Consider the following 72,089-nt stretch of genomic DNA (forward strand, 5'->3'; position numbering starts at 1 on the left):
AACAAACCACAAACTCTGTTGGAGAGTAAGAAACAGGATTTACGACTACCCCCTACTAGGTAGAAAACCAACAATTCTTGCCGAGGAATAAAAAGTATATAACCACCAATTCCGCTGAAAGGGCAAAGAAAATAGGACTTACAACTACCGGTATAAGGGTAGAGGCCCGAAAAACTCCGCTGGGGAACAACCCACTGGGAAGTACAAGACAGTTGACAAATAGCCAATTCGGGAATAATCCGAAAAGACAGACTGAATCAAGACACGTCTAAATGAGGATGTAACTCAAATAGGAAAATCCATCCCAATATATATGTTGGGAGGAAACGGAAGAAACCGTCATCCACGAGGATATATCTCAGTGGGGAACTGCAGAAGGACATGACAACAGACACTTTCTGCTTATGGGGCTGACTCTATATGGAGAGATTTAACACCCGACATCTGCTAGGGAGATCTATAAAGCATATCTGTATCACCCAAAAGCAGGGAACAAACAAACAAAAGACATATGGCGAGAAATGCAACATGAATATCTGAATGTTTATGAGTATGCATGAATATGCGTGATTTATGTTTGATGAATGCTGACAAAACAGACATATCTAACACAACAGGTCCAGGAATCAAACGCCCGGTACTATACTTCCAGAGGAAAAACCAACTGGAAAGTCAATCTGCGGAGATCTACATGCTATAAAGCAGAGATCTGCGGGTACTGCCGGGGAAGCAAAGGATCAGAGATATCAGGGAACACCAAATCTCTGAATGCTGGATCAGCAAACAACCCAACCAGGGTACAGAAAGTCACAACGGGCAAAACAGCCACCTAGACGAATCTGTTGGGGAACAAGAGAAAATCTCAAAGATCCGCAGGGGATCTCAGCATCAACTGAGAAACAAAGAGCTCTGTAACTCCAAACAACTCCGGGGAACAACCCACTGGGGGAATAACATCCAAGTAGAATCTAACTGCATAAGCAACTCTACTGGGGAAAACTGCTGCTGGAGAAAACTGAGTCTTCAACAACACTCTGCTTGCAACTATGCTGGGGAACAACCCCATCACAAGATCTGGAGAAAGAAGATACTACCAAACCAGGAATATGAACCAAATGTCTTACCTGTTGGAGATCATGCCACCCTTGGGAGAGCACTGAGATATTCTTGAGTATCCTTTCAATCTTATGAATATTCACTTTGTTTAAAAACAGCCATTTTTTGAAAAAATTTGATTTGTTTAAAAACAATGATATTTTATCAATTAAAACATGCAAAATATTTGTTGAATTGAAACAAATAAGAGTGCAAATAATTGGATAAAAAGCTCAAATTGATTTGATGGAATGGTAGCCTGCAAATGGCAAGACTCCATAGATCTGTACAAATTTGAAATCAGTGATATATATTGGAAGAGGGCTACATTGAACATAATGATCCTTTCTCTACCAATTTGAATCTCAATGTATTCGAAGCTTCAGTTTGACGACGAATCGAGAATCTTCTGACGAAATGACAGCTGGTGAAACATAAAGTCTTGTCAGGATGCAGTTACTTGCCAAATCCCTAATTTTTGCCTAGATTGCCCCAGAGTGAGGTACTCAATCTAGCGGGATGCAAATATTCTCTTTTTTTCAAGTCTCTAATTTTTGCCTGGATTACCCTTGCGGATTCTCCACCGAGACGCTCATTTTTGCTTAAGCCGCCCTTTCGGGTTTTCAACTTAGCGAGCCATTCTGTTTTTCATTTGCATATACTTTTTATTTTTTAGGCAAAGTATCTCTTGACTGCATCTGAATTCACAGGACGAGTGAAATCCTCCCCATCCATTGTTGTAAGCATCAAAGCTCCGCCGGAAAAGGCTCTCTTAACAACATACGGACCTTCATAGTTTGGAGTCCACTTGCCCCTGGAATCGGGCGCGAAAGACAAGACTTTCTTGAGCACGAGGCCACCCTCTCGGAACACACGAGGCTTGACCTTCTTATCGAATGCTTTCTTCATTCTCTGCTGATATAACTGACCATGACACATGGCAGTTAACCGCTTCTCTTCAATCAAATTCAGCTGGTCGTAACGACTCTGCATCCATTCAGCATCAGTCAACTAGGGACTTGAGGGTATACTTTTTCTTTTTTTCTTTTGAAAAAATTTTGAAAATTTTTTCCTGATTTTTTGATTTTTCATCTTTTTCACCCTCTTTTTTTTTTGATTGCATTTGTAATGCCCCAGTTTGACTGCTTTGCTGATTCTCATGATACAGCTGAATGAGCTTCTTTCGTGCTCAAGAAGACGGGTAATCTCATCAGGAATCCCCTTCAACATCATCTTCCTCTGCCTCAAATACAAGGAATTCAAGATTGGGAGATGGCGTTGGATCATTATGTTCAATGGGTTTTAGGATCAACCTGCATAATGATTTTAGTTAATGAAAAACTTTAGAATTTAAACAAGCAAACCATTATGCAGATGAAAAAAGATTGCTTTTATTCTTGTTTTTATGGGTTTTTTTGTGATCACTGATTTCATGCAAAAGCAAAAAGTGAAAACAAAGGAAAAACAAATGTTTAACAATGCATTAATTGAATGAAAACATCATTGTATATATGCTTTGCCAACAATGTCATCACTTCTCCTTTTGGCATGGGAGAAGGGTTTCAAACAAAGTGAACAATTACTTTGATCTATGGATGACCGTAGGAACATCTACAGCGACCCAATTGTGGCAGACACCACCAGGAATAACGAAGTTGTTCACGTCCTCTGCATCCTCTTCCAAGATAGCAGCAACTTCCTCCTCAGGTTGATCGTCATGGATGAATCCTCCACTTGTGAACAAACCTTGCTCCTTACATGCCCCAGAACAGTAGCCAATGCCAGCCCGGGATCTATTGTCTTCAAGCTCAATCACCTTCCCTAATCCAGCAACTGCACCACATTCAATGGCCAGCTTCGCATCTTTGTAGGAAGTGAATGAAGGAGACTTCTTCTCGATTGGTTCATCAATAGATAAAGCTTGGAATGGCGTTCCAACTTCATCCTCAGCGTCAATGTACGAGAAAGAAGACAGATGGCTAACCAGGAGAGCCTTTTCTCCCCCTACTACAACCAGTTTCTTATTTTTCACAAATTTCAGCTTTTGGTGTAGGGTGGATGTCACGGCGCCAGCCTCGTGAATCCATGGTCTGCCTAAGAGACAGCTATAAGATGGGTGGATATCCATTACCTGGAAGGTAACCTGGAAATCACTTGGTCCAATTTTGATCGGGAGATCAGCTTCCCCAATCACTGTCTTACGCGACCCATCGAATGCTTTCACAACAACCCCACTCTGCCTCATAGGAGGACCTTGATATGACAATCTGGAGAGTGTGGTCTTTGGCAAGACATTTAAAGAAGATCCAGTGTCCACCAGCACATTGGACATTGCATCAGATTTGCAATTCATGGAGATATGTAAAGCCATGTTGTGGTCTCTTCCCTCCTCCGGGAGATCAGCGTCACAAAAGCTCAAAGTGTTGCAAGCGGTAATGTTTGCAACAATACTATCAAATTGCTCAATGGTGACGTCGTGATCAACATACGCCATATCCAGGACTTTCTGCAGAGCCTCCCTATGGGGTTCTGAATTCAGCAGCAGAGATAGAATGGAAATCTTGGATGGCGTTTGTAGAAGCTGGTCTACAATGTTGTACTCACTCTTTCTGATGAGCCTCAGCATCTCATCAGATTCTTCATCTACAATGCCACTCGGGCCAACTGAAGAAACGGGAGTTTGTTGTACAGAGGAGGATGGTTTGGCAACATCACGTGCCTGATTCTGAATATTCACAGCGGTCCCAACCGGACGCTCAACCGTATCAGAAGCAACAGCCTTAGGAGGCGCAGAAAACACACGACCACTTCGGGTCAAGCCACTTACATCAGCGACGTTGGTCACAAAAGTTGAAGGCAAAGGCACTTCTACCCCATCTTGCACAGCGACAGGATTGTATCTGAATGGTACAGCCTTATCAGATGAATAGGGCACAGGGCCTGCAGGTTTAATGACCAAGGAAGGGGAAGCCTTCGACTTGCTGCTATTGTAACGAATAACAATAGGCTCAGGCAACTTGAATACTGGAGATATAACATTAATCTCAGGCTCGTCTTCATCAACATTGCGATTCTGCAGAATCTCAATGGTACCCTCATTCAACAGCTCTTGGAGTTCTCTGCGTACCTGATCGCAACCCAAGCGGTTAACCGAGCAGACGCGGCACTTGTCGTGGTTATGCTCCAAGTAGCTGTACTGACACAGCAAACGATGTAATTCAACCAACGACTGCCTGATGTGGCTTACATATCTGACCTTGTAATTCCCAAGGCATTCCTGAACCATATTAACTGATTTCCCATGCGCAGGCAATGGGTTCTTGGTGACATTCGGGCCTGAATCTTCAAAACTCAAGATTCCACATCTCATAAGGTCTTGAACCTTAGTCTTGAGTGGGTAGCAATTCTCGATGTTATGGCCCGGAGTACCGGAATGGTAAACACAATGCTGATCTGGTTTATACCACCATTGTGGATTTGCAGGAATGGCAGGAGGATCCCTGGGAGAAACCAATTTCCTTTCCAATAAGGAAGGATAAAGCTCTGCATATGACATAGGAATTGGATCGAAGCTGATCTTCTTCCTATCATAACCCAAGTTAGCTTGATTGGTTGTACTGCCACGAGGCTGGTAAGCCTGTTGCTGTGGACGATGTTGCTGTTGGTACTGAGGCTGTTGGTATTGTTGCTGATGCTGATATTGCTGATGTTGCTGAGCATTGTCTTTGAAGACAGGTGCTATATGAGCCACCTGGTGCTGATAACCGGCACGACGTGCAGGCTTCCTCTGAACAGAGGGTCTTCTATGCTTGGGATGGGATTGCACAACATGTGCTTCCCCATCTTTCCTCTTAAACGCCCCATATCGTTTAGAGGAAGAGCTCTCATCCTTCGCCAATCGTCCTTCACGGACACCTTCCTCGAGACGCATCCCCATGTTCACCATCTCGGTGAAATCAGAGGGAGCGCTTGCTACCATCCGCTCATAATAGAATGAGCCAAGAGTCTTCAAAAAGATCTTGGTCATTTCTTTCTCCTCCAGCGGTGGAGTAATCTGAGCTGCCAGCTCTCGCCACCTCTGGGCGTACTCCTTGAAAGTTTCCTTGTCCTTCTGCGACATGGACCTGAGTTGATCTCGGTCAGGCGCCATATCGACGTTATACTTATATTGCTTGACGAAAGCTTCGCCAAGGTCGTTGAAGGATCTGATATTGGCACTGTCCAAGCTCATGTACCATCTGAGTGCGGCACCAGACAGACTGTCCTGAAAATAATGAATCAGAAGCTGATCATTATCAGTCTGGGTAGACATCTTCCTGGCGTACATGACCAGGTGAGCGAGTAGACAGGTGTTCCCTTTATACTATTCAAAGTCAGGTACTTTGAATTTAATCGGTATCTTCACACCGGGAACAAGGCACAACTCGGCAGCAGACTTGCCGAACAAATCTTTACCTCGAAGAGTCTTCAATTCCTTTCTCAGCTCAAGGAATTGGTCGTTCATGGCGTCCATCTTTTCATAAACGTCCGGGCCCTCAGACGGCTCGGAGTGATAGATGGTGTCGTCTACCCTTGGCATGGTATGCACGACAGGAGGAGCGGGAACAGGGACCGGGCTAGATGCCGGCATATGAGCAAAAGTGGGAGCGGGCCGATCAGGCATAAAACCTGGAGGCATTCGCCAAGGGAACCCGGCTGGCATAGCATTGGGCACATGAGCACTGACTGGCACAGTCGAAGTGGAGACCTCTGAAAGGACCGTTCTCTGGACAGGCGTTGCAGGCGGTTGAGCAGGTTGATTTTGAGCAGCGAGGAGTTGCTCCATCAAAGCGCCAAGTCTGGCGACCTCTTCCTTCAGTTCTCTGTTCTCTTGTTCTAGATGCTCCATGACTCTTGCAGAATTGACTCGAGTATAATACCGGTGAGTCAGCTTGTCTTCAAAATAAATGAAGAACACAGAGTTAGGACAAGAAGACCAGAAACAAAGGGTACCTGCTTATGCAAAAATGATGCATGAAATGCTTGTGCAGATGCTTTGTTTATTTTCAAGGAACCCTTAGGGTATTATTTGCAATATTTTGAATAGTTAAAGCATTTTAATTTCTCATGGAAAATATTTCATTCAATATATCAAGACAAAGGAGTACAACATTTTTAATCATTACAAAGAGAAAAGGGAAATAAACATCCTGTGGATCCCTAGAAGCTCGGGATGCTGGAAGACGAGAAGTATACAGCTTCTTGATCTCTCTCTCATAGGCCGCTTCCATGTCTGCTTTCTCCTTTGCAAGTCGATCATACTTCCTCTTCCAGAATTTGGAAGACTGAGGAAGCAGAGAGGTCCAAGTGTCGTTCGGATCGTCGATCACTCGATGCTCGAGGAACTCAATCATAACGTCCTTCTCCTTAAGCTGCTGAAGCAATTCTTCTCTTTCACGGATCCAAGCACGTGAAAGGTCTTCTTCTCTCAACTCCTCTACACGTTGGGTGGGGAGGGTTGAAGGCCCAGCCACATCCAACGGTGTAGGTCTCGGATGATCATATGGCATCAAGTATACGGCAGCTCTCTGTCTGACCCAAGAGGTGTATGGCTCCAAAGCAATGCAGTTCTTTGGACCCAACTCGTTCCTACTCTTCTTGTGAATACTGCGCCAAGCACGGACAAATCTGGCTTTCAGGCCTTGGGGATCTTTACCCTCCTGGAAGAACACACCTTCTAACAGAATGTTATGAGGTTTATCCTTCAGAGGGAACCCAAGCTGACGTCGTGCGAGAATAGGATTGTAGCTGATCCCACCACATGTGCCAAGAAGAGGCACATTAGGGAATTCACCACAATAGTCAATGATCTGGACGGTATCATACACGCGATCATACCAAGTGATATCATCATTGGTGAGAGACATAAGTCTCTGAGACCACCGTAGACATCCCTTGTTCTCCTTGAAAGCAACTGTCTGCGGCAAGTGCGAAATAAACCACTTGTATAGCAAAGGTAGACAGCAGACAATAACTCCTCCACCCTTTGCGTTCCTCAAATGCAAAGAGACATAGGCATCGCCCAACAAAGTCGGAACGAGATTAAGAACTGAGAAGATCCTAATGGCGTTCATGTCCACGAACTTGTCGAAGTTGGGAAACAACACCAATCCATAGATGAGCAACACAAACAAAGCTTCAAAGGCATCCTCACTCATGGCCTTCCCATAAAAGGTAGCTTGAGCAATGAGGAACTCGAAAGGAAAACCCTGAATTCCGCCTTTGGTAGTCAGATTAGCCCTAATCAGATCTTCATCTATGTGCAACAAGCTGGCAATCTCTCGAGCAGTCGGAATACTCTCTAGGCCACTGAACGGCACTTGATCCAGAATCGGGATCCCAATGAGATGAGAATACTCCTCCAAAGTTGGCAACAGCTGGAAGTCCGGGAATGAGAAGCAATGATACAGGGGGTCATAAAACTGAGCCAGAGTACTCATCAGCCCTTCGTCAACCTGAGTAGTCAGCAGAGGCAGAAGCTTCCCATAGCGAGCTTTGAAACCCAAGGGATCTAATACATAAGATGTCAGATTCCTTAACTCTTTTACATCGGGCTGTCTAAAGCTGTACTTCTTTGTATGCCTTTTTGGTCTTTCCATGTCTGAAAATTTTGCAAATAAACCCTTTCAAGTTCCTTGAAAATTTTCTTTTTCTTTTTCTGATGACATGAAGTGCAGATGAATGCATGAATGCATGAATGCAACAATCACACTCAAGGATCAAACAAGTCACACCAAACAAAGGTCATGGGAAAGCTCATTGTATCCCTAATATCAATCATCCATTCTGGTGGATTTAGGTTTTCACCTTATCGACACCCAAGTTCCATTGATACTAACGGTACATGAACCGGCTCGAACATCCTTAATATCAACCATCCGTTTTGGGGGATTTAGGTTTTATACCTGATCAACACCCAGGTTCCATTGATATTAAGGTTGTCTGAACGACTCAACCACGAATCACGGGTTTGCTGAGAGTCACGAGCATGGAGTCTTGGTTAAAAACCACCCAAAGGGAGTGTACTATGGTTTAAACCTGCCAGACATGTTCTACCAGAGGTTCCCATAATCATCGTTCCATCTTTCGAATATTATCGGAGGAACGAATACTCGTATTCCAAAAATATTCTCAAGAGAAACTCTTATGAGTGTAGTATCGCGTAACAATCGCATCAGAACTTACATCTGAATGACCTCCGCACTACGTTCCTAAAAAAAATAGGCCAAGATGGGTTTGGTAAACTACGGTCCTTGGCTTCTGCGGCACATGATTGAAAGAATAATGCCTAACCACAAATAACTTGTGTGACATTATTAATCCAACATGACCTCCACCAAGTGAATGGACTCGCAAGTCAACTGGCTAAGGAATACTCCACACCAGTCAACAAGACTATGCCATTCTCCTATCCTAGAGTGCACTCGAGTTCGGGTATAGAACTCATTTCACAGAGATCACCAAAGCAAACAGCAATTGTATATCAAGCAATTCAAACATTACAATCAATACAGTTATCCCAAATTGTACAAAAATATGTCATATAACAAATAACAATATATCACAACAAGGGTGAAAAGTAGGCAATACCACCAAGGATCGATTAGTCCCCAGCAAAGTCGCCACTTTTCTGTAGCGGTGTATTCGTCGCTATATGATTTATTGATTAAACCATAAGCAAAGCATACAATGAATTTGAGTCGCCACCGCACTTTTATTTATCCAAAGGACTGGCTAAAAAGCGAACAAAAGCCTAAGAAGTTTTACACATAGAAAACTAATGAAAAGATCAGAGAGTCTGGGTAAGGGGTAAATTACGCAATGGGAAGGTGTTAGGCACCCACTACGTCCTAGGTACTCCTAGGGAGCCCTTTTCACACTTGTTGTATAAAATTGTTATTTGTTATGAAATATTTATTGTGCAAACATGATTGGGATGATGAGAAAAGAATGTACAAGTTAATTATTTTTGTGTTCGAACGGATGAACCCGTTGCCTACGTACCTTCCATCAAAGGTAAGGATCAAAACGAGGTAGTTCGGCTAAAAGATTTCCAAAAAGTTAGTGGATTCAATTTTAAACACAAGCCCTAAGGTCTTACGTTATCCACGGGAGAAAACTCAACCTTATACAAACAACAAGTCCACCATGTGAGAAAAGCTTCAACTTGCTAGTGAGGGGTTAACCCTATAATAAGCAAGGAAGACTTACAATTCAATCAACTAAGGACAAATAGGTGAGATTGACATCAACCAACTAGGATAAATCAAACCTATGGCTAATGCATGAAAACTTAACAAGAATGGACAAAGCCACAAAACAATTGAACGGGTGAAGTTAATTGATTATGATTGTTCACAAAAGGAGGGTCAAAGTATGATTAAGATTGATTCAAAAGAAGTATTATGAAAATGGAGTTTGAAAAAGTCAAGGACTTAGGGTCCAGGTTTCTAATTTGAAAGCATGAAGATGTTTGCACAATATTTATCTCAAGTTTTGAAAGTAATGTGTGAAAAGGTTTAGGACAAAGAGGGATGAATGGATGAAGACGGAGTGTAAAACTTCCTAGAAGGTTCACCTCTTGAAATCATATAGAAGATGACTCAAGTGTGTCCTTTGGAATAGGCAATGAGTAATAACAAACAAGCAAACAAAAGAAGAAAGTCAACAAAAGCGGATACCGGATGCCAATTACTGGACTTATACCAATCTCCTAAAACAGAACTGGATATCAGAGGCCACTCTATGGACTTATACCAATCTCCTCAACAAAGAAATAAAAAGTGGATACCGGATGCCAATCTATCTGGACTTATACCAATCTCCAACAAAGCAAAGCAACATTTGGATGTCAGATGCCAATCTATCTGGGCTTACTCTAACCTCCAACATATGATCATAGGAAAACAAATGCCAAATTACACGGACTTACAATTGCATCCTCACATACAACAAACAAATGCATCAAGCAAAGAGAAGATGAGTGGCCAATGAAATGGTCTTATACTCACTTCCATATCATAGGAACAATGGCCAATGAATGGTCTTACAATCGTCCTCAATGGGCAAACAACAAAGATATGTCACAAAGACAAATGAAATGATCATGCACTAATGAGCAATTAATGATGATAAATGCGCAAAGCATGCAAGCAGACATGTACAAATGAACTAAGTAATCAATCAACCAAAGTCATTCAGCACACTCTATAACCAAACAATTAGGCTCATACAAAGGGTGGGCATTAAAGCCAACTGGAATAGGGTTAATGGTGCTCTTAACCTTGACATTGAGAGCCAAGGTGAAGCAGATGAAAGGATATGAGGGGTGTGCCTCATGCTCTTATCCCTGGTCAGGGAGAGCTATTGAATATCAGAAGGTGTGGGAGTTCAGAAAGTAGGAACTCTCTCCACAAGTTAGACTCTATAGATCTTGGGTTTTTACTCACTATGCATCAACACATGTAGTGTGAGCAAGGTGAGTGACACACAGAATAGTAGGAGATAGGTTACATATCTCTTGGATTCTACCAATTGCCTTATTTAAAGGACTTTTCCTGCTTGGGACAAAAGTAAACAAGCACAAACATCGCCTCTTAAGGAGGACTTCAGACAGTTGCCTGGCCAAGTAACAGGCCAGGTCTTCCAGACTACATGAAGAAAAAGGATTCTACCTCAATGCAAATTCTATCAAGCAAAGTGTAGCACCTCAAATTTGCACCTATCATTGTACATACATTCTCATATTAGGTCATAACATAATATGGTCCATTGGATAGCATTGCATTGTCCTTTTGCCCAAGTGCAAGATCATCAAGAGAATTAGGTCAAACTGGTCAGGAGATCAGTCAGTCAAGCAAGCAAGTGCAATTTTCATTGAAACAAGGCCCTAGGGTTGGTCCAACATGTTCACATGACCTAGGGGTCCTTTGGAAGTGTTTTGGTCAAGGATTGGATGTTCAGAAGTCATCAGTCAATGCACAGTCAGTCAGAAACCCTAAAAAGTCAAACTTGGTCAACTGTGACTGATTTTATGGTTTTGTTGGTTGGATTTGGTTTGAGAGAGCTTATTCATGTCCAAATAGGCCTCATATATCATGTCAAACACCATCATGGAAGAATTTGAAGCCAGATCAGAAATTTCCAAAAAAGGAAACTTGACCTGTAACTGAAATTTACCAAAAATGGAAAGTCTTGATCCTCAAACTTACATCATGATACAAGCTTCAAATGAATTTTTGCCCAACATGAAAGTTGAAGATCTTGTTCTCCCATTTCCAAAAAGTCCAAGAACACTCAATTCCCATGTATGGTTGGCAAGTTATGATCAAATCATTTTCAGAAATTCTTGAACTTCAAAAGGCCATATCTCTCAAACCATTTGGCCAAATTTGGTGAGGTTTTTTCCAACAAGTCACATTTGACCTCCTCTTTCCAAAAATGTAACCCTCATGCACCAAAACCTCATGGATCAAAATGGCATTTTTGAACCTACTTGAATTAATTTTAAGTGAGGTGAAAAAGTGAAGTTTTAAATTAACCATTTCTAACCAATTTTGCCATTCAAATATGTTCAGATACATTGTTTATGACTTGTTGCAAGCCCATTTTCGTGCAGTACATACACCCATGCCAACTTGCTTGAAAATTGGAAAAAAGTACACTTTTCACCAACTCTACTCCACATTTTCATGAACCATGATTAGCATTCCACTTAGCAACATCAGACAGCATATATATTCAACATATTCTCTCTGAAACCCTAGTAGCAGCCACACATTCAAGACAGAAAAATCTCATATTCTCTAAAATCCTCATTTTGCATTTTGGCATTTTTCTTGAGAAAACCTCAAAGGGCTCGAGCCACACTTGTTTGTGCCATCATTCACAATCATGTTGGAAGCCATTGCAAGCAAGGAAATGCAGCTGTAAAGTCATCTTCCACTGCTGTTTTAAAGAAGCATCAGCCATGGCAGATCTGAATGGAGGCTATTCCAAGCACTCTTGAGCCAAAGTTCTTCAACTATTCTTCATTTAGAAGCTTAAGGCGCACCTGTTTTGAGTCAAAGCCACCAAACAACATTTGTATCTCGACTGCTCTTCCATTTTGGTAAAATTTCGACCTCCTTGTTTCTTAAAATAGATACATGCTTTAGAAAGGTCTATCCATGCTGAGCTTCATGATGCTTTTGTTTTCGAAAATGGTTGGTTATTTCTGAAGTTATGTTGTTTTGAAGTTTGGTGATGAAACTTGTTTGTGTTCGATTCTTGAGCTTTGTGATGTTTTAGTGAAAACCAATGATGGATTCATGTTGCTTGTTGTTTGCTGATCATTTTTGTATATGCAATTGCATTTTCTGAAAAAAAATTGGTTGAGTCGAATTTGGAAGGGATGAAGATCATGTTACTGTGTAGAGACCCTAATTTTCAAATGCATTTCCCAGAATTTCTGGTTTTTCACGTGCATGGCATGGTCTGGTAGTCAACAACCAATAGGAACATTTCATTTCCGTGGCCAAAACGACCGCGTCTCATTAAGTGGCCATGTTAATTACAAAACTGCCATTCCCGTGCCCCCATGTCCCATTAAATTCATGTTGTTTTATTTATTTATTTCATTTGATTGCCCCATCTTACAAAAATCATAACATCTTCATTTCAAATCCAAATTTCATGGGAATTTTTGCATTGTGTTCATCTGAATCTCTACTTTTTTATCATGATTTTTATTGATTTTTTGGATGGTCGAATTTTAAATGGTGCTAGGGTTTGTGACATGTGTTCCTTTTTTGGACACTTTGCCAAAACATTTGTGAAATGGTGTTGCTTTATCCAATGGCTCCCAAATTTTTTGTGCTTACATTAGACACACTCATGTTGATTTTGGTGTAGAGTTTGTGAATTTATCATTGCTGGTTTGTGAGTTATGATTTTTTGAATTAGGGTGTGACAATTTGTGTCACACCATTGATGTCCAACTTCATGATTTTCATTACCATGCTTCTTGAACTCAAATTGGTTTGAATTTTTGCATGAATGTACTCTTGGATGTCTAGTTTACATGTGAATTTTCTTGGATTTATTTGTGGTATTTCCTAATTGTTTGGGATTTTCTCCCCTGTTTGGTCTTATGTTGACTTTTTGTGACACATGTTCCCATTTCATTTGTGAAATTCTCATACTTTATTAGATGGACATGAAATTTTACATGAGATAACTAGACATCCTAAGCTTTGCCATGGTTTTAGTCCCATTCATTTATCATATGCCATCTCTGATTTATGAATTTTTCAAGTTGATGCATGATTGGTTGACTTCTTTGAGCATGTTCAAAATTGCTTTGACTTTCTGATCGCTCGACTGTGTGAGTCGAGAATGGGATACAAACTGCAAGTGCACAGTTCTATCGCGTAGTCTTAAAAGATATCGATCCCACAGGGACTTATGAATCGATATACCGTTATCTAAGGTTACTACGTAAATCTAAGGTGAAAATGTTTGATTTTTTGGGGAAAAACTAAGAGCTAAACTAAGATCTAGATTAAATATTAATAAAACGGATATCGGTATGTAGTTCGTCAGAACTAGGGAATCAAGTCTTTGTCGGTTTCTTGGTTTTAAAATAAATCGTTTCGGTTAACTTTATTGGTTAAAGGTTTTATCTCAAACTCTCGCTCTGTTGAATAAACCATGATTTTATATTAATGTAGCTGTCACTTATAATTAAGTCAAAAATCATATTTTGAAAACAATAAAGTTGCAGAAACTCTTTTAAGAAAATACTGACCGTTTTAAACACCCTTATCTCAAACTCTCGCTCTGTTGACTTAGGTTATATAATCAAATCCAAATGCTTAACTCTCGTCCTCACATTCAATCTTTAAAAATACTTTTTGGAAAAGGTCAGAATTTAATTAACTCTAAAACTTGCTCTCGCCCTGATCTAGAATTAATGCCTAACTTACACTGTCCAGTTAAAACCTCAAACTCTCGCTCTATTGATTTTAACTTCTTTATGTCCTTTACTTTTGTAAAAAATCTTGTTATTAAACCTGTAAGTTGAGACCGTAAAAAGATTGATTTTAATTTTAAGTTTAGATAGACCGACTCAGTCTTGATCCCTTATTCTGCTTGCTTTACATACCGATACCTAGGCGAATTAGCCAGACATGCTAAATAAACAAGAATACATATCATGCATAAACAGACTCATTCCAGGCAGATAATATAGATAAATAATAAAACAAAATATTAAATAATGATTAAAGAACCTGAATGCGTAATACAATAGTCTTGAACACTCCACCACAAGCCGGTAGGATTTGTTCTTCGATTCTTCAATTAAACAATAAATTAAACCAAGGAAATAAAACTAGAATCTAACGTAAGGTTAGATCCGATAAAGAGTTGCACAATAGTTTCCGGTGTAGAAGCTATTATGCGAAAAATATCTAAATGCCAAAAAGGGAAAGGTAAATTGCAAGGGAAAAAGAATGTAGAACTTGCAGAAGAAATAAATAAAATAAACAATGTTAAGTGCTGGAAAAGAAAAATAAGCAAAAGCGTGAAAAGAAAAATGGGCAGAGCTTCGGCAATCTGAGCGTGAAAAAAACCGGAGCCCCCTGGAACTTCCCAATTAGCTGCTATTTATACAGCTGCTGGTGTAACTGCTTTCCAAGGGTTTCCGTATGCGCGGTCTTTTCGTTCCGAGGGTTAAGCGTGCGTGGAAATAGCTTTCAACGTGGTCAGTTGAGTTCCTAGTGCCAAAAATATAGGGGAATGGTGTGACGTCCGTCACACCATGTGTGACGCTCGTCACAAGAGTGTGCTTAGTGTGACGCTCGTCACAACCTTTGTGACGCCCGTCACAGGCATAACGTGCGCTTTCTTTGGGCTGGGCTTTGTCTTTGTTATTTGTTTCCTTTTTATTCCTTTTTACACCTCCTTTACTTCCCTTTTTCACTTTTGCTTCAAAATGGATGCCTGACATAAATAGAAAGGAAAATACCGCATAATATCTGATAAAATGAGATAAATTAAAGTAAATGATAATATAATCTAATTGAATTAAGTCCTAAAATGTGATATAATTTCAAGTTATCAAACTCCCCCATACTTAGATCTTTGCTTGTCCTCAAGCAAAATACAGTATAGAAATCGTTTAAAATTTTAGCCAGATGAAATTTCAAAACACACATCAATTCGTAATAGGTTGCAAGTGGATTTTGTTTAGAAGCAACTTGAGTTAAATCTTGATATCAACAACTACCGTCACAACCTGCCTTGTGCAAATCAGTTCAAGTACCCTATTATAGCTATCCTAGTTCCTTTACTCTTATTTCACCCGTTTTCATTCTAGCGAAATCACATTAAGCCCTTTATCTTTTCGCGCACATAGTGGAGTAACCGGTTAGTGATTATGATCCGCTTTTAGCTAGAAGTTCTGGTACATAAGTCGGATAACTTCGTTATTCAGTCCATTGCAAATTGTGGGGGATCGAACCGTAGTCCGCCCTACCGAGTTCAGTACCAGATACCTACTGAACCAACTCATAATGGATTTTTCATATTGTGTTTTTGCATGATCTGCAACCTTTAGATTAAATGATCTGGTAAGGATCACCTAATTTAATCAGTGCATTTCCTGATATATTCATATATTTTATGTTACTTTGGGGATCATTCACTTATATTCATCGGCTCTCCACGTAGTTTGCTATTAAGATGGTGCTGACTTCTCGTATAAACTACTCGGGGTTACTATAAAACTAAAAGTTCAAGGGATTGGTATAATAGGTACTTATCCCGATCTAACATGTTGAGGTTCTCAGAGCGTTGTTATGATAATGATTTTTTGTCTTGATTTCACTCAAGTTTTATGAGGTAAGCAACCTTTATACTTATTGGGTGTGTTAAAAAAAATTTTTTTTTTTTTTGTTATGGCTCAAGAAAATTGAGGGAATAGATAATAGAAATTTTCACACTCTTAACTTAAAATTATAATAATTTTTTTTTTTTTTTTTTTTTATAAATAATAATTAAAGGGAAATAACAATGAAAGGGAAAATAACATACTTGAAAAATGGAAATAGGAAGAACAAGTTTTCCCCCCATACTTAAATTAAACATTGTCCCCAATGTTTTAAGGACAATATGGAAAGGAAAAAGAAACTACAACTAAGGTTGTCTTCCGCCTCTGGTTCTTGGACCTGGTGATCTCTGACGTAAGTCTAAGTTGTCGAACCTGCTGAACAACTCAGTAAACCGCTGGTCGGTTATGGCATTCCTAGCATCCTGTTGCTGTTGCATTTGATGCATCATCTGCAGCATTTCGACATTCTGTGCCTGCATGCCATCGATAGCATCCATAATGTCGTCGTTGGTTGCAGGCCTTCTTCGTCGACGACGTTGGGAGGATGGGCCAGTTGTATTGCCGGAAGGGTTGAGCGAGACTGACTGTTGTGTAGGCGGATGATCACCTTGTTCCATTTCTTCAAACTCATCTGTTTGCGGGTTTGTTTGTGAAGGCTCGGTGGTTTCAGGAGCGTTTATAAAAGGTTGCCGAAAAAGTGGTTGGAAAGTTATTAAGTGTGGTTAAATGAAAAATGAATGGGGAAGGTAAAAAGTTAAAGGTGTAACGTTCGTCTCCAACGGCTCCTTAACGTTCACTAGTCTGAGGAGTGTTACGCTCGTCACAGGGGTGTGACGCTCGTAACAGGCACTAAGCGTGCCGTCCGTTATGGATAGTGTGACGCTCGTCACACATTCCTTTTTGGAAAGGCTTAGTGGCGCTTCACAGAATTACTTGTAGCCTATTTTAATGTTTTGTTTTGCTTATGATCAGTTTAGTATGCAGTTTAATTTATTGTGCACGCTTAATCTGCTTGTATAGTAATAATTCATAGGAAGCAACAGTAGAGCATAATAGCTTTTGCATAATAAAATTAAATAAACAACTTCAATAAAAATTGATCATAATGTAATACAGGAAAGGAAAACAATGAAATGAAATAGAAATAAACATGAATTCAAATAACATTAATGAAAAATCTAATTTAAAACTAAATAACTTAGGAAAGTAACTAAACTATATCCCTCTGTACGATCTCTGGCCGGTGGAGCAAAAGAGTTAACATGATGTAGCAACTCGTGAAACTGATTCGTCATACTGCTCATGTATCCTAGAACTTCGTCTCTCATGTTAGTAAATTCTCCTCTGAGGGCGTCTTGTTCTGACATCAAAGCTTCAATGGCGGTGTTATAATCAGTTCCGGGCATATGATGTCGGAGGTCAGGTATGGCTGATTCTTCGGTCGGAACAGGCTGAGGAGGAGGGTCAATATCATGATAGCCGGATGGTGTCTGAGGGTCAGATTCAGCATGAGAGATCTGGTCAACATAATTCTCATAGTCATCACAAATCTCATAATCCTGGATGGATTCAGTGGATCCAGCAGGAGTTGGGGTTTCATTCAGGTTATAGAGCCAGTTCCTTTGGTTATGAACACTAGTCCTAGGATCGGGCATGGTGAATAGGCAGAGAACCTGGTTATCAATAATAAGCTCAAACTCATCAGACCCTATGTTTGCTATAAACATAGTGTTGAAGAGGAAAGGTATACTCATAGTAGTAATGCCACAAAAAGGGCTAAGGTCAAGCATAGGCTGACGTAATCCAATAGCATTACCTATCATAGTTATCAAACCGCCTATTCTAATGGGTGCTCGCTCATCCTGGATAAGGTGGTCCAAATTAGCTAACATAAAAGTAGCACCGTTTACTGGACGGTTCTGGGAAGCACAGAATATGATGAAAAGTTCATCACGTGAAACTGAAGTACTATTTGGCTTCTTCCCAAATAAAGTGTGGGTTAGGATCTTATGGAAATAGCGAAAAGCCGGGTTATGTATGTTTCCAGAGAGAAACTCATGTTCTTCGGGCTCATCATTTCCAGTCAGCTTACCCCAAAAGTGTTCAAGCTCTCTATATTCAAAAAGTTCTTCCTGGCTTACAGTGAATGTATCAAAGGAGGTAGGAAAACCCAAAAGGTTGGTAAAGTCTCTAATATTAAATTGGTACTCCATATTGAACATTCTGAACTGGATAAAACCTCTGCTAATTCCTTTTCCATGGCTGGGTAGATAGATTAGTGAGCTAAGGAATTCTAGTGTGAGTCTCCGGTAGGTGGTGAAATGTCTCAGAATAGGGGATGTCTCCCATCCTATCTGATTCAGCAAATACAGGACACTCTGTCTCAGTCCAAGGGCAGTCATAGCCCAATCATCAGCATATAAACTAGGTAGCATCTCTCTAGCGGCTAGTTCTTCAAACTTTTGTTTCTGAGCCATTCCTCTGAACTTGATACCCATACGATCAAAATGTCCCATCTGGTTAGTGTTAGCTAGAGAAAAGAAAACATGAGTTTAAGTCAGGATTTGGCCAAATGCCGAAAGAAGAAAAGATTATTATTTATTATTATTTTTTTTATTTTTTTTTTGAATAAATCAAGAATGAATACTAAACAGAAATTAAAAGAATAATTAAGAAAGAAATAGGGGAATGATAATAATAGAATAATAAAATAACAAATTAGTTTGTGGGTTGTCTCCCACTAAGCGCTTTGTTTAAATGTCGCAAGCTCGACAAAGAAACTGTTAAATATAATCTATAGATCCTGGGGGCGTTTCGTCTAAGTGTAGGATTTGCGAATCCTCGTTGGTTTCCGCATAGTGATAGTGTTTCAGACGTTGCCCGTTTACGGTGAACGGTTCTGTAGATTGTCCTTTTATTTCCACCGCTCCACTGGGAAAGATTTTAGTGATATGAAAAGGCCCTGACCATCTGGATCGTAGTTTTCCGGAAATAACTTTAGTCTAGAGTTAAATAAAAGTACTGCGTCGCCTTGCTTGAAGATTTTCCTTGATATACGCTTGTCATGCCATTGTTTTGTTCTTTCTTTATAGATTCTGGCATTTTCATAGGCGTCTCTTCTGAGTTCCTCTAATTCGTTTATGTCAAGGATTCTCTTTTCACCGGCGGCTTTATAATTCAAATTTAGGTTTCTAATAGCCCAATAGGCTTTATGTTCTAATTCTACCGGGAGGTGACAGGATTTTCCATAAATGAGCTTAAATGGGGTCGTCCCAATGGGGTTTTATAAGCAGTTCGGTAAGCCCACAAAGCTTCTGGTAATTTCAATGACCAATCTTTCCTTGAAGTGGCTACCGTTTTTTCTAGTATTTGCTTGATTTCTCTGTTAGATACTTCCACTTGTCCACTGGTTTGAGGGTGGTAAGGTGTTGCTATCCTATGTCTCACTCCGTATTTAAATAGTAGTTTTTCGAGTACCTTGGATATAAAGTGTGATCCACCATCACTGACTACTATTCTTGGGATGCCAAATCTCGGAAATATTATATTTTTAAAGAGTCTAGTTACTACTCGGGTGTCATTTGTTGGAGAAGCTACAGCTTCGATCCATTTTGATACGTAGTCAACTGCCACGAGTATGTATTTGTTACCGAAAGAGGATGGGAAAGGTCCCATGAAGTCTATCCCCCACACGTCAAAAATCTCTACTTCCAAAATACCTTTTTGTGGCATCTCGTCACGTCTAGATATGTTTCCCGTGCGTTGACATCTGTCACACTCCTTAATAGCCGCATGTACGTCCTTCCATATAGTTGGCCAATAAAAGCCAGCTTGTAGGATTTTAGAGCAGGTCTTGGATGTACTTGTGTGTCCACCATAAGGAGCGGAGTGACAGTGTTGGATTATATTTTCTACCTCTTCTTCGGGTATACATCGACGGAAAATACCATCGGGGCCTCTTTTGAAAAGTAAGGGATCATCCCAGTAATAGTGTTTTATGTCGTGGAAGAATCGTTTCTTCTGCTGGTAAGATAAAGTAGGTGGAACTATTCCGGCAGCTAAATAATTGACTAGATCAGCGTACCATGGTGTGACAGATATAGCTAAGGTGGTTTCTACTTGCATGTCGGAGTTGTTCTCTTCCAAAGTAGCTATAAGTTTATCATACGAGAAATCATCATTAATTGATGTTCTTTCCGGTTCAAGGTTCTCAAGTCTAGAGAGGTGGTCTGCTACTACGTTTTCAGTTCCTTTCTTGTCCTTGATTTCTAAGTCGAATTCTTGTAGTAACAAGATCCATCTTAGGAGTCTAGGTTTAGCATCCTTTTTTGTTAAAAGGTACCTGATAGCAGCGTGATCGGTGTAGACTATTATTTTGGCTCCTACCAAGTAAGAACGAAATTTATCTAGTGCGAATACCACTGCTAGGAGTTCTTTCTCGGTAGTGGCGTAATTCATTTGCGCTTCATCCAGGGTTCTGCTTGCGTAATATATAACGTGAAGCTTTTTATCCTTCCTTTGTCCTAAAACAGCTCCTACAGCATAATCACTGGCATCGCACATTATTTCGAATGGTTCATTCCAGTCTGGTGTCTGCATAATGGGTGCTGAGATCAATGCTTGTTTAAGAGTTTGAAATGCTTTTAAACAGTTATCGTCGAATATGAATTCAGCATCTTTCATCAATAGTCCGGTTAGAGGTTTAGTTATCTTAGAGAAGTCTTTGATGAATCGTCGGTAAAAACCGGCGTGTCCTAAAAAGCTTCGTACTTCTCTCACGGTCCTTGGGGGTTGAAGATTTTCGATTACCTCTATTTTGGCTTTGTCTACTTCAATTCCTCTGTTCGAGATGATGTGTCCTAAAACAATTCCTTCTTGTACCATAAAGTGGCACTTTTCCCAATTAAGTACTAAGTTTACTTTTACACATCGCTCAAGAACTCTTTCCAGGTTTTCAAGGCATTCTTCGAAACTTTGTCCGTATACAGAAAAGTCATCCATAAATACTTCCATGGTGTTTTCGAGAAAGTCGGCGAATATTGCCATCATGTATCTTTGAAAAGTTGCAGGGGCATTACACAGACCAAACGACATTCGTCTATAAGCGAAGGTACCAAAAGGGCATGTGAACGTTGTCTTTTCTTGGTCATCAGGGTGAATTGGTATTTGAAAGAAGCCTGAATAACCGTCTAGATAACAGAAATGTGAATGTTTTGCTAATCGTTCTAACATTTGGTCAATGAATGGTAAAGGAAAATGATCTTTTCGGGTTGCTTTGTTTAGTTTCCTATAATCAATGCACATTCTCCATCCCGATTCGATTCGTTTAGTTATAGTTTCCCCTTTTTCGTTTTCAATAACGGTTATGCCTCCTTTCTTTGGTACAACGTGTACAGGACTAACCCATTTGCTATCAGATATAGGATATATAATACCTGCTTCCAATAACTTGGTTATTTCTTTCTTTACTACCTCACTCAGGATCGGGTTTAGTCTTCTCTGGTGTTCCCTAGAGGTTTTACAGTCTTCTTCTAACATGATGCGGTGCATACAAATAGAAGGGCTTATTCCTTTAAGATCGGTGATGTGGTATCCTAGTGCGGTTGGATATTTCCTTAAGATATGTAAGAGTTTTTCTGTTTCGAGTCTTCCTAGATCTGCATTAACTATCACAGGTCGTTCAAGTTCTAAGTCTAGGAATTCATATCTCAGATTTTTGGGAAGTGTTTTCAAATCAGGGGTTGGTTTGTTAAGACATTGCGTAGGGTCTGGTGTTATTGCTAAGCATTGTTTAGATTTGTCCTCTAAAAGATAGTCTGATGATTTGTCTTCTCCTGACTCTGCTTCTTTTATGCATTCATCGATGATATCCATGAAGTAACATGTATCTTCTATTGCAGGTGCTTTCAAGAATTGGGAAAGAATGAATTCAATTTTCTCTTCACCTACTTCGAAGGTGAGTCGTCCTCGTTTTACGTCCATGATTGCACCGGCAGTTGCTAAGAATGGTCTTCCTAGTATAATGGGTGTAATATCATCTTCTCTAATGTCCATAATTGTAAAGTCGGTGGGAATGTAAAACTGACCTATGCGTACGGGAACGTTTTCAAGGATTCCTACAGGATATTTGATGGAACGATCTGCTAGTTGCACGGACATTTTGGTTGGTCTTAATTCTCCCATTTCCAGTTTCTTACATATGGATAAAGGCATAACGCTAATTCCGGCTCCTAAATCGCATAAGGCTTTGTCGATGACAAATTTTCCTATGTGACAGGGTATAGAGAAACTACCCGGATCCTTGAGTTTAGGTGGCATGTTTTGGATTATAGCGCTACATTCGGCAGGGAGTGTAACGGTTTCGCTATCCTCAAGTTTCCTCTTATTAGAAAGAATTTCTTTTAAGAATTTAGCATATGAGGGCATCTGCGTAATAGCTTCGGTGAACGGAATTGTAACGTTTAATTGTTTAAGGAGATCAACAAATTTTCTAAATTGGCTCGCATCTTTGGTTTTAACAAGCCTTTGAGGGTAAGGTATAGGTGGTTTGTAAGGTGGTGGAGGTACATAAGGTTCCTTCTTTTCTAGGGTTTCCTTATTTCTCTCTTCCTTTTCCTTAGGTTCACTTTCCTCAGTTGATTTCTTAGGGTTTTGGTTTTCTATCCTTGGATCAGACGGTCCTTCCACTTCCGTTCCACTTCTTAATATAATTGCATGAGCTTGGCTTCTCGGATTAGGTTGGGGCTGTCCAGGGAATGTACCAGTTGGGGCAGCAGTAGGTGCTTGTTGTTGAGCTACTTGAGATATTTGTGTTTCCAGCATTTTGTTATGGGTAGCCAAGGCATCTACTTTGCTTGCTAGTTGTTTAAGTTGTTCGCCAGTATGTATGTTCTGGTTTAAGAAATCTTTATTGGTTTGTTGTTGGGAAGCTATAAAGTTTTCCATCATGATTTCCAAGTTGGATTTTCTAGGGGTATTATTGTTAGGTATGGATGGATTCGGTTTCTGATATCCCGGAGGTATAGATGGGGCTTGATTTGGAGACTGTCCAGGTGCGTATAAAGCATTATTACTCTTATATGAAAAGTTTGGATGGTTCTTCCAATTTGGGTTATAGGTATTCGAATAGGGGCTTCCTTGAGCATAGTTTACTTGCTCTGCTTGGATTCCAGTCAAGAGTTGACATTCCGCAGGAGTGTGGCCTTGGATTCCACAGACCTCGCAATTCTGAGTTATAGCAACCACGGCGGCTGGAGGTGATACGTTTAAACTTTCAATTTTCTGGACCAAAGCATCCACTTTTGCATTAACGTGATCAAGGTTACTTATCTCGTACATGCCAGTTTTCGGTTGAGGTTTTTCCACCGTTGTTCGTTCGGTTCCCCACTGATAGTGGTTTTGGGCCATGCTCTCGATAAGCTGGTAAGCATCAGCATAAGGTTTGTTCATTAGTGCACCACCTGCAGCGGCGTCTATTGTTAACCTTGTATTGTATAAGAGGCCATTATAAAATGTGTGAATTACTAACCAGTCTTCCAAACCATGGTGTGGGCAAAGTCTCATCATGTCTTTGTATCTTTCCCATGCTTCGAAAAGAGACTCGTTGTCTTTCTGTTTAAATCCGTTTATCTGGGCTCTTAACATAGCTGTTTTGCTTGGCGGAAAATATCGGGCAAGAAAAACTTTCTTCAACTCGTTCCATGTGGTGACTGAGTTGGAAGGGAGAGATTGAAGCCATCTTCTAGCGCTGTCTCTTAATGAGAAAGGAAAAAGACGAAGTCGAATTGCCTCTGATGTGACACCATTAGCTTTAACAGTATCAGCGTATTGGACAAATACGGATAAATGAAGGTTTGGATCTTCGGTAAGATTTCCAAAGAATTGGTTTTGTTGCACAGCCTGCAACAGCGAAGGTTTTAGTTCGAAGTTGTTTGCTTCGATTGCGGGTGGAGCAATACTTGAATGCGGTTCATCTTGCGATGGAGCGGCGTAATCTCTAAGAGCACGAGCTGGTTCTGCCATCTCGGTTAAAGAAGGAAGATCTTTAAGATCAGGAAAGTCTATAGGAGGGAGATTGTTTGCAGCACGATATTCCCGAATTCGTCGTAAGACTCGGAGATATAGTTCGATATCGTTGATTCGTAAATAGAGCGGTTCGCCTTGTGAGCGAGTGCGTGGCATACAAATCAACGAAAGAAAGAATAGAAGAAAAAGAAACCTTAGTCTCTACAGCGTAACGGAAGAGTTACGATATCGATTAAATAAAAGTCCCCGGCAACGGCGCCAAAAACTTGATCGCTCGACTGTGTGAGTCGAGAATGGGATACAAACTGCAAGTGCACAGTTCTATCGCGTAGTTTTAAAAGATATCGATCCCACAGGGACTTATGAATCGATATACCGTTATCTAAGGTTACTACGTAAATCTAAGGTGAAAATGTTTGATTTTTTGGGGAAAAACTAAGAGCTAAACTAAGATCTAGATTAAATATTAATAAAACGGATATCGGTATGTAGTTCGTCAGAACTAGGGAATCAAGTCTTTGTCGGTTTCTTGGTTTTAAAATAAATCGTTTCGGTTAACTTTATTGGTTAAAGGTTTTATCTCAAACTCTCGCTCTGTTGAATAAACCATGATTTTATATTAATGTAGCTGTCACTTATAATTAAGTCAAAAATCATATTTTGAAAACAATAAAGTTGCAGAAACTCTTTTTAAGAAAATACTGACCGTTTTAAACACCCTTATCTCAAACTCTCGCTCTGTTGACTTAGGTTATATAATCAAATCCAAATGCTTAACTCTCGTCCTCACATTCAATCTTTAAAAATACTTTTTGGAAAAGGTCAGAATTTAATTAACTCTAAAACTTGCTCTCGCCCTGATCTAGAATTAATGCCTAACTTACACTGTCCAGTTAAAACCTCAAACTCTCGCTCTATTGATTTTAACTTCTTTATGTCCTTTACTTTTGTAAAAAATCTTGTTATTAAACCTGTAAGTTGAGACCGTAAAAAGATTGATTTTAATTTTAAGTTTAGATAGACCGACTCAGTCTTGATCCCTTATTCTGCTTGCTTTACATACCGATACCTAGGCGAATTAGCCAGACATGCTAAATAAACAAGAATACATATCATGCATAAACAGACTCATTCCAGGCAGATAATATAGATAAATAATAAAACAAAATATTAAATAATGATTAAAGAACCTGAATGCGTAATACAATAGTCTTGAACACTCCACCACAAGCCGGTAGGATTTGTTCTTCGATTCTTCAATTAAACAATAAATTAAACCAAGGAAATAAAACTAGAATCTAACGTAAGGTTAGATCCGATAAAGAGTTGCACAATAGTTTCCGGTGTAGAAGCTATTATGCGAAAAATATCTAAATGCCAAAAAGGGAAAGGTAAATTGCAAGGGAAAAAGAATGTAGAACTTGCAGAAGAAATAAATAAAATAAACAATGTTAAGTGTTGGAAAAGAAAAATAAGCAAAAGCGTGAAAAGAAAAATGGGCAGAGCTTCGGCAATCTGAGCGTGAAAAAACCGGAGCCCCCTGGAACTTCCCAATTAGCTGCTATTTATACAGCTGCTGGTGTAACTGCTTTCCAAGGGTTTCCGTATGCGCGGTCTTTTCGTTCCGAGGGTTAAGCGTGCGTGGAAATAACTTTCAACGTGGTCAGTTGAGTTCCTAGTGCCAAAAATATAGGGGAATGGTGTGACGTCCGTCACACCATGTGTGACGCTCGTCACAAGAGTGTGCTTAGTGTGACGCTCGTCACAACCTTTGTGACGCCCGTCACAGGCATAACGTGAGCTTTCTTTGGGCTGGGCTTTGTCTTTGTTATTTGTTTCCTTTTTATTCCTTTTTACACCTCATTTTCTTCCCTTTTTCCCTTTTGCTTCAAAATGGATGCCTGACATAAATAGAAAGGAAAATACCGCATAATATCTGATAAAATGAGATAAATTAAAGTAAATGATAATATAATCTAATTGAATTAAGTCCTAAAATGTGATATAATTTCAAGTTATCACTTTCTGATTTTCATTGACTGCCTTCCACTTGTCCAAATGAGGTGAAATTTGACATGCTTACCATGCTATGTGTTAGGATTGATCATGATTTATTTGGTGATTTTTGGAAATGTTTAAGATTGCTTTTGAGTTAAGTCTTGCTGTTGACTTCTATGAGCTTCTGTTTGCTATACCTTGACCTAAATTGCTCATGAAATGATGATGATGCACGATATGAACATGAAACCAATTGGGTTTGCTTCCTAAATGTTTGAACTTGATTTTGATTGGACATTGCTTGCTGTTTTGGCTTTCTCATTCATTTTTGACCCTAGGCTTGTCCTAGTGGTCCTGTGGCTTATGTTTGAGTTCATGTTTTCAGGTTAAGCTACAAATGCTTCAAAGAGATCACTACAATTTGATTGAGTTCATTTGATTATCATGAGCTAACCTCTTTGTTTTGTAGGTTGCTTGGCTCATATGCCTTGAGCTTTGTACTGTGCACATTTGTCTGTTTGTTTTAACTGTTGATTCCTATTTCCTTTGCTTTAACTTGTGAATTGTGTACTGATTTGTTTGACTATTTCAGGTACCATTAGTTGCTTAAGTTCTTTGAACTTGCTTTGCTTTGCTATTTAGCAACTTGCTTGAGGTATAATCCCTTTTTCTTCATGTAGTCTGGAAGACCTGGCCTGTTACTTGGCCAGGCAACTGTCTGAAGTCCTCCTTAAGAGGCAATGTTTGTGAATGTTTACATTTGTCCTTGTATAGAGTCAAAGACCTCCTAAGTGAAGAGGCAATTGGCAGGACCCAAGGGATATGCAACCTATCCCCTGCTATTCTGTGTGTCATCTGCTTTGCTCACACCACTGTGTTGATGCATTGCAGATACAAACCCAAGATCTTGTACAATTGTACAGTTGAGTCAGTTTTAAATGTGTAGAAGGGTTCCCACTTTCTGAACTCACACATCCTTGTCTTAAGCTCTCCCAGGCCAGGGATAAGAGCTGTGAAGTCTCATCTTCACTCACCTATCATCTGCTTCACCTTAGCCCCTCAATGGCAAGGTTAAGAGCACATTCACCCAGTTCCAGAGGTTTGTTTGTTGAGGTTGATATGACCCCTCGACTACAACCTAACCCTTGTTTGAGCCACTTGCTTGTGTATAGTGTGTGCTACCTGTGCTTGTATATTTGTTTGACTTGCTTCCTGTGCAAGTTAGGTTTAGTTTAGACTTGCTTCCTGTGCAAGTTAGGTTTTGTTTGGCTTGCTCCCTGTGCAAGTTAAGTGTGTGTGTGGCTTGCTTCCTGTGCAAGTCATGATTAGGATAGGCTGGCTCCCTGTGCCAGTTAGCTAGAAACCCTAACTTAGGGATGATTTGCATGATAACATCTAGGATCGAGTCGTAGTCTCCCTAGTGTTGTGTCTCCCTCTGTTATCTGGTTAGGCTAGTCCTTTATCCCTCTGTAGGGGAACTACGTCGCCCTGATCCTCATACCAGATGAGGTACGTAGGCAGGAGATGAGCAGATCTCTCCGGGCGCCTGTGTCTTTGTTTTGTGTTGTCGTGTGCTTGGAAGCTGATGTAAGTCCATCGAGTGGCATTCGGGTTCTAGTGTGAGTTTTTTGGTTCGGATGCTGATGTAAGTCCAGTGATTGGCATTCAGGCTCCACGTTTGCCTTTGCCTGTGTATGTTTGTGTGCGTGTTAGCCGAGCTACGGATGCTCTGATTCTCCTTCGTCCAAAGGAGATACGTATGCATAGGATGCGATATCCTAGCGAGCATGTGTCGTTTCCCCAGTCCGAACTACTTCGACTCTGATGTCTATGCCTGATAGACTAAGTAGGCCCAGGATGCGATATCCTGCCGAGTCAGTTTCAGTCTTGTTTTCTTGTGTCTCTTTCAGCCAGTGTGTGTGTGTGTTTGAGCAGTGTTTTAGCAACCATTTTCCTTTCTATTGTGCGTGGATCCCGTCGAGTACGACGGATGCGTAGGGGTGCTAATACCTTCCCTTCGCATAACCGACTCCCGATCCCATTCTCTTTGGTCGCGAGACCATGTCTTCTCCCAGGTTTACTCTGAGCGTTTCCTTTCCCTCTTTTGGGATAAATAACGCACGGTGGCGGCTCTGTTGTTCTTGTTTCCCGCCGGTTTTTCGCGTGATGCGACAGCTGGCGACTCTGCTGGGGATAATAGAGAAGTTGACCTGTGCTGGTCCATCTTCCCTAAGCGAGTCTCTCCTAGCGCTCTCTAGGTTAGGGTTTTGGTTGTTGTTTGCTGTTATTTATTGCATTCATTTATTTATTGTTTGCATTTATGTTTGCATTGATGTTTGCATTCATATTCATCTGTTCACCTGGCTGGCTGGTTGTCTGTTTCTCTCTGTTGGGGTGGGAGTTACATGAGGTACAAGGCCCAATACCCAGGCCATGAGTGAAATCTAGGATACTTAGGAATAGAGTGATTCATGGGAAGCGGGTGGTATTGCGCCACTTAGCGGAACATTGATATCACGAGCAGTTCAGACCCTGGTGGGGCATTATCGTTACATACTTTGGGTGTGTATATGATGATGTCCTGCGAAAGGTTATTTATGCTGCGTTTCTCTCGACCTTACCCTGGCCTAGATGACACCCGTGAGTGGGGAGGGAATGATCATTATTACAGGTACAGTTGGTGACTTGTTGGTGACTTGTTGGTGACTTGTGATCCTGTTGGTGACTATTGGTTCAGAATTTTGGGGTCTCAGATGACTTTGGGTTTCAGATGAATTTGTGGTTCCGAGTTCAAGCCGAAGCTTTGATCCTGTGTTCCGAGAGACACAGCCAACCAGTCGTGTCTGCATCATTTGCATTATAGCATGTTTATTTTCAAAAAAATACGCAATAAAAAAAAGGGGGAAGAAAAAAAAAGAAAAAGAAAAAAACTAATCCCTGCATGCATATCATTTCTCAGGTACATTCCAGAGCTTGTTCACTGATAGAGATGGCAACAGTCCCAGAGTTGAAGCGGAAGACTTGTTCCTACAGCTTTCGCCGTGAACCTTTGACGTCTCTGATTGAGTTGAGCAACCTTATGACCAGTGGTAACCAGAAGGGGTTTGTTGACCAGTATGGAGATATTCTGACACTGTTGAAGATGGTAGTCGATCCGGTGCCGTTGCAGACTCTTCTACAGTTCTACGACCCAGAGCTTCATTGTTTCACCTTTCAAGATTATCAGTTAGCGCCTACTCTTGAGGAGTATTCCATTCTGCTGAGTGTCCCGGTCCGGTATCAGGTTCCTTTCTTGGATGTGCCCAAGGAGGTTGATTTCAGAGTTGTTGCCAGAGCTCTCCATTTGGGTATCAAGGAAGTCGGTGATAGTTGGAAGTCCAGTGGGGATGTTGTAGGATTGCCTTTGAAGTTTCTGTTGAGGGTAGCTAGAGAAGAAGCAGAGAAGGGAAGTTGGGAAGCCTTTCATGCTCAGTTGGCCGTCATGATCTATGGGATCGTCCTGTTTCCGAGTATGCCCAATTTTGTTGACTATGCTGCAGTCAGTATTTTCATTGGAGGAAATCCAGTTCCTACTCTGTTGGCTGACACTTACTATGCTATTCACAGTAGGCATGGTAAGGGTGGGGCTATCAGGTGTTGTCTCCCGCTTTTGCTCAGATGGTTCTTGTCTCTCCTGCCAGTCAGTGGACCTTTTGTGGATGCTCAGAGCACGCATAAGTGGACTCAGAGGGTTATGTCTCTTACCTCCTATGATATCAGATGGCAATCTTACCAGATGGATGTGCGTAACGTCGTTATGAGCTGTGGAGGATTCCGTAATGTGCCACTCGTAGGGACTAGGGGTTGCATCAATTACAACCCGGTTCTTTCTCTTCGCCAGTTGGGGTTTGTGATGAAGGGAAGACCACTTGAGGCTGAGGTAGCTGAAAGTGTGTATTTTGAGAAGCAGAGTGACCCGGCCAGAGTGGAGCAGATAGGGAGAGCTTGGAAGTCTATTGGTGTGAAGGATGGATCTGTCTTAGGGAAGAAGTTTGCCGTTGCTATGCCTGATTACACTGATTGGGTCAAGGAGAGAGTAGAAACTTTGTTGTTACCCTACGATAGGATGGAGCCGTTGCAGGAGCAACCACCTTGGATCCTTGCTGAGAGTGTGCCTGCGGAGCACTACAAGCAAGCCCTGATGGAGAATCGCCGTTTGAGAGAGAAGGAGCAAGATACCCAGATGGAGCTGTACAAAGCCAAAGCTGATAGGTTGAACTTGGCTCATCAACTCAGAGGAGTGCGAGAAGAAGATGCTAGCAGACTGAGAAGCAAGAAGAGATCCTACGAGGAGATGGAGAGCATGTTAGATGCAGAACACCGGGAGTGCTTGAGGCTGCAGAGAGTTGAGGCCAGCTATCAGAAGAAGATCAGAGACTTGGAGAAGCAACTCAGAGATAAAGACATCCAGTTGAAGAAGGAAGTAGACTTGAGACAGGCATCAGAGAACCACCTTGGAGGAGAAGTGGTAGAGCTTAGACGACAACTGAAGGAGAAGATCACTCTTTTGCCAGAATGTTCAGAATGTGACCTGTTGATAGACCAGTGTCAGTACTTGAAGACTCTCATTCCGGGAGGCCGTTTGTCGTAGCTTGTATCTTTGATATGTGTGTTGAGAATCACCTCCAGGCTTGTTGGATGGGATTCATTGTTGTACTCCGATTGTTTGGATTTTCTTTGTCGACTTTGTTGTATGATCCTGTTACTCATATTGATGAGGTTTTTGGTTTCACCTTGTACTCATCACTCTTGTGTATGTTGTTTCTGTGTTTCTATGTTGTTCTTGCTGCAGGTTGCCATCTTTTGAGGATGACTCAGGCTCTTTGAATGCCTGAGGAATGAACATATCATGTGCATCATACGCATCATTAGCACCATACTCATATCATTTTGCATAACAGGTGTTCTTGGTCGTGACTTCTCACTCTTGGTTCCTGTTCAGGCAGGATAGCTGATCAACGTCCGCACCGCTACTCAACAAGACTGAATCAACAGAGAGGTATGGATCAAGTTCAAGCTGAGTTGGCTGAGATGAAGGCTAACATGGCCCAGTTTATGAATATGATGCAAGGGGTTGCACAAGGTCAGGAAGAGCTTCGAGCCATGGTTCAGAGACAAGAGGCTGCAATTCCACCGGTCAACCATGCTCCGCCAGAGGGAGGCCCGGTCAATGATAATAATGTTGCTGCTGCTGTACCCATCAACAACTATGCTGTAGGTGATGAGTTGGGGGGTATTCGAATCAACGGTCAACCTATTGCTCCAGATGCCGCTAATGCCAGAGCAGTCCGTGCCCCGGCCCGTAATCCTGTTCCGATTGTTGACAGACAAGAGGATATGTTCACTCTGCTCAGTGAAGACGAAGACGTTCTGGGAAGGGTTGATGAGAGGGATCGTAAAGTTGATGCCCTTGCTGAGAAGATCCGGGCTATGGAATGTCAAATTCTCTCGGTTTTGATGTTACCAATATGGGGTTGGTGGAAGGTTTGAGAATCCCTTACAAGTTCAAAGCACCGTCCTTCGATAAATACAACGGTACTTCTTGCCCTAGCACCCATGTGCAGGCTTATTATCAAAAAATCTCTGCGTATACCGATGATGAAAAGATGTGGATGTATTTTTCCAAGATAGTCTATCTAGGGCTTCTTTGGACTGGTACATGGAATTGAAGAGAGATTCGATCCGATGCTGGAGGGATCTGGGTGAGGCCTTCTTGAGGCAATATAAACATAACATGGACATGGCACCGAGCCGGACTCAGCTGCAGAGTCTTTGTCAGAAATCCAATGAAAGCTTCAAGGAGTACGCCCAGAGGTGGCGTGAACTGGCTGCTAGAGTTCAACCCCCTATGCTGGAGAGGGAGTTGACAGATATGTTTATCGGTACTCTTCAGGGTGTGTTTATGGACCGGATGGGGAGCTGCCCATTCGGTAGTTTTTCTGATGTTGTCATTTGTGGAGAGAGGACTGAGAGCTTGATTAAAATTGGGAAGATCCAAGATGCTGGTTCCTCTTCTTCTAAGAAGCCGTTTGCTGGGGCACCTCGTCGAAGAGAGGGTGAAACTAATGCTGTTCAATACCGCAGAGATCAGAACAGAAGTCAACGCTGTCAGGTTGCTGCAGTGACCATTCCGGCACCTCAACCTCGTCAACAACAACAACAAAGAGTTCAACAACCGCAACAACAACAACAACAGCAACGTCCGTATCAGCCCAGACAGAGGATGCCTGATCGACGTTTTGATTCGCTACCCATGTCGTACGCCGAACTGCTGCCCGAACTACTCAGGTTGGGGATGGTTGAGTTGCGTACAATGGCTCCGCCTACAGTATTGCCTCCTGGGTACGACGCCAACGTCCGTTGTGACTTTCACTCTGGGGCACCAGGGCATCATACTGAGAAGTGTCGGGCTCTCCAGCACAAGGTCCAAGATTTGATCGATGCCAAGGCAATCAACTTCGCTCCAGTGCCTAACGTCGTAAACAACCCTATGCCTCAGCATGGTGGGCATAGAGTGAACAATATTGAGGGGAAAGAAGCTGAAGATCTGGTTGTTAATGTTGATGATGTTCAGACTTCTCTGCTAGTTGTGAAGGGTCGTCTGCTGAATGGGGGTGTCTACTCGGGCTGTGATGAGGATTGTTTGGGCTGTGCAGAATCTGAGAATGGTTGCGACCAGCTAAAAGCCGGTATCCAGGGTATGATGGATGAGGGTTGTTTGCAATTCAGTAGGGCTGTAAAAGATCGTGGGACAGTGTCAACTATCACCATTTACTTTAAACCGTCTGAAGGACGTGGACAAAGGGTCGTTAATGCACCTGCAACAAATGGTACCCCAGTTACCATTTCCGTGCTTGTAACCATCAGTGCTCCAACTACTATCGCTGCGTCTGGAAGAAGGGCTGTTGAGAATAGTAGAGTCGTGCCGTGGAAGTATGATAATGCTTACCGCAGTAACAGAAGGGCTGAAAGTCAGACGAGACCAGTGAATCAAACTCCAGTGACAATTGGTTTACCGAATAGAGTTCCTGCAACTGTTGGTCCGGCTGTGGATAATGTAGGGGGTCCAGGAGGTTTTACCAGAAGCGGTCGTCTGTTCGCACCGCAGCCTTTGAGGGACAATAATGCTGAGGCTCTCGCCAAAGCAAAGGGTAAACAAGCTGTGGTTGAGGAAGAACCTGTCCAGAAGGAAGCGCCCGAGGGGACATTTGAGAAGGACGTGGAGGAGTTCATGAAGATAATCAAGAAGAGTGACTACAAGATTGTAGATCAGTTGAATCAAACTCCGTCCAAGATTTCTATACTTTCACTGTTGTTGTGCTCTGAGGCACACCGTAATGCCTTGCTGAAGATGTTGAATCTGGCTTACGTGCCTCAGGAGATTTCTGTCAATCAACTGGAGGGTGTGATGGCCAATGTGAGCACCAGGCATGGTGTAGGTTTCACCAACCTGGACTTACCGCCTGAAGGGCGAAACTATAACAAAGCCTTGCATATCACCATGGAGTGCAAGGGGGCAGTGTTGCCTCACGTATTGGTAGACACCGGGTCGTCACTGAATGTGCTGCCTAAGCAGATTCTGAAGAAGATTGATGTGGAAGGGTTTGTGCTTACTCCTAGTGACCTGATCGTTCGTGCTTTCGACGGATCCAAACGTTCTGTGTGTGGGGAAGTTACCTTGCCTGTGAAGATAGGTCCGGAGGTATTCGATATCATCTTCTATGTTATGGACATCCAGCCCGCCTATAGTTGTTTATTGGGGCGTCCATGGATTCATGCAGCAGGGGCAGTCTCGTCGACTCTCCATCAAAAACTCAGGTATGTCTGGAACGGTCAGATTGTGACTGTGTGCGGTGAAGAAGAGATTCTGGTGAGTCATCTATCCTCGTTCAAATATGTTGAGGTGGATGGCGAGATCCACGAAACCTTATGCCAGGCGTTTGAGACTGTGGCTCTTGAGAAAGTGGCGTACGCTGAGCAGAGGAAGCCAGGTGCTTCAATTACTTCTTACAAGCAGGCTAAGGAGGTTGTTGATTCTGGCAAAGCTGAAGGCTGGGGCAAGATGGTGGACTTGCCTGTCAAAGAAGACAAATTGGCGTTGGTTATGAGCCTCTCCAAGCAGAGCAGAATGGTCAAGCGGGTCCGAGTACTTTTACCAGCGCTGGGCTGATGAATCATGGCGACGTCTCTGCAACCGGTAGTGAAGACTGTGACAGTGATTGTGATTTGGACAACTGGGTTCGCCGTGTGCACCAGGGGAGTCTATCAACAACTGGACGGCTGAAGAAGTGGTTCAAGTTACTCTTCTGACAGAGTAATTTTCTGTTGTTTTGTCATTTTGCATGAAAATCCTACGATCTGCCCAAGGCGTAGTGATTCATTGTAGGGCCTCATCATGTTTTAATGATTATCATTAATGAAGGACATTTTTTGCAATCAAACTTTGTGATCCCTGTCTTTCTTTTTTGTTTTCATTTTTTTCAAAAAAAAAAAACAATAAAAATGGCAATGTTTTTGTTTTTTGTGACTTTATTGAACTCTTTTTTCTAAAACAAAGCATTAAACATGCAGAAGCGATCTTATGGCATTCACTATGAACAGTTCTGTTATGGCTCAGTATGATTTCGACAATCCCATCTACCAAGCTGAAGAGGAGAGTGAGGAAGACTGTGAACTCCCTGCAGAATTGGTCAGATTGCTGAAGCAAGAGGAAAGGGTCATCCAACCTCATCAGGAGGAGTTGGAGGTTGTTAATTTGGGTACTGAGGACGCCAAAAGAGAAATCAAGATTGGGGCTGCTTTAGAGGACTCTGTCAAGAGGAGGCTGATTGAGATGCTGAGAGCATGTGGAGATATTCGCTTGGTCATATCAAGATATGCCTGGGTTAGATACAGACATTGTGGTGCATCGATTACCTCTTAGAGAAGGATGTCCTTCGGTCAAGCAGAAGCTTCGTAGAACGAGTCCTGATATGGCAACTAAGATCAAGGAAGAGGTTCAGAAGCAGTGGGATGCAGGTTTTTTGGCTGTTACGAGTTATCCCCCATGGGTGGCCAACATCGTTCCTGTGCCGAAGAAGGATGGCAAAGTCAGAATGTGTGTCGATTACCGGGATTTGAATAGAGCGAGTCCGAAAGATGATTTCCCATTACCTCACATTGACGTATTGGTTGATAATACGGCTCAATCCTCGGTATTCTCTTTCATGGATGGTTTCTCTGGATATAATCAGATCAAGATGGCGCCAGAGGACATGGAAAAGACGACATTCATTACACCTTGGGGCACGTTCTGCTATAAGGTGATGCCATTTGGGCTAAAGAATGCTGGTGCTACCTATCAGAGGGCAATGACGACTCTTTTTCATGACATGATGCACAAAGAAATTGAAGTGTACGTAGATGATATGATTGCGAAGTCGCAGACAGAAGAGGAGCACTTGGTTAATTTGCAGAAGCTGTTTGATCGGTTGAGAAAGTTCAAGCTGAGGTTGAATCCGAACAAGTGTACGTTTGGGGTGAGATCAGGGAAGCTTTTAGGCTTCATTGTCAGTGAGAAAGGGATTGAGGTTGATCCAGCGAAAGTCAAAGCTATTCAAGAGATGCCTGAACCGAAAATGGAGAAGCAAGTCCGTGGGTTTTTGGGGAGGTTGAACTACATTGCAAGGTTCATATCTCATCTAACAGCCACGTGCGAACCAATTTTCAAATTGCTAAGAAAGAATCAAGCAATCAAGTGGAATGATGATTGTCAGAAAGCTTTTGACAGGATTAAAGAGTATTTACAGAAACCTCCAATCCTTATACCTCCAGTTCCAGGGAGACCTCTGATAATGTACCTGTCAGTGACTGAGAACTCGATGGGGTGTGTATTGGGACAGCATGACGAGTCTGGTCGAAAAGAGCATGCCATATACTACCTTAGCAAAAAGTTTACCGACTGTGAAACAAGATATTCACTGCTCGAGAAAACTTGCTGTGCTTTGGCCTGGGCTGCTCGCCGACTGAGGCAGTATATGTTGAACCATACTACCTTGTTGATTTCTAAGATGGATCCAGTAAAGTACATCTTTGAGAAACCAGCTCTCACCGGACGCGTTGCTCGCTGGAAGATGATTCTAATAGAATATGATATTCAGTACACGTCACAAAAGGCCATCAAAGGTAGTATTCTGTCAGACTACCTCGCCGAGCAACCGATTGAAGATTATCAGCCTATGATGTTTGAATTCCCTGATGAAGACATCATGTATCTTAAGATGAAAGATTGCGAAGAGCCTCTTGTCGAGGAAGGACCGGATCCGGATGACAAATGGACACTGATGTTTGATGGGGCTGTGAATATGAATGGTAACAGTGTTGGGGCAGTATTGATCAATCCTAAAGGTGCTCATATACCTTTTTCTGCCAGATTGACGTTTGACGTCACCAACAACGAAGCTGAGTATGAGGCTTGTATCATGGGGATAGAAGAAGCCATTGATCTGAGGATCAAAACTCTTGACATTTATGGAGATTCCGCTCTAGTGGTCAATCAAGTCAATGGAGATTGGAATACGAATCAGCCGCATTTGATTCCGTATAGAGATTACACCAGAAGAATACTGACGTTCTTCAAGAAGGTGAAGTTGTATCATGTCCCCCGGGATGAGAATCAAATGGCTGATGCCTTGGCTACTTTGTCGTCAATGATCAAAGTTCATTGGTGGAATCATGTGCCACATGTTGCGGTGAATCGACTTGAGAGGCCTGCGTATGTGTTTGCAGCCGAGTCTGTTGTGATTGATGAGAAGCCGTGGTATTATGACATCAAGAACTTCCTCAAGACTCAGGAGTATCCTGAAGGTGCGTCGAAGAATGACAAGAAAACCCTGAGAAGGCTAGCTGGAAGCTTCTATTTGAATCAGGATGATGTGTTGTATAAGAGAAACTTTGACATGGTCTTGCTCAGATGCGTGGACAGACCCGAGGCAGACATGTTAATGCAGGAAGTTCATGAAGGTTCCTTCGGTACTCATGCCGGCGGACATGCAATGGCTAAGAAATTGTTGAGAGCGGGTTATTACTGGATGACTATGGAATCCGATTGTTTCAAGTATGCTCGGAAGTGCCATAAGTGTCAAATTTATGCTGATAAGGTGCATGTACCACCAAGCCCTCTGAATGTCATGAATTCGCCTTGGCCGTTTGCCATGTGGGGCATTGATATGATTGGGAAGATTGAGCCCACTGCTTCGAATGGACATCGCTTCATTTTGGTAGCGATTGACTATTTCACCAAATGGGTGGAAGCAGCTTCCTATGCTAACGTTACCAAACAAGTGGTTACCCGGTTCATCAAGAAAGAAATCATCTGTCGTTATGGAGTTCCGGAGAGAATCATCACTGACAATGGTTCGAATCTCAATAACAAGATGATGAAAGAGCTTTGTAAAGATTTCAAGATTGAACATCACAATTCTTCTCCTTACAGACCGAAGATGAATGGTGCTGTAGAAGCGGCGAACAAGAATATCAAGAAGATTGTGCAGAAGATGGTCGTTACGTACAAGGATTGGCATGAGATGCTGCCTTTCGCTTTGCATGGGTATCGTACCTCAGTACGTACGTCGACCGGGGCAACCCCTTACTCCCTTGTGTATGGTATGGAAGCTGTCCTACCTGTTGAAGTGGAGATTCCTTCTCTGAGAGTTTTATTGGATGTCAAGCTGGACGAAGCCGAGTGGATTCGAACAAGGTTTAACGAGTTGAGCCTTATCGAAGAGAGACGACTAGCAGCTGTATGCCATGGACAATTGTATCAGCGAAGGATGAAGCGAGCCTTTGATCAGAAAGTGCGTCCTCGAAGCTATCAGATTGGTGATTTAGTTTTGAAGAGGATCCTCCCTCCCGGTGCAGATAACAGGGGCAAGTGGACTCCTAATTATGAAGGTCCATATGTTGTGAAAAAGGTATTCTCCGGTGGAGCCTTGATGCTTACAACTATGGATGGTGAAGACTTTCCGTCCCCTGTTAACTCAGATGTAGTCAAAAAATACTTCGCATAAATTGACCCGCTGGACAAAAAGAAAAAAGAGTCCAGGCAAAAAATGGGCATCCCGGCGAACCAAAAAAAACAGAAAGAAAAGGTTCGGGCAAAAATTAGGGATAAAAATGAAAAGAATTTGTACACCCGGTAAGTCGAAAACCCGCAAGGGCGGCTTAGGCAAAAATGGGTATCCCGGTGGGTTGAAAACCCGAAAGGGCGATCCAGCCAAAAGAGGGATTAAAGCGAAGACTACAGTCTGAGTTGTCCGTACTTCATCAAGCCTTGTCGTCTGCCATCTCGAAAGATGTGATCCGTCCAGTCATTCTTCTCAGAAAGCAAGGAGTTGGGAGGAAAACTGATGATCTGTGAGTTATAACAGAATTGGGAAATAGTGGATGCCGTGTTCACGTTGCCATTAGGATAGATTTTTCCTTTTGTGCGCAATTACCTCTTTCTAGGAATTGCCTCCCAATGTATTTGCCTTTTCAGGCACATTTTCAATCAATAAAAGTCGTTATTCAGATAAATAGCTCTTTTGTTTTTATTTTTACTGTTTTGTTTGCAAAAATGTCCGAATTTTTTGATAAGCATCGCATATAAAAACATGAAGGCTAAACAATGGCTTGCAGGATGACAAAACATTTGAAAATCATTTTGAATGTTGAGGACACTTGAGCGTATCTTGTCCATGTATCCCCTGGGGGCATTTTGTTGTGCTGTTTTTCAGGATTGGCATCTGTGAGGACGTTTCCTCAGCAGATATATTCCCCAAGCAAGTTTGGAAGCTATCAGAGCTATGTTCCCCTGCGGAGACGTCTGTGGATAGTGCCTTCTATTCCCCAACAGATCTAAGGATTGCCTATCCCCAGCAGGCCTGTATTTGCCGATTTCCTCCCCGAGTGAGGCAGGTTCATTGAAATTTATCTCCAGCATTTATCCTATCTGTGGGCTGAAGGATATCCCCAGCGGAGTTTACCTCCCCCCCAGCAGCAGTGCTATTCTCCAACATGAGTGAGAAGTCGTTGCTCTCCTTGCAGAGTCTCCCCGCAGAGTTGGAGTACCCGATCAGTTTTGGCTCCCCAGCCGGAGTTTTTCATCATTTTTGCATTTTTGGCATTTTAGTGATCATTGCATCCTCAAACTGCGTAGCATTCCCATTCGATATGGAGCATTACGCCATAGAAAAATTCAAACATATGCATTCATGTGTTAACCCAATCAGACAATATCCCCGGCAGAGGCGGATCATTTTGTTCAACATCGGTGCAACACGCCTGCTACAGTGGCTCCTGACAGCACTCAGGATTGATATTCCCCAGAGAGGTTTATTTCCTCACCCGTTGGTGACAGAAAGTTTGTCTCTCCCCAGTGAGACCCCCAGCAAGTGGTCAACCTTGCCTTGACTTATCTAAGATGTCGTTCTTGTGATACCGGTAAGTGTCATGCCAGCACCCGCGTGTGTTTCTTTGTTTGGTGTCGGTAAACACCATTGTTTCGGTGTCTGTAAACATCGGGTATTCTCCCCAGTCATCGGTAAATGTCTGGTCATCATTTTTGGTGTCGGTAAACACCATTGTTTCGGTGTCTGTAAACATCGGGTTTTCTCCCCAGTCATCGGTAAATGTCTGGTCATTTTTTGATGTCGGTAAACATCATCTTTCGATGTCGGTAAACATCGAGTCTTTTCTGCAGTCATCGGTAAATGTCTGATAATCCCCAGCTAGAGATCCCCAGTAGAGTCATCGGTAAATGTCCTATCTGGTTTCCAGTTGCAAATATTTGTTTTTTCCCTTAGTGAAGTGTTCCCCGGTCATCGGTAAATGTCTGGTCGTTTATTTTAATGTCGGTAAACATCATCTTTCGATGTCGGTAAACGTCGAGTCTCATCCCAGTCATCGGTAAATGTCTGGTCATGCTTTGTTGCCTTGTTAATAAAATCAAGATCCCCAGAAGCCGTCGGTAAACGTCTTGTCTGATTACACCACAAAGATTTTTGTTCCTCCCCAAGTGGAGACGCCATCGGTAAATGGCCCCGTATGCTTCGATATCGGTAAATATTGAATGCCCAGTTTTATCCGCCATCGGTAAATGGCCCCGTTCTCTTCGATATCGGTAAATATCAGATCTCCAGTTGCAGTAGCCATCGGTAAATGGTCGAGTTGAAGTTGATATCGGTAAATGTCAAGTTTCTTTGAAGCCACCATCGGTAAATGGTCTTGCTTCCTTTTACATCAGAGTTGTTTCCCAGCAGCCATCGGTAAATGGTCTTGCTGAAGTTGATATCGGTAAATATCAAGTTTCCAGTTTCTAACCATCGGTAAATGGTTTCGCCTTTCTGAAGTTGTCAATTGCAGGCGTCATCGGTAAATGACGTGGTTCTTCTTGTATCATATCCAGCAGAGTGCAAATTTCTACGGTTCTTGGTATTCAATCCCTGTTTACCCTGAAAGTCTGACAGCAGTCGCTCTCATCCATTCGGGTTCCCAGTTGATTGAATAGGGGCAGCTGTAGCACCTCAAATTTGCACCTATCATTGTACATACATTCTCATATTAGGTCATAACATAATATGGTCCATTGGATAGCATTGCATTGTCCTTTTGCCCAAGTGCAAGATCATCAAGAGAATTAGGTCAAACTGGTCAGGAGATCAGTCAGTCAAGCAAGCAAGTGCAATTTTCATTGAAACAAGGCCCTAGGGTTGGTCCAACATGTTCACATGACCTAGGGGTCCTTTGGAAGTGTTTTGGTCAAGGATTGGATGTTCAAAAGTCATCAGTCAATGCACAGTCAGTCAGAAACCCTAAAAAGTCAAACTTGGTCAACTGTGACTGATTTTATGGTTTTGTTGGTTGGATTTGGTTTGAGAGAGCTTATTCATGTCCAAATAGGCCTCATATATCATGTCAAACACCATCATGGAAGAATTTGAAGCCAGATCAGAAATTTCCAAAAAAGGAAACTTGACCTGTAACTGAAATTTACCAAAAATGGAAAGTCTTGATCCTCAAACTTACATCATGATACAAGCTTCAAATGAATTTTTGCCCAACATGAAAGTTGAATATCTTGTTCTCCCATTTCCAAAAAGTCCAAGAACACTCAATTCCCATGTATGGTTGGCAAGTTATGATCAAATCATTTTCAGAAATTCTTGAACTTCAAAAGGCCATATCTCTCAAACCATTTGGCCAAATTTGGTGAGGTTTTTTCCAATAAGTCACATTTGACCTCCTCTTTCCAAAAATGTAACCCTCATGCACCAAAACCTCATGGATCAAAATGGCATTTTTGAACCTACTTGAATTAATTTTAAGTGAGGTGAAAAAGTGAAGTTTTAAATTAACCATTTCTAACCAATTTTGCCATTCAAATATGTTCAGATACATTGTTTATGACTTGTTGCAAGCCCATTTTCGTGCAGTACATACACCCATGCCAACTTGCTTGAAAATTGGAAAAAAGTACACTTTTCACCAACTCTACTCCACATTTTCATGAACCATGATTAGCATTCCACTTAGCAACATCAGACAGCATATATATTCAACATATTCTCTCTGAAACCCTAGTAGCAGCCACACATTCAAGACAGAAAAATCTCATATTCTCTAAAATCCTCATTTTGCATTTTGGCATTTTTCTTGAGAAAACCTCAAAGGGCTCGAGCCACACTTGTTTGTGCCATCATTCACAATCATGTTGGAAGCCATTGCAAGCAAGGAAATGCAGCTGTAAAGTCATCTTCCACTGCTGTTTTAAAGAAGCATCAGCCATGGCAGATCTGAATGGAGGCTATTCCAAGCACTCTTGAGCCAAAGTTCTTCAACTATTCTTCATTTAGAAGCTTAAGGCGCACCTGTTTTGAGTCAAAGCCACCAAACAACATCTGTATCTCGACTGCTCTTCCATTTTGGTAAAATTTCGACCTCCTTGTTTCTTAAAATAGATACATGCTTTAGAAAGGTCTATCCATGCTGAGCTTCATGATGCTTTTGTTTTCGAAAATGGTTGGTTATTTCTGAAGTTATGTTGTTTTGAAGTTTGGTGATGAAACTTGTTTGTGTTCGATTCTTGAGCTTTGTGATGTTTTAGTGAAAACCAATGATGGATTCATGTTGCTTGTTGTTTGCTGATCATTTTTGTATATGCAATTGCATTTTCTGAAAAAAATTGGTTGAGTCGAATTTGGAAGGGATGAAGATCATGTTACTGTGTAGAAACCCTAATTTTCAAATGCATTTCCCAGAATTTCTGGTTTTTCACGTGCATGGCATGGTCTGGTAGTCAACAACCAATAGGAACATTTCATTTCCGTGGCCAAAACGACCGCGTCTCATTAAGTGGCCATGTTAATTACAAAACTGCCATTCCCGTGCCCCCATGTCCCATTAAATTTATGTTGTTTTATTTATTTATTTCATTTGATTGCCCCATCTTACAAAAATCATAACATCTTCATTTCAAATCCAAATTTCATGGGAATTTTTGCATTGTGTTCATCTGAATCTCTACTTTTTTATCATGATTTTTATTGATTTTTTGGATGGTCGAATTTTAAATGGTGCTAGGGTTTGTGACATGTGTTCCTTTTTTGTACACTTTGCCAAAACATTTGTGAAATGGTGTTGCTTTATCCAATGGCTCCCAAATTTTTTGTGCTTAAACTAGACACACTCATGGTGATTTTGGTGTAGAGTTTGTGAATTTATCATTGCTGGTTTGTGAGTTATGATTTTTTGAATTAGGGTGTGACAATTTGTGTCACACCATTGATGTCCAACTTCATGATTTTCATTACCATGCTTCTTGAACTCAAATTGGTTTGAATTTTTGCATGAATGTACTCTTGGATGTCTAGTTTACATGTGAATTTTCTTGGATTTATTTGTGGTATTTCCTAATTGTTTTGGATTTTCTCCCCTGTTTGGTCTTATGTTGACTTTTTGTGACACATGTTCCCATTTCATTTGTGAAATTCTGATACTTTATTAGATGGACATGAAATTTTACATGAGATAACTAGACATCCTAAGCTTTGCCATGGTTTTAGTCCCATTCATTTATCATATGCCATCTCTGATTTATGAATTTTTCAAGTTGATGCATGATTGGTTGACTTCTTTGAGCATGTTCAAAATTGCTTTGACTTTATGATTTTCATTGACTGCCTTCCACTTGTCCAAATGAGGTGAAATTTGACATGATTACCATGCTATGTGTTAGGATTGATCATGATTTATTTGGTGATTTTTGGAAATGTTTAAGATTGCTTTTGAGTTAAGTCTTGCTGTTGACTTCTATGAGCTTCTGTTTGCTATACCTTGACCTAAATTGCTCATGAAATGATGATGATGCACGATATGAACATGAAACCAATTGGGTTTGCTTCCTAAATGTTTGAACTTGATTTTGATTGGACATTGCTTGCTGTTTTGGCTTTCTCATTCATTTTTGACCCTAGGCTTGTCCTAGTGGTCCTGTGGCTTATGTTTGAGTTCATGTTTTCAGGTTAAGCTACAAATGCTTCAAAGAGATCACTACAATTTGATTGAGTTCATTTGATTATCATGAGCTAACCTCTTTGTTTTGTAGGTTGCTTGGCTCATATGCCTTGAGCTTTGTACTGTGCACATTTGTCTGTTTGTTTTAACTGTTGATTCCTATTTCCTTTGCTTTAACTTGTGAATTGTGTACTGATTTGTTTGACTATTTCAGGTACCATTAGTTGCTTAAGTTCTTTGAACTTGCTTTGCTTTGCTATTTAGCAACTTGCTTGAGGTATAATCCCTTTTTCTTCATGTAGTCTGGAAGACCTGGCCTGTTACTTGGCCAGGCAACTGTCTGAAGTCCTCCTTAAGAGGCAATGTTTGTGAATGTTTACATTTGTCCTTGTATAGAGTCAAAGACCTCCTAAGTGAAGAGGCAATTAGCAGGACCCAAGGGATATGCAACCTATCCCCTGCTATTCTGTGTGTCATCTGCTTTGCTCACACCACTGTGTTGATGCATTGCAGATACAAACCCAAGATCTTGTACAATTGTACAGTTGAGTCAGTTTTAAATGTGTAGAAGGGTTCCCACTTTCTGAACTCACACATCCTTGTCTTAAGCTCTCCCAGGCCAGGGATAAGAGCTGTGAAGTCTCATCTTCACTCACCTATCATCTGCTTCACCTTAGCCCCTCAATGGCAAGGTTAAGAGCACATTCACCCAGTTCCAGAGGTTTGTTTGTTGAGGTTGATATGACCCCTCGACTAAAACCTAACCCTTGTTTGAGCCACTTGCTTGTGTATAGTGTGTGCTACCTGTGCTTGTATGTTTGTTTGACTTGCTTCCTGTGCAAGTTAGGTTTAGTTTAGACTTGCTTCCTGTGCAAGTTAGGTTTTGTTTGGCTTGCTCCCTGTGCAAGTTAAGTGTGTGTGTGGCTTGCTTCCTGTGCAAGTCATGATTAGGATAGGCTGGCTCCCTGTGCCAGTTAGCTAGAAACCCTAACTTAGGGATGATTTGCATGATAACATCTAGGATCGAGTCGTAGTCTCCCTAGTGTTGTGTCTCCCTCTGTTATCTGGTTAGGCTAGTCCTTTATCCCTCTGTAGGGGAACTACGTCGCCCTGATCCTCATACCAGATGAGGTACGTAGGCAGGAGATGAGCAGATCTCTCCGGGCGCCTGTGTCTTTGTTTTGTGTTGTCGTGTGCTTGGAAGCTGATGTAAGTCCATCGAGTGGCATTCGGGTTCTAGTGTGAGTTTTTTGGTTCGGATGCTGATGTAAGTCCAGTGATTGGCATTCAGGCTCCACGTTTGCCTTTGCCTGTGTTTGTTTGTGTGCGTGTTAGCCGAGCTACGGATGCTCTGATTCTCCTTCGTCCAAAGGAGATACGTATGCATAGGATGCGATATCCTAGCGAGCATGTGTCGTTTCCCCAGTCCGAACTACTTCGACTCTGATGTCTATGCCTGATAGACTAAGTAGGCCCAGGATGCGATATCCTGCCGAGTCAGTTTCAGTCTTGTTTTCTTGTGTCTCTTTCAGCCAGTGTGTGTGTGTGTTTGAGCAGTGTTTTAGCAACCATTTTCCTTTCTATTGTGCGTGGATCCCGTCGAGTACGACGGATGCGTAGGGGTGCTAATACCTTCCCTTCGCATAACCGACTCCCGATCCCATTCTCTTTGGTCGCGAGACCATGTCTTCTCCCAGGTTTACTCTGAGCGTTTCCTTTCCCTCTTTTGGGATAAATAACGCACGGTGGCGGCTCTGTTGTTCTTGTTTTCCCGCCGGTTTTTCGCGTGATGCGACACAAAGCAATACAAGTTCTCAAAGAACTATTAGCAACTAATGGTACCTGAAATCAATCAAGTAAAATCAGTATACAACTCAAATTCAAAACCAATATAAGATAAGGATCAACACAACACAATCAGTCAAATGTGCAATGCACAAAGCTCAAAGCATATGAGCTAAGCATCCTGCAAAACAAACAAGTTAGTTCATGATAATCAATCAAACTTAAGCAACTTGCATAAGTCTCCTTAAGGCATTTGCTTCTTAACCTGAAAAACCAAACTCAAACATGAGCAACAAGACCACTAGGACAAGCCTAGGGTCAAAAGGAGATAAAAAATCTAAGACAGCAAGTGAAAGATATCCAAAATCAATTTCAAACAATTAAGAGACAAACCCAAGTGGTTTCACATTTATATCATTCATCATTATCATTTCACAAACAAATTAGGTCAAAACATGTCATATAGAACCTCAAAGAAGTCAACAGAATGATTCAAGTCAAATCCAATCAAAAACTTTTCAATAAATTCTCAAATAAATCATGATCAAACATCACCCATAACATGATAAGCATACCAAATTTCAGCTCATTTGGATCAAGGGAAGTAGGTCAATGAAAATCAGAAAGTCAAGGCAAGTTCAAAAAAACTCATCAAAGCATCAAAACATGCACCAACTTCAATAAATCATAAAACAGTGACAAAACATGATAAATGAATGGGACTAAAACCATGACAAACATTAAGATGTCTACAATTCACATGTAAATTTTCAAGTCCATCCAATAAAGCATTAGAATTTCACAAATCATATACAAACATGTATCACAAAAAGTCAACAAATGACCAAACAAGGGAGAAAATTCCAATCAAATAGGAAATGCCATCAATAATTCCAGAAAAATTCACATGTATTATCAACATCCATAAGTATGTTCATGCAAAAATCCAGACCATTTTGAGTTCAATAAGCATGGTAATTAAAATCATGAAGTTGGACATGAATGGTGTGACACAAATTGTCACACCCCTATTCAAAAAATCATATCTCATCAACCAGCAATGATAAATTCACAAACTCTACACCAAAATCACCATGAACATGTCTAGTTTAAGCACAAAAAATTTCAGCCTCATTAGATTAGGTATCATCATTTCACAAGCAATTTGGCAAGGCATACATAAAATGGACAACATGAACAAACCCTAGCACATTTTAAAATCCACAAATGCAAAAAATCTGGAAAAATCATCATAAAAATCTAGAGGTCAAGAGGAGCATTCCACAAAAAATCCCATCAAATTTGGATTAAAAATGAGTGACTTATGAATTTTTGAAGATCAGCATACAAAATGAAATAAATATTGAAAAGAAAATGATTTAATGAAAATATGAAACCGGCCGTGGCATTTTTGTAAATATTGGACTCACTAAGTGAAACGCCGCGTTTCACTTAGTGAGGTGGCGTCCAGGGATTCGCTTCATGGCAATGGAATAGTAACAAAACATGCAAAACAGAAATCCAGCAGCCAACCACGATTCTGGGCTTAAGCAATTAGGGTTTAGTGTACTGTTCATCATGTTCATCAATCGTGATGAACTTTTGTTCCAGATTTGGAAAACAAGCATACCAATTGAATCATCTAACAACATATATCAATGATCCAGCCTTAATTTTCATTAACTCATGCTAACAAGGATGAATCGAGCACAAACACATTTAACCAACAAACTTCAAAACAATGTTTCTCTCTCAATAATCAATGGTTTTTCAGGATTTAAGTTTCATTGTACTCAGCATGGCAAGACCTTTCTAAAGCATAGCCTGATTTTGAAAATAAAGAGGTTCGAATCTTTACCAAATTTGAAGAACAGTGATGATTTGATGATTTTCTGGCCGTGGAAAGCTGAAACAGATGCCTAGTGATGTTCCAGATGATGAATGGAAGAAGAATTTTAGCTCAACAATGCTGGGTTATGCTCAAATCGAGAACTGCCATGTGAGGTGCTTCAATGGAACAGTGCGGATTCTTGCTCTACAGTTGGGAGATGGTGCTTACAAAGACCTCCAAAATGATGGTAAAGGATGGAACAATCAACAAAGGCTCGAGCTCTTTTGAGATTTTCAGAAAAAAGCTCAAGTAAGGAAATGAGAGCTTGAGAGAAAAATGGATTTTGATCTGTTTTGGCAAAGTGTGGCTAGGGTTTTCTATCAGAAAATGAGCAATATATACTCTGTTTAACATCCTTAAGTTTGGTTAGTGGAATGGTAATCACAATTTGGTTAAATGAAGTGTTTTTGGTTAATTAGTGAAAATCCACTCATGTTGCATGTGCATGTGCTACAGTGCGAAATGGGCTTAGGCAACACATCCCAAATGAGATTTCTGAACATTTTCAATTGGTAGAATGTATTGGAAATGGTTAATTTGAAAAGTCACTTTTTCACCTCCCTTTTTTAATTCAATGCACTTTGAAAAAGGCCATTTTGATTGGTTGATTTTTGGTGAATTGTGATGAAGGATTTGGATAGAGCATGTCAAATGTGACTTGTAGCAAAAAACCTCACACAATTTGGCCAAATGGTTCAAGAGTTATGCCACTTTGAAGTTCAAAAATTCTTGAGAATGATTTGATCATAACTTGCCAACCACACATGAGAAATGAGTGTTCTTGGACTTTTTGGAAATGGGAGAACAAGATCTTCAACTTTCATGTTGGACAAAAATTCATTTGAAGCTTGTATGATGAAGTAATGTTGAGGAGAAAAACTTTCCATTTTTGGCAAATTCCAATTACAGGTCAACTTTCTATTTTTGGAAACTTCTTGTCTGACTTCAAATTCTTCACTGTGGATGTTTGACATGTTATATGAGGCTTATATGGACATGAATGAGACCTCTCAAACCAATTCCCACCATCAAATCACTGATTAAATGCACAGTTGACCACAGTTGACTTTGCTAGGGTTTTGGTTGACTGAACCATGTTCTGATGAATTCCAAGCCCCTAACACTTGATATCTTGATTCAAAATGATGTCACAACTCATATGAACTCTTGATGAATGATCATGGTGCCCAAATTCTTCAAGAATGGCCACCATCTATCTCAAAGACTGTTTTGACTGATTTGACCTAATTGGCTTCATCTGCAAGTAACATGGTTAGATGACAATATTTTTGTACTTTTGGTTAATAGACAGATGAAAAGCAATGATATACAAATGCAATACATGCTTGGTGATCAAGAACCACACTCACAAGATAACCCAACCACTAGGAGGGAAGCAAAGGTGCACAAAGATCCTTGAGGCAATGATATGGTATGATATGATGCCATGAGGGATCTTAGGGACAAAATTGGGGTCTTACACTAACTTCTCAAGCACATACTCGATCAGATCCATCTTGGACATCCACAAAGTGGTATGAACCAGCATACTGTCTCAGCCGGCGAGCAGCCTATGCCAAAGTACATCAAGTTTTCTCGAGTAGTGAATGTATTGTTTCATAGTCGATAAACTTTTTGCTTAGGTAAATTGCATGCTCTTTTCGACAAGACTCGTCATGCTGACCCAATACACCTCATAGACCCCTTGAGGGCTGTCAAGTACCAAATTAACATTTATTCCTTCCACGGGAGGCATTAGAATCGGAGGTTCCTGCAACTTATTCTTTCATCTTTCCATGCCCCTCGGCAATCATTATTCTACCTGACCGTTTGTTCTCTTTTTTTTCGGTTCGGTTCAGGCATTTCTGACTTGCTCTTTTTTTTTTTTTTTTTTTTAGCAGGATCGACCTCGACTCCTCTTTCGTTCACAATAAGCCTCGGCAACTTACCGGACAGCACTCCACAAGTGCACCGATTCGGACTCAACCTCAGTCTGAGTAGTTTCGATCCGGTCAAACAACTTGGTCAAGTCCATTGGATGCCCCTCTTCGGCTTGGGACTTTGCTATCATGTCATCAACATAGCATTCGATTCTACGATGAATCATACCATGAAACAAAGTCACCGTAGCCCTTTGATCCGTAGCACCGGCCTTCTTCTTCACCTTATAACAAGAAGGTACTCTTTGGTGTGATGGACATTGTTTACTCCATATCATTTGGCGACAACTCAATTTGACTTTGGCCAAGAAAGCCATCCATGAAGGTAAACCCCGAGAACTGAGCAGTATTATCAACCAATACATCAATGTGAAGTACCGGGAATTCATCTCTCGAACTAGCTCTATTCATGTCTCGACAGTCCACACACATTCTCATCTTTCAGCACCGGTTTCCGCTCCACTGGAGGACAGTCTTCTCTCCATGGTAGCTCGTGCCCCACAACATAGGTATTTCCCCCTGGTGTATCTTGATACAAACAAGCGAAGGTATTACCCCATTCTTCCACCAGGGCTACCATCTGCTCCCGAATTGCCTCTGAAGCGGCCCTAACTTTCACTTACTTTCGGACCTCAGTGCCTGGAATAACAATCTCGAATCGCTCCTCGTGCGGTTGAATCACCTTCTCCTCTTGTTTCAATAACCTGGCTAATTCCAGCAGATCACAATCTTCTTCGCCTTCTTCTTCGGCATGATAGGAGCGGATTGTCGAAGTCATACAGAGGTGTAACCGAATTGTTATCAATGAGATCAGGAGGATAACCACTTTTGAGGTCGGGACAAGACAAGTTCAAAAGAAAAAACGAAAAAACATTGCCATTTTTATTTTTTTTTAAAACTGCAAAAAGTGAAAAACAGGGAACACCGCTTTTAATCACAAAAACATCCATTTATTACTGATGCAAAATGTTGCACAATGAAACACATGAGATGGCCCTTACAATGGACCATTACGTTTCGGGCAAAACGTATGGCTTTCATGCAAACAAAATTAAAACACAGAAATGCTACACTTCCGTATGAGTGACCATGATGCTTTTGGAGGCTTTCCAATTGCCTGGTACGCACGACTTTATCCACATCTCGAGCTCGCGGTCGCAGTTGATCTCTTTACTCATTGAACAAGCACGATCAGGATCCAGCATTCCTGCACTGACAAAGATGTACTGTGGACGACGTCCTCTGTTTGGTCTAGACGACTCTTGATCTGGCTGATAGCCGACCCCGAACATGTCTGCCTTTACCACTATGTCAATGATCCTGCCCCAGCCTTGGGCCTCTTGGTTCTTCACCACCTCTAGAGCTTGCTTATAAGAAGAAATGGACAGCTTCTTCTCTTTCTCAGCAACAAAAGCGCTCTCCATCTTGACGGTTTCGATTGTTTGACTGGGTATTTCAAGTTTTCCACTGTCCATTTCTACTGCCTTCATCTTCTGGGTCATATCCCCTATCAGTACACACCCCTCTGTGGCGACGGCCGCACAACAATTATCAACAACAGGGAAAGCTCCATTCTGCATAAGAGGTTTTGGGACCACAGACATTGGAACTTTTAACTGATTCTCCTCAATCACCCCCATTCCTTTCTTGTCCTTTTTCACCATCTTCACTTTTACAGGACCCTGCCTGGGTACGGGGTTGACCTCGCCATTCATTATCTGTGCTAAGCTGATGGTCTTGGAGTCCACCATGTCCTGGACGACATGTTTGAAAGCTCTACAACCCTCAATGCTGTGTCCGGGTGCCTCAGAATGGAACTCACACCTGGCATTCTCATCGTAATTTGGAGGCCTTCGCTGCCGTTCTATGGGAATCAATATCCTTGGCCGGACTAACCCCAAATCCCTCAACCTCCTGAACAGAAGGGTATAAGTCACGGGTGGCTCCTCAAACTGACGATCTTCCTTTTTCTTCTTCACTTGGCTTTTAGCTCTCGGTGCTTTCTGTTGAGGTGGTGGTTGTTGCTGTGGTACAGGTGGGTTATCAACAGGAGTGATTACAGCGGCAGCATAAGGGTGATAACGATCCTTACCGCGTTCTTTCTTTGCTGGCACACCACTTGACTCACCTTCCTTTTTGAGCAGACCACCGCCAGATGGTCTCTTTACTACAGTGCCAGAGGGATTTGTTACTTCGGAGAACGGATCCTTTTCCTGAACTCTCTCCACCATCAGCCATTTCTCAATCTTTTCCAATCTCTCAGCCATGGCCTTCTGCCCTAAGGCAAGCCCTTGCACCACACTGAACAACTCCCTCATCATCTCTTTCAGTTCGAGGATGTCGGCGTTGGGAGGATCCATCAGTTTGGGTTTGTTGCCCCTAGCAGGATGTTTGAGCAGACGAGCTATACACACTGGTTGACACCTACAAAACAGCAAATGGGTTAGTATGACTCACGCGTGCAATGTCTATCCGTATGAGGAATTGTCCTTTGATTCTGGTTTCGCAGAGACAGATAACTTTTCATCGGTACATTTTGACATCTGGTCATCTCTCAACCAGAATCTTAATAAAAAAAGTGGACCCTGAGTACGGATAGACATGGGTTGAATGCAGATGAATGCGAAATGAGACCGGTGCAAATGCATGAATGTAGGCCACTGTGCCATCTAGTCATCTGAAGACCCACTGAGTCTCTGAACCAGTCACAGTCGTTTGAGGGACTAAGTCACCATAAATCCGACTTGGGAAGTTCCGAAATAAACGGAACTGGAGATTATATCACTATCATCACAGGAACATCCACTGAACGGACGACAATCAGATCCTCTGAACGAGTACTCTCAAATTCAACCCGGGAATCCGAAATAAACGGAGCCCGCTGATAAACCACGGACAGAACTCCGGCGTCCCAGAAATAAATGTCCATAATTCGCAGTCACCATCAGTACCAAGAGTCACCAACAAGTCACCGACAAGTCACCGACTGTACCTGTAATAATGATCATCCCTCCCCACTCACGGGTGTCATCTAGGCCAGGGTAAGGTCGAGAGAAACGCAGGATAAACAACCCTTTCAAGAATATCATCCTGTGCACACCCGATGTATGCACCGATAATACCCCATCAGAGTCTGAACTGCTCGTGATATCAATGTTCCGCTAAGTGGCGCATACCATCCGCTTCCCATGAATCACTTTATTCCTAAGTTTCCTAGATTTCACTCATAGCCTGGGTATTGGGCCTTTTACCTCGAGTAACTCTCACCCCAAACAAGGAAACACAGCACAGCCAGCAGATGAATATGAAGGAATGCAAACATTAATGCACACAATAAATGCAAACAATAAATGCACATATATACAAATGAATGCAATAAATAAAGCAGCACAAAGCAACCACAGCCCTAACCTAGAGAGCGCTAGGAGAGACTCGCTTAGGGAAGATGGACCAGCAAGAGGTCAACTTCTCTTTGTCCCCAGCAGAGTCGCCAGCTGTCGCATTACGCGAAAAACCGGCGGGAAACAAGAACAACAGAGCCGCCACCGTGCGTTATTTATCCCAAAAGAGGGAAAGGAAACGCTCAGAGTAAACCTGGAGAAGACATGGTCTCGCGACCAAAGAGAATGGGATCGGGAGTCGGTTATGCGAAGGGAAGGTATTAGCACCCCTACGCATCCGTCGTACTCGACGGGATCCACGCACAAAAGGAAGGAAAATGGTTGCTAAACACTGCTCAAATAAACAAACACACTGGCTGAAAGAGACACAAGAAAACAGACAAGACTGACTCGGCAGGATATCGCATCCTGGGCCTACTTAGTCTATCAAGCATAGACATCAGAGTCGAAGTAGTTCGGACGGGGGAAAACATGCTCGCTAGGATGTCGCATCCTATGCATACTTATCCTCTTGGACGAAGAAGAATCAGAGCATCCGTAGCTCGGCTCACGCACGCCAAACAAAGCCACACAAACACGGGCAAACATGGAACCCGAATGCCAATCGCTGGACTTACATCAGCTTCCGAACCAAACACACGCACACTGGAAACCAGATGCCACTTGATGGACTTATACCGGACTCCAAGCACACAACAAGAGGATACGGAATGCCAATCGCTGGGCTTACATCCATCTCCGGACACACACAAAGACAAAACAAAAGGGCACCCGGAGAGATCTGCTCATCTCCTGCCTACGTACCTGATCTGGTATGAGGATCAGGGCGACGTAGTTCCCCTACGAAGGGACAAAGGACTAGCCTAACCAGATAACAGAGGGAGACACAACTAGGGAGACTATGACTCGAGCCTAGATGTTATCATGCAAAATCATCCCTAAGTCAAGGTTTCTAACTAACTTGCACATGGGGCAAGCTAAACCTAAGCACAGGCAAAAGCAAACAACCACAGATAGCACACACTATATACACACCAAGTGGGGCTCAAACAAAGGTTAAGCTTTAGTCAAGGGGTCATGTCAACCTCGACAAACAAGCCACTGTATCAGGGTGAGGTTAGCTTTTAACCTTGACATTGAGAGTCAAGGTGAAGCAGATGAAAGGTGAGTGAAGATGAGACTTCACAGCTCTTATCCCTGGCCTGGGAGAGCTTAAGACAATGAAGTGTAGGTTCAGAAAGTGGGAACCCTTCTACACTTATGACACTGACTCAACTATACAACTGTACAAGGATCTTGGGTTAATGTCCACAAGGCATCAACATGTGATGTGAGCCAAGGGATGACTCAACAAGAATAGCAGGAGATAGATTGTGTATCTCTTTTATCTGCCAATTGCCTTATCAAAAGGTCTTTGATATGTACAGGGACAAATATAAACAAGCACAAACATTGCCTCTTAAGGAGGACTTCAGACAGGTGCCTGGCCAAGTAACAGGCCAGGTCTTCCAGACTACATGGAGAAGAGATCATTATACCTCAGTGCTCAAGCTAGCAAGCAAAGCACAATCAAGTTCACAAAGGAACTATAGCAACTAAGGTACCTGAAATCAATCCAATATAATCAGTACTCAGCTCAAACAATAAGCAAACAGACAATGGTCAACAGTAACTATACAGTCAAACAACAGTCAATGCACAAAGGTGCAAGCCACATGGCACAAACTCAAGTTCCAAAACCTACAAAACAAATTCCAAGTTAGTCATAAACAAGCAACAAGCCAACTCCAATTGAGTGCACATCATCAAGCATAAGCAAATTGTGCTTTAAACCTGAAACAAAGCTCAAATGTGAGAGCACAAACCACTAGTACAAGACTAGGGTCAAAATGATATCAAAAAGTCAAAACAGAACATGAAACTTATCAAAAATCAAGATCAATCAATTAAGAATCCAACCCAAGTGGTTTCACATTCATATCATTCATCAATATCATTTCATGAAGCAAAGAGCACAAAACATGCAATTTAGAACCTCAAAGGACCAAACAGAATGGCTCAACTCAAATTAACTCACAAACATTTCAATAAATCACCAAAAATTTCATGGCTAAACAGAATTCACAACATGACCTACACACCAAATTTCAGCTCATTTGGACCAAGGGAAGCAAGTCAATGAAATTCATAAAGTCAACACAAGTTCATACAAGCTCACACAAAGCATCAAAACATGCATCAACTTCAAGCAATCATAAAACAGAAACAAAACATGATAAATGAATGAATCCAAATCCATGGCAAACCTCAAGATGTCTATGATACATATGCCAAATTTCAAGTCCATCCAATTAACAACAAAAATTTCCCAAATCATATGAAATCATGTCTCACAAGAAGTCAACAATTGGTCAAGCAGGGGAGAAAATCTCAATCAAATTGGAAATGCATTCAAAAATTCCAGAAACAATCATGGCCAAACTAGACATCCAGAAGATCCAACATGCAAAAATTCAGGTCATTTCAAGATCATATAGCATGGTATCAAAAATCATGAAATTGCACAAGACATGGTGTGACACAAATTGTCACACCTCTAAAGATCATGTCATATCTCTCAATCCAGGAATGCAAAAATCACAAATCATATACCAAAATGTCCAGGAATGAGTCTAGATTATGCATGCAAAATTTCAAGAATTTCTAATTAGGCATCAAGATTTTATGATCAAAAGAGTAAGCATGGTGCACAAAATGACATGTGAAAACAAACCCTAAGCATTTTCAAAATCCATCCGTGCACAATATTATTAAAAATCATCAAAAAGACAAGGACATGATGAGGAACATTCCACAAAAAGAATCATGAAATTTGGATTAATTTTGAGTGAGATATGGATTTTTTAATATGGGAAAACAATAAAAAAAATGTGAAAAAGGCAAGGTGAACATGTGAATCAAATGGAGAAAATAATGCAAAGGCCAAAGCTGAGAATGTCAACACACGGAATCGAACCGTGTAGCCTTTCAAAACTGGCGCCACTTAGTGAAACGCCGCGTTTCACTAAGTGAGGTGGCATCACGTGATAGGTCTCATGGCACAAAAAACACGGAAACACCATGCAAACACAGGCAAATGGATTGAAACGCATTTTGGGAAAGAAATTCAAACAGCTTCATCGTGTTCTTCCTCATTCATCATGCTCATGAACAAAACCTCACAGAAATGGAAAAATGATATATGGATCGAACCGTCTCACTTCGTAGATCACTAATCTATCCTTAATTTTATCTAATTTTCACCACAGCAAAAGATTCGAAGCAAAGAATTTTGGCATGCAAACTAAAAATCAAGATATCTTGCTTAATATTCAATGAAATCGCACGATCTAACTTGCAGTGTGCTATACAACAAAGGATCTATCAAAGCCATGTGCTAATTTGGAGAATTGGAAGGTTCGAATTCCTACCTCTTGGATGAAGCAGATCTAGGTTCGCGCGTTTCAAGCCTCCAATTGCAAAAACAGATGATCTATGGTGTTGTAGAAGATGAATGCAAGCAATAATTCAGCTCAACAATGCTCAGGATCAAAGAATTCTCGAACTGCCATGTGAAGTCCAAGGTTTCAACAGTCAAGAATCTTCAAGATTTGCCACGATTCTTCTTCAACAGTTCTTCAATAGCATCTGCAGATGAGGATTAACACAAAAGAAAGCAAGAAGAATGATGCAATTTGATGAAAAAGTGAGAAAAAGTTTGAACAAATTTGAGAGAATTTGGTGATTTTTTCTGTTTGGATCTGAGATTGTGATGTTGTTAATGTGAATTCTGTTACAATTAACTTTATATACCATGGCTTAATCCAATTGTTAATCAAGTTTAGCCAAATCAAGTGAATTAGTGAAAATGCAAAATCATGTTAAATGGCCAAAATGACCTTATGCACAAATGACCAATGGAACAGTAAAAAACCAGTTGAAGCAAGTCCAAATTTCTGTTTAGCAGCTGTTGGAAGTGGTTTGGAGTGAAAATCATGTGTATTTTTCAAAATCACTATTTTTCCCACCAAAATGCAAAATGAACACTTGAAAAATGGACTTTTGATGTGATGATTTTTGATGAAATGTGATGATGAATTATGATAGTACATGTTAAATGTGACTTGCTCAAAAAAGAATCACTCAAATTGGCCAAATGGTTCGAGAGTTATGCCTCCTTGAAATTCAACTTTTCTTGAGAATGATTTGATCATAACTTGCATACCATAAATGAGAAATGAGTGTTCTTGGACTTTTTGGAAAGGTGAGATCAAGATCTTCAACTTTCATGTTGGACAAAATTTCATTTGAAGCTTGTATGATGATGTAAGTTTGAGGAGAAGAACTTTCCATTTTTGGCAGTTTCCAATTACAGGTCACTTACTATTTTTGGAAACTTTTCATCTGACCTCAAATTCTTCAATCTTGATCTTGAAAATGTCAAATGAGACTTGTATGGACATGAATGAAACCTTTCAAACCATCTCCCACCTTCAAATCCATGAAATCAGCCACAGTTGACCACAGTTGACTTTCTAGGGTTTCAGATGAAATTCAGCTTGACTGTTGAGCTTTGATCATCCAATCTTTGGCCAAACCACTTCAAAATGATCACATAATCATATGAACTTGATGAATCAACCTTAGGGCTTTGCTTCTTTGAGAAATGCACTTGCTTGCTTGCTTGACTGATCTCCTGATCATCTTGACCTAATTTTGTCTGATGACTTGCACTTGGGCAAAGGACAATGCAATGCTATGCAGTGGACTATGTTATGTTAATGACCTAATATGAAAATGAATGTAGACAACGAGGGGTGCAAATTTGAGGTGCTACACTTAGGCACAGGCACAATATTGGCCATCCATTGAGGATATGTAGAAGTCACCAGAAACCCCGCATCAATTTGCTTCTGAACTTCTTCTTTAATCTTTACTGCAATATCGGGATGAGTTCTTCTGAGCTTCTGCTTCACAGGCACACACTCAGGCTTTAATGGCAAGAAATGCTGCACGATATCAGTATCTAGACCAGGCATGTCTTCATACGACCAGGCGAAGACGTCGACATATTCTCGTAGCAACTCGATCAACCCCTTCTTAACGGACACTTCAAGGAGTGCCCCAATTTCACTTCACGAATGCAGTCTTCAGACCCCAAGTTGACTGTTTCCATATTCTCAAGATGTGGCTGAATGATTTTTTCCTCGTGCTCAAGCAGACGAGTGATCTCATCAGGAATCTCTTCAACATTATCTTCTTCTGCCTCAAATACAGGGAACTCAAAGTTGGGAGATGGTGTCGAATCATTATGTTCAATGGGTTTGATTAACCTGCATAATGATTTTGAGTATAAAAGAGATTTCAGAATTCAAACCAGGCAAATCATTATGCAGATGAAAAGATTGATTTTATTATTTTTTTATGGTTTTATGGTGATCACCAATTTCATGCAAAAAGCAAAAAGGAAAAATAATTTTGGAAAAACAAACATTTAACATGTGATTATTGAATGAATATCATTGTATTAATCAAATTGTGCCAACAATGTCTGCACTTCTCCTTTTGGCATGGGAGAAGGGTTTTTTAAGCAAAATGAACACATTACGTTGACTTGTGGATAACTGTTGGAACATCAACATCGACCCAATTATTTCAGATTCCTCCGGGTATGACAAAGTTGCCAAGGTCTTCCTCTTCACCATCTTCAACAATGGCATCAGCTTCCTGATCTTCAACGGTGTGGATGAAACCTCCACTCTGGAACAAACCACGATCATTGGAAACACCAGAAGAATACCCTATGCCAGCTCGGGACTTGTTATCTTCCAACTTTATCATCTTCCCCAAACCAGTAGTTGCACCATGCTCAAGGGCCAACTTCGCATCATTATAGGAGACAAATGAAGTAAGTCATTTCCTTGAAGGCTCAGTAATAGACAAAGCTTGGAAGAGAGTCCCAAACTCATCCTTAACATCAATATAGGATAAGGAAGATAAATGACTGACCAAAAGAGCCTTCTCTCCCCTTATCACCACCAACTTTTTGTTCTTCACGAACTTCAACTTTTAGTGTAGGGTAGATGTCACGGCTCCCGCCTCGTGAATCCATGGTCTGCCAAGCAAACAACTGTAAGACAGATGAATATCCATGACTTGGAAAGTGATATGAAAGTCACTAGGTCCAATCTTGATCGGGAGTTCTAATTGTCCAATCACAGTTTTGCGCGATCCATCAAACGCCTTCACAACCACTCCATTCTGCCTCATGGGAGGCCCTTGATACGAAAATTTAGCGAGAGTGGATTTTGGCAACACATTAAGCGATGATCCTGTGTCCACCAACACATTGGACAAGGCATCATCCTTACAGTTCATTGATATGTGTAAAGCCCAATTGTGGTCTTTTCCCTCCTCGATAAGATCAGCATCACAGAAGCTCAAGTTGTTGCAAGCGGTTATATTTGCAACAATGCTATCAAACTGCTCTATTGTGACATCGTGGTCCACGCATGCCACGTCCAACACCCTCTGCAAAGCTTCGCGGTGTGGCTTAGAATTCATCAACAAAGATAAGACAAATATCTTTGATGGAGTTTGTAGCAATTGATCAACAACATTATATTCACTACTTTTGATGAGCCTCAGCATCTCATCACCATCCTCTTTCAAAATGCCAGACTGGCCAACCAGGATAGGAGTGTTATTAGTCTTAACAGCAACAGGGTCAACACCCTGCACAATAGGAACATAATTATTTGAAGAAGAAGTCCCCACGGGACCGACAAGATTATCAGTAGTTCTCTTCACAATGTCTTCATGGGATTTCGCCTGCGCCGAGAAAACACGACCACTACGGGTCACACCACTGACATCTGAAATGCTTACCACAGAAGTTGAGGGCAACAACACCTCTTTTCCATCCTCCAGCATAACAGCGTTATATCGGTAGGGAACAACTTTTCCTGATACATACGGGATAGGACCCGCTGGCTTCATCACAAGAGCTGGCGATACTTTCTTCTTGCTGCCATCATACTTGATAACAACAGGCTCAGGAATTTTAAACACGGGAGTGATAACATCAACTTCGTCCTCATTACGATTTTGAAGTATTTCAATCATCCCTTGATCTATCATCTCTTGGATGTCCCTTCTCACTTGACGACATCTTCTCTCATTGATAGTGCACACCTGACACCTAGCATGGTCGTGCTTGTAGTGACTGTGTTCACACAACAGCTTATGCATCTCGACCAAGGACTGCCTTATGTCATTCATATAAAGGACTTTGTACTTGTCAGGGCATCCCTGGACCATATTAACAGCTGTTGTCCCATGCTCGGGCAATGGGTTCTTCTTCACGTTTGGACCTACGTCCTCAAAAAACAATATCCCACTTCTCACAAGGTCTTGCACCTTGGTCTTCAATGGGTAACAGTTCTCCACATCATGTCTGGGAGCACCGGAATGATACACACAATGAAGCTCAGGCTTATACCACCATTGAGGATTGGTTGGTACAGTAGGAGGATCTCGTGGAGTTATCAGCTTCCTATCGATCAAGGATGGATAAAGCTCAGCATATGTCATCGGAATCGGATCAAAAGTGACCATTTTCCTCTCGTAGTTACTAGTGCTGGTGTTATTATTGTTGCGAGGCTGGTAGGCCTGTTGTTGTTGACGATGTTGTTGTTGTTGTTGATGAACTTCTCTAAAAGTAGGTTCTATATGAGCCACCTGGTGTTGGTTGACGGCAGGACGCACATCCTTCCTCCTTACAGAGAGTCTTCTTTTAATGTGAGAGGACACAACAAGATATCCTCAAGGGTAGGCAAAAGCTGGAAGTCCGGAAACGAGAAGCAACGGTACAAGGGATCATAAAATTGCACCGACACGCTCATCAACCCTTCATCCACCTGAGTAGTCAGAAGAGGAAGAAACTTCCCAAAGCGAGCTTTGAAACCCAAGGGATCTAATACATAGGATGTCAGATTCCTTAACTCTTTCAAATCGGGTTGCCTGAAGCTGTACTTCTTTGTATTCCTTCTTTGTCTTTCCATGTCTAAAAATTTTGCAAATAAACCCCTTAAGTTCCTTTAAAGTTTCTTTTATTATTGATGATATGGATGCAAATGGATGCATGAATGCAACAATCACACTCAAGGATCAAGCAAAGCACACCAAACAAAGGTCATGGGATGGATCATATTATCCTTAATATCAATCATCCATTTTGGTAGATTATGGTTTACACCTTATCGACACCCAAGTTCCATTGATATTAAGGATGTATGAACGGATCAACCATGAATCAAGGGTTTGTTGCAAGTCACGAGCATGGAGTCTCGGTTAAGAACCACCCAAAGGGAATGTACTAGGGTTTAAACCTGTCAGACATGTTCTACAAGAGGTTCCTATAGTCATCATCCCATCTTTCGGATATTATCGGAGAAACGACTACTCGTATTCCAAAAATATTCTCAAGAGAGACTCTTATGAGTGTAGTATCGCGTAACAATCGTATCAAATCTTACATTTGAACGACTTTCGCACTACATCCTAAAAATAGGCCAAGATGGGCTTGGTAAACTAAGGTCCTTGGCTTCTAAGGTCTATATTGGAAAGAGTAATGTCTAACCACAACTTACTTGTGTGACATTATTGATCCCAACATGACCTCCACCAAGTGAATGGACTTGCAAGTCAACTTGCTAAGGAATAACTCCACACAAGTCAACAAGACTATGCCATTCTCCTATCCTAGGTGCACTCGAGTCCGGGTATAGAACTCATCTCACAAAGATCACCAAGCATACAAGGAATTAATATCAAGCAAATCAATCATTACATACAATACAGTAATCTCAAATTGCACAAAAACATGTCACAAAAACAATACAATACAACAAGCATGAAAAGTTGGAAAACCCCACTAGGGATCTCCCCAGCAAAGTCGCCACTTTTCTGTAGCGGGGTATTCGTTACCATTGGAGATATTGACTAAATCCAAGGTAAATCATACAAAGTCGAGTCGCCACCGCACTTCTATTTATCCAAAGGAATGGTTAGAAAGCGAACAAAAACCTAAAGTTTTTACAAAAACTAGTAAAAGAAACAGAGATCTGAGTAAGGGGGTTGGTTATGCAATGGGAAGGTGTTAGGCACCCAAAACATCCTAGGTACTCCTAGGGAGCCCTTTTCACACTTGTGAAGGTTGTTTGTTTTGTGAAAATTTTATTTGTGCAAACATGATTGAAGAGATGAGAAGAGAATGTACAAGTTATTTACATTTTTGTGTTTGGATGGATGAACCCATTGCCTACGTACCCTCTTATAAGAAGATTAGGATCAAAACCTCGTAGTTTGGGGTAAAAATCTCAAAACAAATTGGTGAATTGATTGGTCCAAAAGCCTTAAGGTCTTTTGTTATCAAAGGGAGAAAACTCAACCTAAAACCACAAGTCCACCATGTGAGGATAGCTTCAACATGCTAGTGAGGGGTTAATCCTATAATAAGCATGAAAGGCTCATTGTCCATCACTAAGGACAAAGGTGAGTATTACATCTACCACAAAGATAACTCAAACCTAATAGCTAAAGGTTATGGAAAATTTTAATTAAGAAAGTGGATATTGGAACCACAAAAGAGAAATTTGAATGGGTTATATTTACCAATTAGAAGTATATACAAAATTAGTCAAAGTTGACTTAAAGATTCAATTCAAAATGAGTGTTATGAAAAGAAAGTTTGGAAATCAAAAGCATACGGCTTAGGTTTCTAATGTTGAAAACAATAGTCAAATGTTTGCACAAAAAGGGTTTTGGCTTGGGTTAGGGTGGAGAGATGAAGAAGAAGGGTTAAGTCCTAAAGAGAACAAAAAGGTGAGGGATAAGAAATGAAACCACACTAGGAGTTCCTCTCTTGAGATCATATTGATGATCCAAGTGGCTCCCATCCTTTGGAATAAGCAATCACAAGGTATAAGCAATCAAACAAGTCTCATAAGAGATCCTCAATGTATCTTGTATCTTCCACTTGGATGAACATGGTAATGATCTTCCAATTAAGCTCAAATGGAAACTCCTAGTTCAAGAGCACACACATCAAAAGTTCCCAAGAAAACAAACATCACACACTATATCCGTACAAGAGGCTCAAACAATGGGTGGGCTTTAGTCAAGAGGGGTCATGTCAACCTCGACAAACAAGCCAAACTGTAAAGGGTAATCTGTAGCTCTTAACCACTAACATTGAACGTTAGGGTGAAGCTGATCAAAATGGTAATGAGGATGAGACCTCATGCTCTTAACCCTGGCCAGGGTGAGCTCATGACACAGAAAGCGTGGGGATCCAGAAAGTGGGTTCCTATTCCACTTGACAGACATTGGACAAAGATCTGGGGCACATGTTCAGAAGAATCAACACGTAGTGCGAGCATAAAGAACGACACACTGAATAACGGGGGATTGGCTACTAATCCCTTTTATCCGTCAATTGCCTCTTCTCTTAGAGGTCTTATCAAATATCACACATGCCTCTTCTTGGAGGTCTTTGAGCACAATTTTAAACAAACACAAACAGAGCCTCTGAAGGAGGACTTGCCAACAAAATGCCTGCCAAAAAGGTGACAGGACTTCAGACTACATGAAGTAAGAATCTAACTACCTGAGTGGTGTATCAACCATAATCCAATGCTTAAGCAAGAGCTAAAGCAAGCAAGCAACTAAGGTACCTGTACAAAGACTAAACAATTAGTACTTCAGTCATAAAACCAGCAGACAAATAGTGAAACTCTCCAATAGTTACACAATTCACTGCATAAGTGCCCTAGCACTCAAATGGGCTCATGAGTTCACCACATCACTTAAAACCCTACAAAACAACAATAGGTCAGTACTCAAATGCATTTGCATCTCACAAGATCAATGATGAGTATCCAAACCTGAAACACAAGACAAAGTTAGTTTATGTGCATTTAAACAACACAACAAAACACCAACAAACAAAGGCATAAGAGATGAATTCAAAACCTAACCAAATGACCAAAACAGAACCCAATCTTCTACACATCACACATTCAAACACTCCATCTAGTGTCCTCAAAAGGACCAGCATCAAATCAATAAGCAAGTGCCTCAAATTGTCTATGCCATGCAATGACCAAAAAATAGGCACAAAATGAACTTCCAACTTAGAAAATTCATATCAAATTAGAAATGCATGCAATGCCTTTGATATTTTTGGTACAAGTTTCTCATATCATGGATGTTCAACATGCAAAATATCAAATCCAGAATGATGCAAATGCTATGTGAACAAAAATGTACCAATTCAATGTCAAAAATGTGACACAAATTGTCACATTATTCTCTATGTGTCAAAAATGATGATAACATGTGAGAAAATTTCCAAACCAGTGACCAAAAATTCATATTATGTATGAATGTCATGTATGCAAAAAATTGGATCAGAAGGTTCAATATAGAGAATTTCACAACACATTGAATGCAATAGGTCAAATTGGCACAACATCAATTCAAAATTTCACCAATAAAAATCCAGACATCAACAATTCATGAAATCAGCACCATAAAAAGTAGACATCAATACAAAACCATGAAAAAAAATTGGGACTCATTTGGATCATTTTTGCATTTTTTACCAATTAAACAAAACAAGCAAAATAATTGAAATATTAAAAGGAAATGGAGGGAAAATAATTAATTCAAATAAAATTAGAAAAAAACATCATCCGTTGGATCTGGCGCGCTCATCAATCCAATGCTCCTCATTCAAACGGTGAAACACACCGTTTCACTAATCCCAGTCACGCGCTCAGTCATCAGTCCACGCTTACATGGCTCCAGTCAAAACAATCTCAACCAACCATCCTGCCACGCCTCACACCACATGGCACACACGTAAGCAAACCCTAGCAACACACAGACGCCAGAGCTACAACTCCGGTCGTCTTCTCCAGCGAGACGCACGGTGGAGCCTCTGTGAAAAATTCCAGAAATCCACCAAACCTATACCATTCGAACCGTCTCTCCACGAGGATTCCAAATATCAACTCAATTCTTCCTAATTCTCACTAGGTTTTGCAGATCGAAGTGAATAAGATTCTAGATCCAAACTTCCATTCAACCTAACTTCCTTAATTCTCACTCATTTTCAATTCTAAACATATGTACATGCTCTACTCATCAAGATCTACCATTCTATGATCTAAAAACAACACAAGGAGAGAGTGAATTTTGAGTCACCTTGAAGTGAAGACCTCTAAAATCGTGTTCTCACAAGCTCTACAGCTCCAGATTTTCTCCTATGATCTTCCTATGAAGCTTTAAGCAAAAATGAACGGTTGAATCCTCTTGAATCCACTTCAATTTCCAAAATCCATCAACATGATATTGCTCTTGCACTGCTCGAATTCTGGCTGAATTGCTCCAAATAATGGATGATTCTTGATCAGTGAAGCATGAGGATCAAGAATATGTGAAGATCTTTGAGGTTTATGTGAAGAAAATGAAGATTCGAAGAGAGAGAAATTTTGAGAGAGTTCTTGATTTTGATCTGAAATGGTTCTGTTATGGATGTTATGATTAGGGTTTTGGTACTTATACTCCTTGCTAATGACAATGCTAATCATATTTTCCATTTGCTAATCATGATTAGTGAGATATGAAGCATCTTGCAAAAATGCAAAATGAGCTCATGTGCCCATAATACACGTGCACATCCTCATGTTAAGCTTGGAATTCACTCAAGAGCAACCAATGGCTAGGATTTGGAAACCAATTTGCTTGCATCTTAAGCCAAAAATGAAATGTTGAATATTTTCTTCAATTTGCACATGTGTGAAATAATAAACTCATGGTCATGATTCTTTTGCATAATTGAGCCAAATAATGTAATTTTGAGATGCCTTGAACATGAGGAGCATTTTGCAAAAAGAATGAACCAATTTGAAGCATTACATCAAAAGTTATGCCATTTTGAATTTCCATGCACACTTTGTGATCAAATGACCATAACTTCTCAACCATTCATCATATGGACATGAATTAGGACTTTTTGGAAAGGGGAGACAAATATCTACAACTTTCATGTTCACCAAATATCCATTTGAAACTTCTTTGACATTGATAAGTCAAGTTGAAAGTGGACCAAAACTTGCCAAATTTGGAAACTTTGAATTATAGGTCACTTTCCATTTTTAGTAACTTTTGCCATGACCTTTGAATCTTCAAGATGGATGTTTAGAATGATGAATAGGCCCCATTTTAACATGATTTAGGTGTCTCAACTCATTTCCCCACCTCATAGCCCTCAATTGACGACACAGTTGACTTTTGGTCCTCAAATGACCTTGAAATGTCTTGATTAACTTGAGCCTCTACCACTTGGTGAAATTGCTTCAAAATGAAACCCTAGCTCATGTAAGCTCCTTATAATAATCATGTGATCCTCATTCCAAGAAAATACCTCATCTCTTGTGTCGCATTACGCGAAAAACCGGCGGGAAAAGAAAGAAACAACAGAGCCGCCACCGTGCGTTATTTATCCCAAAAGAGGGAAAGGAAACGCTCGAAGTAAACCTAGGAAAGAACATGGTCTCGCGACCAAAGAGAATGGGTTCGGGAGTCGGTTATGCGAAGGGAAGGTATTAGCACCCTACGCATCCGTAGTACTCTACGGGATCCACGCACAAAAGGAAGGGAAAATGGTTGCTAAACACTGCTCAAACACACACACACTGGCTGAAAGAGACAAAAGAAACTGACTGAAACTGACTCGGCAGGACATCGTATCCTGGGCCTACTTAGTCTATCAGGCATAGATATCAGAGTCGAAGTAGTTCGGACCGGGGAAACGACACATGCTCGCTAGGATGTCGCATCCTATGCATACGTATCTTCTCGGACGAGAGAAGAATCAGAGCATTCGTAGCTCGGCTGACACACACACAAACAAACAGACAAAGGCAAACGTGGAGCCCGACTGCCAATCACTGGACTTATGTCAGCATCCGAACCTAAACACACACACACTGGAACCCAACTGCCACTCGATGGACTTACATCGACTTCCAAGCGCACAACAACACAACAGGCTGATAGGGAGTCGGGGACTCGAGCCTACAACTGTCAAACACCACAAAAAAGAAAAGAAAAGGCGCCCGGAGAGATCAGCTCAATCTCCTGCCTACATACTTCATCTGGTATGAAGATCAGGGCGATGTAGTTCCCCTACGCAGGGACAAGGATCTAGCCTAACCAGATAACAGAGGGAGACACAACACTAGGGAGACTACGACTCGAGCCTAGATGTTGTCATGCAAAGTCAACCCTAAGTTAAGGTTTCTAGCTAAATGGCACAAGGGCCAACCTATCCTAGACAAGGCTTGCACAGGAAGCAAGGGCCTCGATTGCAACTAGGGCAAGAGAAAGGGGAGGTCTCAATCGCAACGAGGGCGAGAGAAAAGGGTTAGTGTTAGTGGTTAGTCAAACTCGGCAAGACATCGCGTCTCGTGCCTACGTATCTCATCTGAACATGAGAATCAGAGTTGCCGTAGTTCGGCTAAACAACTCTAAGCATGGCTCACACAGGGAGTAAGCCACACAGACCTGACTTGCACAGGAAACAAGTCAAGCACAACCTACCTTGCACAAAGGCAAGTCCAAGCTACACCTAAAGAGGCAAAGCAAACAGACAATCACAGGAAGCACACTCTATATGCATACAAGAGGCTCACACAAGGGTTAGGCACTAGGGCCAACTGGAATAGGGTAAGTGTGCTCTTAACCTTGCCATTGAGAGGCTAAGGTGAAGCAGATGAAAGGAGATGAGGGGTGTGCCTCATTGCTTCTATCCCTGGCCTGGGAGAGCATTTGACAAGAATGTGTGGGTTCAGAAAGTGGGAACCCTTCTACACATTTGATACTGACTCAACTGTGCAATTGCACAAGATCTTGGTTTTTTTATCTGAAATGCATCAACACAGTAGTGTGAGCAAAACAGAAGACACACTGAATAGCAGGGGATAGATTGCATATCCCTTGGTTCTTCCAATTGCCTCTTCACTTAGGAGGTCTTTGACTCTGTACAAGGACAAATTAAACATACACAAGCATTGCCTCTTAAGGAGGACTTCAGACAGTTTGCCCGGCCAAATAACAGGCCGGGTCTCCAGACTACATGAAGAAGAAGTAATTATACCTCAAAAGCAATTGCTAAATAGCAAAGCAAGCAACTAAAGCAACTAAAGGGTACCTGAGAAAAGTCAAAACAATCAGCAAACAGTTCAAAAGTTTAAATCAAAAGGAATGGATAACAGTTAACCACAGAAGGACCAAAGTGCATAACACAAGACTCAAGCCATATGAGTCACACCTACAAAACAAAGGTTAGCACATGATAAACAATCAAATTCAAACAAGTTTGAATGATCTTTGAGGCATTGGTGCTTAACCTGAAACAGGAACTCAATTGTAAGCTCAAAAGACCACTAGGACTAGCCTAGGGTCAAGGATGAAAGAAAAAATTCAAAACAGCAAAGAAAAGTCAACCAAAGTCAAGGTCAAACATTTAAAAAGCTATCTCAATTGGATTCACAATCATATCATGCATCATCATCAACTCATAAGCAAAAGAAGGCAAGGCATGACAAATGAAAGCACAAAAGAGTCAACAGAATGACTTGCATCAAAAGTCAACCCAAACATTTTCAAAAATCACCAAATAATTCATGCTCAATCCTAACATCAAGCATGGCAAGCATGTCAAATTTCATGGCATTTGGATGAGAGGAAGGCAGTCAATTAAAATCAAGAAGTCAAACCAAATTCAAGCATGCACAATGAAGGTCAACAAACATGGGTCAACTTCAAAAAATCATATCAAATTGAAAACAGATGAGAAATGAATGAGATTAACACCAATGCAAAGCTCAAGATGTCTAGTTATCACATATGAAATTTCATGATCATACAATATGGTATGAGAATTTCCCAAAGGATATGGCAATGTGTATCACAAAAAGTCAACATTTGACTAGGCAGGGAAGAAAATTCTCAAATAAATGGAGAACAGCACAATCAATTCCAGGAAAAATCACACATGAACTAGACATGTAAGGGAGGGATCATGCAAAATTTGGGGTCATTTGGATGTAAGGAAGCATGTCAACCAAAATTGGGAAAATGCACATTCATGGTGTGACACCAAATGTAACCTCTAACTTCAGAAAATCATATTACACAAACCACAAAAGAGAAATCCACAAACTTTATACTAAAATGAAGATGAATGAGTCTAGTTTCACCACAAAAAATTTCAGGGGCAATAGATACAACATCATTATTTCACAAAAGGATTGGCAACATGTATCATTTAGGCATACATGTTAAGAAACCTAATAGCATTTAAAATCCAGCCAACCAAAAATTAATTAAAAATCAGGACAAAATAGTTGACATTCATGTGATCATTATGCAAAAAATTTCAGGATTTTTGGATGAACAATGAAGGAGAAATGAATTTTGCAAGTTGTGTAACAATTTGTAGCAAACATGAATACATAGCATGGAACAAATGAGTCAAACCATGGTCAGCGTGGCAAAATTGTAAATAGGCGCATCACTTATCAAAACTGTGCGTTTTGGCATGGAGAACGAAATGTTCTCATTGGCTGATGGCCAATGGAACAGTGCAGATGGCCAATGGACATTCAAAGTTCTGGGTTTAAAAACCCTAGGGTTTAACAGCATGGCTTTCAACTTCATCTTCATCAACAAATCGAAATCAAACAACAACATGGAAACCACATGGCAACACACTCATAATGTTCATGCAACATATAACAACAGCAACCAACACACATGAACTGGATTTCTGGAAAAATGGCTAGGGTTTATCATGTAACAGCAATGATCTTCATCACCTTCATGCAACTCGAAAATTCAAAATGCCCAGAATTTAGATGTAAGCATATCAAAAGCATCAACAAACATCAAGCATCACAAATATAACATCCAATCTCACTAACTCATCCTAAGCAAGGCAAATCGAGTGAAAATAGGTTTGAACACACAAAATAAAATCCAGATTTCTTCATCATAACACAACCATTTCAAGCAAGGCATAGTTCATTAGAATCAGCATCAAAAGATCTTTCACAAACATAGCATAATTTAGATAAATGAGAGATTCGAAACTTTACTTGATTTTGAAGAAATTTGTTGAACAATGGGTGTTTGAATGCTACAGCTCGAAACAGATGGCCCTCATGCTGTGGAATGATGGAATCTTGAAGTTGTTTGGCTCAATGGTGCTTGGAACTCTTCACAGCTCGAATTGCCATTGTTGGATCTTGGTGAAAACAGAACACAAAGCCATGCTACAGTTGAGGTTTGATGGTCCAAAGAGCTTCACAAGGTTGTTCAAATGAAGGAAGAATGAAGAAGGCTCGTGGTGTTTTTGAGTTTTGAGCAGAATTTTGCTATTTGGTAAAAAATGCAAAATGAGAGAGTGAAGTTTTTCTGATCGTGGCTGCTGTTCTCTAGGGTTGTTTGTGCAGAAAATGAGGTTAAATACCTCTGTTTAAGGTTGCTAATCCATGTGCTAATCCAACTCATCTTAATGAAACCATATTGCATATTTGCTAATCTTTGCACATGTGGAAGTGGAGGGTGTGAGTTGCACGGTTTGGGCTTGATACAGGCTGTACATGACCAAAACTTCTGCTGTTTTTGGTCTGCTCATGAATTGGTTAACTTGATTTGCTCTTATGATTCCATTTGCAAAATTGCCAATTTTGCACCTATGCACAAAATGGTAGTAAGGTAATGGCATGAGCACAAATTGCACTTGGAACATGTTGCAAATACCATATGAAACAAATCCCAATTGGCCAAAGTGAGAAAAAATCAATAAATCAAAAAGTCAACTTTGGGTCAAACTTAAAATGAATAAAGTCAAGGCCAAAAATGCCATTTTGATTGGCAAGGTTTTGGAGGATGAAATTTATATTTTTGGAAAGAGGAGGAAAAATGTGGTTTGTAGGTAAAAAACCCCACCAAATTTGGCCTTATGGTTCATGAGTTATGGCTTGTTGAAGTTCAAAAATTTGTGAAAATGATTTGATCATATCTTGACAACCATACATGGGATTTGAGAGTTCTTGGACTTTTTGAAAATGGGAGAACAAGACCTTCAACTTTCATGTTGGGCAAAAATTCATTTGAAGCTTGTATCATGATGCAAGTTGAGGATCAAGAAGTTTCCATTTTTGGCAGTTAAAATTACAGGTCCACTTTCTATTTTTGGAAATTTTCTGATTGGCTTCAAATTCTTCAATGAGGTTGATTTCCATGATATATGAGGCCTATTAGGACATGAATAAGCTCTCTCAACCCAAATCCATCCATCAAAACCATAGAATCAACCACAGTTGACCAACTTTGACTTTTCTAGGGTTTTGGACTGACTGTGCACTTCTGATGAATTCCAAACCCTAATTCCTTGAGACCTTGACTTCAAATGATGTCCCAAGTTGATTGGACTCTTGATTATTGATCATGGTGCCCAAATTCCACAAGAATGGCCACCATCCACTGCTTTGACTGACTGTTGACTGTCTAGGGTTTTTGCCTGACTGTGCATGAACTGATGGCTTCTGAACATCCAACCCTTGACTTAAACACTTCAAATGGGCCTCCAAGTCATGTGAACTTGATGGACAAACCCTAGGGCCTTTGCTCCTTGAGAAACACCCTTGCTTGATTGGTTGACTGATCTCCTGATCAGTTTGACCTAATTCTTGCCTTGCTTGCTCTTGAGGCAACTGGGACAATGCAATGTTATGCAATGAACCATGATATGCTATGACCTAATATGAAATGGTATGTACAATGGTAGGTGCAAATTTGAGGTGCTACAGCTGCCCCTATTCAATCAGCTGGGAACCCGAACGGATGATAGCAATGGCTGTCAGACTTTCAGGGTAAACAGGGATTGAATACAAAAGAACCGTAGAAATTTGCACCGACTGGATATGATACACAGAAGAACCACGTCATTTACCGATGACAACTGCATGACAGCTTCAGAAAAGCAAAACCATTTACTGATGGTTGGAGAACTGGAACCTTGATATTTACCGATATCAACTTCAGCACGACCATTTACCGATGGCTGCTGGGAAAACATCTTCTGAAAAACAAACCATTTACCGATGGTGGCTTCGAAGAAACTTGACATTTACCGATGTCAAACTTAGCAAGACCATTTACCGATGGCTGCTAGGGAAAACAAACTTCTGAAAAACAAAACCATTTACCGATGGTTAGAACTGGGGTCTTGATATTTACCGATATCAACTTCAGCCAGACCATTTACCGATGGCTGCTAGGGAAAACAAACTTCT

The 72,089-nt window shown here is 41.0% G+C and overlaps 1 pseudogene; it reads left to right on the forward strand.

The window, feature by feature from the left end:
- The first annotated feature begins 23,543 nt into the window (after positions 1–23,543).
- LOC127109148 (uncharacterized) lies at positions 23,544–23,643 on the forward strand (annotated as a pseudogene).
- The last annotated feature ends 48,446 nt before the right edge of the window (positions 23,644–72,089 follow it).

Source organism: Lathyrus oleraceus, chromosome 7 (genome assembly GCF_024323335.1).
Source record: "Lathyrus oleraceus cultivar Zhongwan6 chromosome 7, CAAS_Psat_ZW6_1.0, whole genome shotgun sequence".
Lineage (NCBI taxonomy): Eukaryota > Viridiplantae > Streptophyta > Magnoliopsida > Fabales > Fabaceae > Lathyrus > Lathyrus oleraceus.